Source organism: Gadus macrocephalus, chromosome 18, assembly GCF_031168955.1.
Source record: "Gadus macrocephalus chromosome 18, ASM3116895v1".
Classification (NCBI taxonomy): domain Eukaryota; kingdom Metazoa; phylum Chordata; class Actinopteri; order Gadiformes; family Gadidae; genus Gadus; species Gadus macrocephalus.
The window spans coordinates 9,954,314-10,011,813 of record NC_082399.1 but is presented as its reverse complement, the minus strand read 5'-3'; the positions used below and the strand labels follow the sequence as shown (position 1 = coordinate 10,011,813).

Genomic DNA, 57,500 nt, shown 5'->3' with positions numbered 1-57,500 from the left:
GGATGGAAAAGGGGGCGTCGGCATCGAGGGGAATATCTTGCCCTCGCTCCTGATGAGAGAAGAGAGGGATGAGGAAGGGGAGGAGGGAGATTGGAGGAGGGAGGTAGGGAGACGTCAAGGCGACTCACTCAAAGTTTATTTTTATAACGCTTTAATCACCACTGCGCTCTCAAAGTGGGGATCACAGGCGCACATGCTCAGTACGGAGTGAGACACAGGAACCTTCCCCCGTAGAGAGAATAAGCCTGGTGGGAAAAGTGAGAAATATACCTGGTTTATTCTAATGGTTTGGGGTTGCTGCAGAATGTAATATTAATGTGTTCAAGACATAACGAACCTGTGAAAAACACGGGCTCCAAGTTGTTCACATTAATTGATCAGTTGTCCAACTCATCATTAAATGTCGGAAATTCATTATCAGAGTTACGGTTTGTACGACTTGACTTTAGCATCAAGATCAATCATGAAATCATGACAGATTTCCCCGCTATGACATAATAAAAAATAGTTTGTTTACGTTGTAACTCATTGTTAGATGTGCAATCATGGAATATGTGTTTGCATCATTGATATTTGTAAATGTTACAAAAAAGGATAAAAAAAAATCTAAATCTTCTATATTTCCATATTAACTCAAAAGTGTACTTACCAGCGGCATCTCCTTTCATCTTCATATTTTTTAATTTTTTTAATTTTTAAATAAGCATAAATTAATTTATTCTTCACCTTCAGCAATAACAGTTCCCCCCTCACCCTTCCAGGGTTACCTACTGGTAAGGCGGAACACTCACACTTGAAGCTTCCAAGTTCTGAGTTGTTATTTGAGCGTGGTATGTATGTCAAGTTACGCCACCGCCTGGCATGACAAGCTACCCCAAAGCCCTGGTGCCTGATTCCCATCCAAACACAGGAGAGTCATCCTGTTCATTTGTCAGTTATCCACATGCAAACACATGTCGACATTTCAGCCAATCACTGTAATATCCCCACTCGTATCCGCGATTACTCAGTAAGAAGAGTCCTGAACACACACACGTGCAAACACACATGCACATGCACACACACACACACACACACACACACACACACAGACACACACACACACACACACACACACACACATGCAAACACACACGTGCAAACAGACACAAACGTGCAAACACACACTTGTGCATACACACATGCACACACACACACAAACATGCACGCATGCACAGACAGACGCCTCTGCTATTAAAAGCCTGATAGCTGTCAAGCATCTGATGTGGAAAGGCAAACGCAAAGGCAAAGCAGGATTTGAAACATTAGCATTCGCCCATAATTCCCTTCTTAATCCCACCACTAACACCGCAGCAGGGACCTGTTCTAATTGGGGAACAGATAGGATGAAAGCTCCTGGATACTCTGTGAGGGAGAAAAAAAAAAGAGATGTGGATTAATTAGCATTGTTCCCGACCCCAGAAAGTACACACACACTACGGTGCATGGTGTGTACAAATACGTATTTTCTGTCTCAATGTATTTTTCTAGGTTGCCTGCTTGCTTGCACCCCTAATGGGCATGTGCATGTGTGGTTGTGTGTCTGCATGTGTCCCTACGTGCACATGCACGAGGATGATTGTTAGTGTGGTGTGTGAAGCCAGCCACCTTGTCGGTGAACTCTGTGCCTTCATAAAGGAGCGTGTTTGATTGGATTATCCTGCTTTTAATCACCTCTATTTTTACCAGCCACGGTGGGACCCAGCTAATTACAAACAGGGATTAAGGGGGAACGTCAACATGTTAAAAACATGCAATCAGGGCTCGTCTAAACACACGGAGGTTGACACAGGCCCTCTTTATGTAGCTTGTTGGCTGTGTGTTTGTATGTAAGCATCTGTGGTTGTGTGGTGTGTGTGTGTGTGTGTGTGTGTGTGTGTGTGTGTGTGTGTGTGTGTGTGTGTGTGTGTGTGTGTGTGTGTGTGTGTGTGTGTGTGTGTGTGTGTGTGTGTGTGTGTGTGCATGCATCTTATTATAGATTTACTGGTCACACTTCACATGACAGTGTCCTTATAAAAGTTTCATTATGTAATAAGAAATGTGCATTGTGTGCAGCAGTCCAACCCTATACCATAGTTTGGAACCCCCTTTTCCCCCTATTCGTAACCTCAACCCCTTAGCCTAACCACCCTTCAGGAACATTAAGACCCGGTTTATTATATCCGGGTGTTTTGAAGGATTTTGGTAAAGAACCATTGTTACAGGAAATGTGCAAACAGTTTCCTTATCATGAAGACCTTAGATAGATAGATAGATAGATAGATAGATAGATCCTTTAATAATCCTTTACAGGAAATTACAGTGTCACAACAGCGTGGACAGACATAACAAACATAACAAACACACATTCCCTCATATGCTAAAATACTTAAATACTACAATAAATACAATAATAAATACTAAATACTATAAGCATTAGTATTTATAGTATTAATTAATTAATAATTAATTAAATCTTATTAAGGATAAGAACTTGTATCCTTAATGTATTGTTGTGGTCCTATTCCTTCAGAAGTAAGGAAGTAAAGGTGAGGAGGAAGCAAAACAAATGCCCACATTCCCTCTAACTCTTAATTTGTCTTTAATCCTGGTATACTGGCAACACTCTGAAAATAAGAACTTCATTATATTTGATGATTGTGTTGGAGCATCATTTTTTTACAAATGTGTTTGTTTACGTAAAGAAAACAAAGCCCTCGCTAATGAGCAACAAACCCAACAAAAACTTTCACATCTTAATCTCAGAAATCTTAAAATCCACACCAGAAAAAAAACGAAACAAAATAAAAATTGCATTCAACCTCACTATTGACAATCCACCCCTACCCACCACGAAGAAGTCTGTCCCCACCCAGACCCCTTTGGGGGCTGGGGGTGAGGGCCTGGCAGGCATAATCCTGTCGCCCACCCTCACCTTAGGCATCATACTAGGGCTTCTGGGAAACGTAGTTGCCATGTGGATCTTCTGCTGGAATCCGAAAGCGCTGTTCCTCCTCAACCTTGTCATTGCCAACCTCTTCATGCGTTCACGTCAGTTTGCCGCTGAGGATGTAGTTAGATGCTGTTCAATAATGTTGTTACACATTAGTTCCATGCTGTTACATTGCTTACTGCACAGTAGTTGAGTAAACAGGACGCTAATGTAAAGCTAAGCCTGAATGGTTATATTGTTTCTTTGCTTATTCAAGAAACGTGCTGACGGACACACTCTGAATGCAGGATTTCCGTGTAGGGTCACGCGCACAAGAACACACACGCACTTGCACACACGCACACACGCACAAAGAAACACACACACACATAGACATAGACATAGACATAGACACACACACACACACACACACACACACACACACACACACACACACACACACACACACACAGACACACACATAGACAGACACACAGACACACACACGAAGAAACACACACACACACACACACACACACATCATATGAAACCCCAGCCGTTGGAGCCCAGTCGTCCCAATGAACACTACCACAAAAGGAGACGAGTTGTTCCGCTCATGGATGCATTTGTATAATAGTTATTCCTTCTATAGGGTTTTGTCAGCCCACAGGGGATCAATCGACTTGGAGGACGAGATGTCGGTATACCAAAACACAGGCACGCCTTTGCCCCCTCCCCTGTCCGCTGGTCCCTGTGCGACGGAGCAGAGGTACGGGGGGATATTAATATTTAGAATCATTGTTGGCGCGCGGCGGCCCGAAAGGCTTTTAAGCGATGCTCGGATAGTTTTCCGCGTTCATCAATGCGGCGCGTTTCCCCACATCTCGCCGGCGGCTAATGTTCCCCTCACCGCTTATTGCCGGGTAAAATGGCTCCATTAGCATTGAGGCCCCGCACCGTAATGACATGCAGATGGGCCGCCGTCCGCCACACAGGCTCCGCTCACTTAGCGGCGCGAAGGAAGGTTCACTGACACACGAGGTGAGCAACACGAGGTGCCGTCTCTGCGGTTGTGTTGCCACCATTTGTGTTTTTCTTTGCCTTGTCTGGATATAGAACAGCATATAATGAAATACAACTCTAATAGCCCTTAATAGATTATAGGCTAGAACAGATAACAAAGTTGGCTTGCTTTCAAGAGTATGGTGGCGTGTGTGTGTGTGTGTGTGTGTGTGTGTGTGTGTGTGTGTGTGTGTGTGTGTGTGTGTGTGTGTGTGTGTGTGTGTGTGTGTGTATGAGGGACAGAGCGAGAGAGAGAGAGAGAGAGAGATAGAATATGTGTGTGTGTGTGTGTGTGTGTGTGTGTGTGTGTGTGTATGAGGGACGGAGCGAGAGAGAGATAGAATATGTCTGTGTGTGTGTGTGTGTGTGTGTGTGTGTGTGTGTGTGTGTGTGTGTGTGTGTGTGTGTGTGTGTGTGTGTGTGTGTGTGTGTGTGTGTGTGTGTGTGTGTGTGTGTGTGTGTGTGTGTGTGTGTGTGTGCGTGTGTGTGTGTGCGTGCGTGTGTGTGTGTGTGTGTGCGTGCGCGAGGGACAGAGCGAGAGATAGAATATTTGCATGTTTTGTTTTTTATATATTAACAATAGGTTAAATGTTGAGTGTTTTACATAGAGAGCCAAGGGACCAAAGACAAATTCCTCGTTTGTTCGCAAACCTGGCCAATAAAGCTGAATCTGAATGTGCGTGCGTGTGTGCGCGCGCGCGTGCGTAATCAAATATATGTCTAGTTTTGCAGGTATACCTAGGCCTACTTTGCGCACGTGCAGGAACCCAACGCGCTATATATTTTTGGTAAATATTTGTGTGAGCGGACACTGAGATCCCTCCTGCCTCCCACCGCGGGGATAAACGTCCAGCGCTCACTTAGCTGTGAAGGAAAAGCTCCGTAGCGCGGGGCCAGTAGAACCCCAGAGAAGACGGCGGAGCACGGCGATACGTAATCCCGGCCCTGAGAGCCCACGCACGTCAGGCTGCGAGCGCGCGTGTCGGTCGCTACGCCGTAACAAACAACCAAATAAAGAACCAAAGTTTGCTACAACGCCGTGGAAGAGAGTTTACAGAATTATTAAAAAAACAATGCAAAAAGGAAATGTTATGTGAACTAGAAAATGCCTTCTATTTATTTACCTGGACTCACCCGCCTCCTCCAACTAATTAGGTAACTTCCTGCTCTCGTGCTCTACGCGACGTCGGGAGTGACGGTTGTTTAACGGCAATGAAACGGTCACTTTGTCGGAGTAAACGGCGCATGAAAGGAAGCATTGGTGAGCGCCTGAAAGGAAGTATCGGTGAGCGCCTGAGAGAATCGGAGTGCAGTCGGTGGAGGTGTGAAGAACAGCTCTGTGGGTGAAATGTCACCCAAAGAGTTTTCTCTCTCCCGAATCTGACTGAAAGGCCACCACAACAACAACAACCAAAATCATTGTTGAAATCCAGGCACAATGACGACTTGACGAGTATATAGGCCTAAGTCAGACTGTTTCACGTGCTCACTTCAACTGTCACTTGTGTTCGAAATTGCTTGAAATTACGAGTGACCATCCATCCACCCACGGCTCAATTAAATGGGGCTTTTTCTAGCTCTTTAAATCAATTGGATCCAGAGAGAAAAATTGCGAGAAAATCCCCTTTCAATGGAAATCCATGACTGCAAAGAAAAAGGAAAACTGTTTGAAGGCTATTAAGAAAGCGGGCATTTCTTAATAGCCTTCAAACAGTTTTCTTGAATAATACCGGTACATAGAATGTTTCCTTATGAGTAAGAAAGTATTGTAAAAATTGTAATCTAAATCTTAAATTTCCTCAGTCAGTGCTATTCTTGTGTTTGTGTGCGTGCACATTGTGTGTGTGTGTGTGTGTGTGTGTGTGTGTGTGTGTGTGTGTGTGTGTGTGTGTGTGTGTGTGTGTGTGTGTGTGTGTGTGTGTGTGTGTGTGTGTGTGTGTGTGTGTGTGTGTGCGTGTGCCGGTCGTGTGTGTATGTGTGTGGTATCCACCTGTGTTCATTGCGACCCGTCAGAGGGCCCGGTCATTTGCCGGGGCCCGAGACGGTCACGGCTGCCCATCCTCGTGACCCGAGCCAGCGTGACCGAGAACAGAGAGGTGGCGGATGGAAGGGCGGGAGTCGCCATGGAGATGATAATTCATTAGAGGGTGGGGGTTAGGGATTGATGGTTCCCCCACTCCATCCAGAGAACCGCCGGCCGAGGCTGCAGGGAAACCGTCTGAACACGAACCTGTGGTCCCCTGCAAGTACACGTCAACAAAGAGTCCGATTCATAGGGAACACTAACACGATAAGGATACATTGAGTAGCCATTAATTAACATTAGCTCATGCAGTACAATGCATTATTACACAGCATTGGCATAGTGGTTAGGTTTAGTGGGTTAGGGTTGGGGTTAATCTCTACTGACAGATATTTGCATTAGATTGCAGAAAACATAGGGAACAGAACAAGACTTTGGGATCGGAAGCATTCTGGTCTCAGTTTGTAGTCTGTTTGTACTCCGAGCACTGTTGACCAATCACGTTAGAGCATGCTTTGGGGGCCTACAGGTAAGCACCCCTTGTGGAGAGTAACAATCTCGAATCCATCGGCAACCGACGAGATTTTGGGTTTTTGTAAGCTTTGATCCGTTTATGGAGATTAGGCGAACTGTTGTCCTCACCTGAACCACACACAACGTTCTAGACAGGCAGAGGGAAGGGGAAGTCTCTTATCCATCATCCTGCTACACCGTCTGTGAGATATATTCCCATGGTGTACTCAGCGTTCATTTGTCATCAGATGACCTGCGATGGCCTCCAAGATCAGGATCCTATTAAATAATGTATAAATGTTAACATGAACACCATTACCCTTGTTAACATGAAAACCATTAGTAAACATGAACACCATTAGCAAATAGTTAATGCTCATTACTTTAATACATGTACCCTTATTCTAAAGTGTTACAAATGTGTGAAACAATAAGGATGTTGATATGATGTTAATGGGAATATTACTGCTTATGATGATGATCTGCACCATACTAGTTTGAAGAAAAATAACATCATCTATACAAGCAATAATAAGAAGCTAAATCAGGAACTCAGTGACATTCAGGTTTTAAAAACATGACAACTTGTGTGTGAACTTGTGCGGTGCCAAGCCCCTCCCCTCCCCCTGTCGCCGCGGCCCGGCACGGGGCCCCCGGTGGATGAATGGGGCCGCCTCAGGGTCTTGGCTACCCAGATGTCTCCCTCTCTCTCCTCGCCGGCCCCCAGCCAGGCGGGGTGGCTCTCGCCCGACGCCAGGGCCTGATTGGATATGCCAACTTTAATTTACCGCCCCGAAAACACCTGTGGACCCAGCGGGGGGGGGGGGGGGGGGGGGGGGGGGGGGGGGGGAGCAGCGAGCGAGGAGATTTAACTCCGGAGACAAGCCGGGGCGTGGGTGAACGGCAGCTACGTGCTGGTGCGTCGGCTGTTAGGTTCAGAGCGTGTGAATATCTCACGCGCTAATAGGGCTGGAAAGGAAAGGTGAGGCGCCCGGGGTTGTAGCACAAGATGGGGCCGAGGGCTCTGGGAGAGTGGACGAATGCAGTTTGAATGCTACCGTTTTGTAGCTAATTTACAAACCATTAATGGAAATATAAATATGCAATTGTAGACGAAAACTGAAAAGCTAAATGGTGTTTTAAGGAAATGAAGCCAATTGAGGTGGGAGAATTGGACTTCATAACACACCCGGAGATTAATGTTTTGCCTGAAAAGAAGGCATTAAAGTAGTCCTTTAATATGGGGTTCAGTATGTCTGGATTTCTCTCTGCTGTTGGTAATGAGAATGTCCCTGTGTATCCCACACTTCACTGGACAACAAATCTTACACAAATGAGTCCTTTAATTTGATTAATTGTGGCTTACTAAAGAGAAACCAAAATACTGCAAGTTCATGTCGACCTTTTCTGCTTAAGCCACTGAACAAATCATTTGAATAAGCTGCAATTACGCTAAAACTACAGACATTCATAGAAGCTAATTCTTTATTTGGGTAAAACATTGTGATTAAGCTTTTTACTCAAGTCATTGTTTACCTTACAAATCCCCAGATTACTTAAGTTTCCCTCAAGACTTTGGGCTATTAATGAAACAAGGAATCAAAACAAAACCTGTTAAAAGTCCCCAAGCGATTTGACTAAACCCTGACATAAAAGTCATGTTCTATTTTAAGACCCTATTAGGAATCGTATTGTGTCATTTAGCTGTCAATGCTAAACAATCTTAACTCCCTAACTTTTGTAAGAGCCCTGTTAGAGTTTGTTTGCATGTTGTGGTATGATAGGCACATATTCCATGCAAACAAACAAAAACCTCTTCATCGTTTACTGAGAAAACAAAAATACACCCAAAAATATTGTCAAATATAAATCTCCCCATAGAAAACCCACTGCAAGCCCTGTTCTTAAAGCACTTAACAGGGTGGCCGTGAGTTGCTAGAAGTCTGTCAGGAGTGTTTAGAAGCAGTGAACCGACATCCACCACCAGACAGGGGTTTGGTGCGGTCGATTAGTTCAACTGACATAGTGAGCAACATCCCTCCACAAATCCCCTCCTGCCAGCCACCCTCTTACATGAAGACCTTTTTGTGGGGGGGAGGGATTTGAAAAACAGATAAAATGTTTTACCTCAGCGACCTTTCATGTCCGGATCCTCATATAACATGTACCCCCCCGCCCCAACACACACACACACACACACACCTTCTTCTTCTTCTGATGGCTCTAACCACCAAACTCTCCCCACAGATATAGAGTGAGAGAGTTAAAGAGAGAGGGAGAGAAAGGAGATAGATGGAAAGAGGGAGAGAGAGACAGTGAGAGAGATAAAGAGAGGGTGAGAGGGATAGAGAGATGGAGAAATGAAGAGCGAGAAATAGAGAGTGACAGAGAGAGGGAGAGAAAGAGAGGGAGAGGGAAAGAGAGATTGAAAGAGGGGGAGAGAGAGATAGATATCCAGATAAATATTGTAAATAAGAAACTGTTCTTAATGTTTTATCTGGAAAAATAAAGGTTAAATAGCAAATAAGATGGAGAGAGGAAGAGAGGAAGCGAGAGAGAGTGAGAGCGAGATGGAGAGAGGTAGAGAAAGAAAGCGAGAGAGTGAGAGAGAGAGAGAGAGGGAGAGAGAGAGTGCGAGCTTGGGTGCTTCATGGCTCGTGAACGATGAGTTAATGGGATTATGATGCCATCGGGGGCCGGGACACGAAGGTCATCACGCAGCTACCTCCAGCTGTACGTCCGTGTTGATGTTCTCTGGCTTTTCCTTAAGACACCAGATGTCGTCCCCCCGCACCGCCACCATACCCATCCCATCCTACCCTCACCCAGCCCTGACGCACTCACGGAGCTTCACGGGCCACTGGCGACAGTGGCTCCCAGCATCAACACTGCACTCAAACGCATGGGGAGAGGGGGACAGGGGCGCGCTGTCGTGGGCAGACGCTGGTCGCGGGAAGAGGGAGAGGAGGCGTTTGGATCATGGGCTACGTCACCGCGCCACTCTTGGGCTTACGATTGGTATGTGCAAGTGTTTTCGTTCCATTCATAAATGTGTGGGTGTGTGTGCGTTGATGTGGATGGAAAGGGCTCCTTCAATGCAAGCCTGCGGAAATCTGTCCTTGTCCCTGTTCATGAAGGAGTATGTATGTATGTGTGTGTCTTTATGTGTGTATATGTACGTGTCGCCTCATCTGTGTGAGTGTGTGTGTGTGTGTGTGTGTGTGTGTGTGTGTGTGTGTGTGTGTGTGTGTGTGTCTGATTGTTGATGTGGATGGAGAGGGTATTTCAGTGCAAGCGGCTGCTATTTGTTCATGTCTTTGTGTTTGTCTGTGTGTTGCCTTTGTATATAATTTTCGGTGTGTGTGTGTGTGTGTGTGTGTGTGTGTGTGTGTGTGTGAGATTATTGATGGGAATGGAGAGAGTTTTCATTGCAAGTCTGCTGGAATCTGTCCATCACTTGCCTATGTATGTATTTGTCGTGTGTGTGTGCATGTGTGTGTTGTGTGTGTGTTTGGGAGTATGTGTCTTAGTATGTGTGTGTGTATCTGTGTGTGTGTGTGTCTGTGTGTATGTGTGATGTTCATGTGGATGGAGAGGAATTATTTGTGCAAGTCTTCTGCAATTTATCCAACTGTTGCCTATGTATGTGTGTGTGTGTGTGTGTGTGTGTGTGTGTGTGTGTGTGTGTGTGTGTGTGTGTGTGTGTGTGTGTGTGTGTGTGTGTGTGTGTGTGTGTGTGTGTGTGTGTGTGTGTGTATGTGTATGTGAACCTAAATTAGGGGGTGGGGACACACTGACAAGGACTGGGATCAATAAATAGGAGCGGGCTTTCAGCTGTCACAGCTGAATGAATCCCCTAAAACGACCCGGGGAGCAAAACCAAGACTGACAGCTTCCATCTCTCCCAAAGCCGCCATTTTGCAACTGTCCCCATTTTTGTTTCTATGTGTGGGGTCGTGTCTCTCGGTGGAGAGTTTTTATGTGTGTGTGTGTGTGTGTGTGTGTGTGTGTGTGTGTGTGTGTGTGTGTGTGTGTGTGTGTGTGTGTGTGTGTGTGTGTGTGTGTTATTCATAAATCAAACGCCTTGTCAAATAAATTGAGAGGAATCGTATATCAGCCTGGCTCTGGCCCCTTTGAACACACACATAAAAGAGCCGTCGCGTCAGAGAAACATGACAGGGACGGCGATTCGTCATAAATTATCCCAATTGCACAGCAGGGGAGGGAAGCGAAGAGCCGACAACCGCCCTGCGTACCTTTCCAGACTACCTCTGGGAGGACACGAACATGTGTGGATGTGTGCGACTACCAAATGATGAAGACGAAGAACGAGAGAGAGAACACACATGCAATTTAGTCAAATTCAACTTTGTGGACAGCTGATTAAAGGTCCTAAAAAAGTCCTATTGTACAAATCCACCTATTCCTTGCCTTTGCGAGCATAAATAGTTAATTTGGTATAGTATATCTGTTAGAAATTCAAGCTCTTAAAACTGCCGCTTTCCTCGTCAGTCTCACCGTAAAGTCGCGACCGTGAGAATTCAGATATTTTCAATCGTTAACGAGGTAGCCAATGGGGCTCCTCAGACGGGCACTTCCTGGTCTATAAAGTGATCCAGACCACCAGCGGTACTTTGTGCAGTGGGTCAATGCGGTTCATTATGGTGGGGATAGAGCAGAAGCAGAAGAACATTCCTTATGCAATAAAAAATAAAAAATAAATAAACGAAAGCAGAAATCGCTGGATGATCTCCCAAAAGACAGAGTGGTTGAAAGGAAACGCCCACTGAAAACTGCCTATTTTCCGGCAAGTTCAGGGCTGGATCCCACGCTGCAAGATGATGGATTGACCCACATTGTGTTCAGAATAATTGTTTTGCAGATGTTTGAATCCTAAAAAACTCTGCAGTAGCCCCTTTAAGAAAAGAAAATCTTCCATGATACGTGTGTCATGAGAAGCTTGCAAAAAATCATGTGATTCCCATTTTTCACCCAAAAGTCTCAAGGCTCTCCAAAATAAATAAAGTTTTCCCCTAATACGATGCTGGAGACAAATGTGACTTTTGCTCTGCAAAGCTCCAGGATATAAAAATAGAGAACAAGACCTGTCTGGTCCTTAATCAGACAGGAAACCAAAGAGATGGACTGAGTCTTTGCCTTTCGTTTCACACGTTGGAAACGATTATCCACTCTTATCTGCTCTCTCTCTCTCTGCCACGTCTCACTCCTCACTCCATCACACCACGCAGACACTTTCTTTTCAGTTGTTTGAGAGAAGAGTCCTTTGGCGTGAACAGAGGAGGGTTACGGAGAATCGGCTTCCGTTGTCGCAAGATTAGATTCGCTCAGCGGAGGGGCACGCCACACCTGTCTGCACGTACGCACGCTAACACTCTCACAAATGCACGTTAACGATGCACGGACAAACACCTGCACGGTCACACATGCACATGCAAACGCGTGCACGCTCACAGACACACTATGGTACACAGATGTGTTACTAAACGGTTGCTATGACAACTGTTTCACGATCGGTGAGTGTGTGGGGGGGGGGGGGGTATGGAGAGAGAGAAACAGAGATATTGGCATTGAGGTTGGAAGCAAGTAGTGGACTCACATGGAAAGTTATATCATATTGTGAACAATTCTGCTATTACGATTAGCCTGTGCCCTGTGCCCTGTTGCTTAGCTTTAAACGTTAGCCTGTAGTCTAGTCTTCCTTCTAATGAGAGGCAGAACTCAAAGAGCAGTGAAGGAAACACAACAGCGTCCCTAACCTCCTGTTTCAGCGTCTACTTCCCTCACAACAATGTTACCCCCCCTGGTTCTCTCTATAATTACAACACTTGGGCGGGGGAAGTGGTTCCCATATCGCTAGGTCTTAGCATGTTCCCCTCACACAGTCGCTGGGCTGAAAACACATCATTAACGTATTAGCCCAATCCAAAAGCTCTCTCAGAGAAATAAGCAGAAGTGCTTGAGGGGATGGCTGCGCCGGAAGCCCTCTTACGCAACGCTGCGACGCAGCGTAGACAGGAGCGTGTTTCTGAATCCCAGCAGAGCCGCCAGGCGGATGAGCCAGGTGGGGTTTTTGTGGGATTATGGGGGTGTGATGTAACAAACACAGACCCACCATCGGAAGAGCGGGGTGGGGGAGCCAAAAGAGGGAAGTGGCCTTTTATCCAAAATCTGAATCTCATGTTTCAGAATTATTTGAAATGGTGATTGAGGACAATACTAATACATAGCTGGACTTAGGGCTGCTCGATTATGGGAAAAATATGTTCCAATCTAAAGAAAATCATGAGAAAATGTTCCAATCTAAAATGATATACAGATATGTGTCCAGCTGTTCTGACCTTTCTATAAATCATTAAAAAAAAATAAAAAAATAAAAAATAATAATTAACAAAAAATCGGATAACTCGATTATGTTAATTTCCTGATCGTTTGACGCTAAAATCGTAATCGCGATCAAAATTCGATTAATCGCCCAGCCCTAGCTGGACTGATGGAGAACTTTTCATTTGGTATCTCAAGGACGCTTTGCAACAGAAAACGACGATGCTGAAATTAAATACATGGGAAAATGATACACATGATGGTTTAAATAGTGCACATCCAGTACTCAGAAATTCATGAATATTATTTTCGAGTAGAGGCTCTTTCTCTCTTCCTCTCCACCCCGCTTGCATCACGATGTTCCTGATTGATTGATTGAGATAGAAAATCTCTCGGTTGAAGCAGCTACAAAACATGTTTTTTTACTGCACTTGAACACACTCATTTTAAATAAATTTAAACCAAAGTGAAATAACGTGCGTCATTCTTTGATATACTTTACAGACACACTTGATGTGACCACTAGACTTAAAAAAGAAATCAGCATACAAAGTTGCATCGTTTTGGAGTTTTTAATTAAATTTTGTACAGACTCATTTTAGTATTATTATTATTGATTATTATATGCAATGAATTCTCCAGGAATGTCAGAGGTTTTCTACATAGTTCTCAGGCATGTCACCAGACGTACCAAAGGCCTATGCTTAGGAGCTCTATCTAGATTTATAGCCAATGAGATCATCTGATTTGATATCACCGGTACTACCAGTCTACCACTATTCAGCGATGGATCACTTAAATACAGACACACAATTTTGGGATATGAACTTAACTATTAGACGTTGAACTAGTTTTGAACAGTGTTGTTTTATGACATGCGATCCGGGTACATTAATCAATCAACCCCAACCGGCCTTCGTTAGAGTCATATTCTGTGTCCTGGCATATGAGCCCCCTCCGGCTAACACAACAAAGGACCAAACAGAAACGATCAGGTGAGGTGAACCAACGTAGCTTGTAGTGGAGCAGCAAAGACCTCGACAGAAAAATAAGCTGCATAGTTGTGAGACGATAAAAGCTTAAAACGATAACATTTTTGTGCTGACCTTCTTCTTATTATCATTTTCTAACAGAAAGGGAATAAAAACCTATTATGTAACACACACCAAAACCACCAGTGTGATAACGGATTGCAATACTGTTAAACTTTAATGGAAGAACCATTATTCACTGTCCTAGAGACACGAGTCCTGTCCCTTCATCTAGTATAAAGTTCCTGAGGTATAATAAGGAAGTATTACGATCCCCTCTCCCCCTCCACATCACCATTCAATCGTCATTTCACAACGGATTACAAAATCAAAAATCAAAACCAAAATCAAATACTATCATGGCAGTCGAACCGGTCCTAAATCGGAAAACCTGTCTGATTCGTTGTCACGATCGCAGCCATCATCCTGATTGGTTTGTCACGACCGCAGCCATCATCCTGATTGGTTCGTCACGGCCTCGCCCCGCCCCCCTTTCCAATTGGCCGGTCACGGCTGCTGCAGGAGCCTCCTGAGGTCGAGGTCCATGCCCTGGGCGGCCAGCTGCTCCAGGCTGTAGTAGCGGTGGAGGACGGCGTCGGCGGTGACCACCACCACCCGCACGCCGTGGGCGTCCCCGCCCAGCTGGCAGCCGATGGCCGAGCTCACCACCATGTCCAGGCCGTCGTGGGCGCCGCCCGCGTTGCGGTGGTAGTGGCCCGAGAACACCGCCTTCACGCCTGGAGATAGCGGAGAGAAGAGAGAAGAAAGAGGTCCCAGGTCAAACTCAATATTCAGCTTCAGAATTACTTGTATATTTTAATTCAACTTTCTTGTCTTTTTTTTTCTTAATGCTTATCCTCTATTCCCACGCTCCTTTTCCCATAAAAAACTGAAGAGAGAGCGAGAGCGAGAGAGAGGGAGAGGGAGAGGGAGAGGGAGAGAGAGAGAGAGAGAGAGAGAGATGGGGTTTGTTACGGAGCGTCAGTGCTCACCTCGCCTGACACTCCCATGACAGGATGTTACATGTTTTAGTCCTAAGTGACGCACGGCAGAGGCAGCTCAGAACAAAGGCCCTAAAAGCATATAATCAACATCAGAGAGACCAGAGAAACAAAACAAAGTGCTGCCGGTATAGTATGGCCATACTCTGGTAGTGCAGAGTCGCTTTTCAGTGTGCTCTTCTTTTTGCGTTAAAGGGGTCATATTATACCACTAGGTGTGAGTGCGATTAGTCCTTACAAGCCTTTTGGAAAATCTGCCCCTTCCGACATCATTAGTGGGCGTGTCCACCTAGATCTGAGCAGGATATATCAGTCTACCAGCCTGCCCATTGGACTGAAGTAAACGTTGCTCATCTATCCAGCATAGATCTAGGTGGACACGCCCACTAATGATGTCAGAAGGGGCAGATTTTCGAAAAGGCTTGTGGCACCTGGTGGTATAATATGACCCCTTTAAATAACCGAAAGAAGATCAGAATTGTTTATTGTGTTGGTTATCATATAAGGGGAACGCTGGGAGAGAAAGTAGTCAGGGAAATTAGACATGAGATCTGTTCCTCAGTCGTAAACTAGGCGGTTCCTTTGTGGCTGCGTTCCTTCCTGTGGAGATCAACCCTCAAAGCTCAGTTTTCTTTAATCATTCAGTCACGCTGCTGTTCCTTGTGACTTCCAATTGGTATAAATAGAGGAAAACTCACAGAGAGAGATACAGAAAAACACATAGCAGGAGAGAGCGAGAGAGAGAGAGTGAGAAGGAGAGAGTGAGAAGGAGAGAGTGAGAGAGAGAGAGAGAGAGAGAGAGAGAGAGAGAGAGAGAGAGAGAGAGAGAGAGAGAGAGAGAGAGAGAGAGAGAGAGAGAGAGAGAGAGAGAATCACGATGTGTGATGCGTTATATTACAGAAAGCAGCCATTTTAAGAAATGCTGACTGTTAAAAATGATAATTTGTTTCGATGGAAGTTGCAGAAAAAGTTTGCATCTCCGTCCCTCAAAGAACCATTCAACTTTATTTTTCCCATTAACCAGGGTTACAGGGACCCATCACTTGTAAATGAGCCTCAAAACAGTTTGGCGGGGTGACCAATTTAGTGCTCTGAAAACACTGGGCACCGTGCTAAATGACCTTTAAAAGAAAAGACCCGCACTTCCTCAGACGCTTTTGTTTATCAAATGCCTCAAACTCACCAGTGACCGTTTTCACTTCTCACTCAGTGAATTTGCATATTTCCTGAGCAGGCCTGACCTCTGAAAGCCGCTGACGGCGTGCCTTGCAGAGTGGGCCGATGCTTCCCCGGTGGTCGGGGAGGGAGGTTATTTTTTGGCCGTGACTTTGCTTCAGCTGATTGGGCTGCTTCGGCGGCAATCCCCAGAGCATTTCTCAAAGCCTAATGGGCGTGTTGCAAGGGAGTAATTACCGTACGTCGAGAGAAAAAAAAATGAAAGTCAGGCCTAGCCTAGCATTTTGTGCATGCATTAGGAGAGCACCTACAGCGCAGCTTCCTGGAGGTTCAGGGAAACTTCTAGAAGGAGAGAAAGAAAGAGAAGAAGGACGGAGAGGACCGGGCAAAACTTAAATAAAAGGAACATGAATGAAAAATAAGTAAAATATACACATATACATATATATATATATATATATATATACACATATATATATATATATATATATATATATACATATATATACATATATATATATATATATATATATATATATATATCTGAGTGGTGGCTGGTAAAAAAGTGAGGGAGGAAGGACTGCGCGCTTGGTTGCCTTTGGCCTGCTTGCACTGTTAGGGGCGTATGGTGGCTTAAGTATGTGAGACTCAAGTTGTTTCAGGGTGTTTTGGTAAACTGCAAAATAGTAGGGGGGGATAATTATGTGAATTGATACAAATCCACCAGTGGCAGCATTGTACTTTGAAAGCTGGTGGGTTGCATGCCTTGGACTACAAGTGCAGAAGGAAAGGATGCAAAGCCAATTAGTCAAATCAGGCCAACTCTTAGTTTGTATAACTAAATAAAAAAATCATTCGGCCCATCTTTGCCCTCAAGGACTGAGGCTATTGATTGTAATTTGGCTATGTTTATTTTCATCTATAATTGTTGAAAAATTAAGAAACAAGACCAAAAGTGATGCCATTTAAAATGCATCATGCTCTGAATCATTCACTAACACTAACTAACAATCACTAACAAACATCTTTTCCACAATATCAAACAGAACGGTCAGAGTAACAAACAATTAAAAGAACAACAAGAACATTATTTCACAACTATTTAGATGGGCTGTAAGCCTAGCATTGTTTGAGGCAAATGTGGATGTTAATGGATGTTTCAGAATGTTGGTCATGGTGTTAAGCCAGTTAAGATTGAAGGACTTCATTTATAGATCAAGTCAATCCTCCTCGCGGGCTCCGCAGCTCGGCCTCGGGCAGCCCTGCCCGGCCAAGGGCACTGCAGCCCGGCCGCGGGCTACGGAGCCCGGCCGCGGGCTACGGAGCCCGGCCGCGGGCTACGGAAACGTCAATATAAGCGAACAGAGCCGCACTGTACCGCAGCGAACAGTAGCGCACCGCTCGGTTGAAACGAGGCCTACGACTGAGCGGGTTCGTTGGTTCTCGTAGTGCATAGACTTGAGGGGTTAACCCCTCCCTCCGGGCAGCTCCACAGCCAGGACTCCTGCTTATTGGTTCATAGCGCAGCCAGGGCTCCAGCCTATTCGTGAATAGACGTAGGCGGGATCCAGATCACTTAGCTAGCCACACCCACTCAGAGGAGGACGTTCCTCCTCTCCCGTTGAGCCCCATGTTATTCACCGGCCGCTAACACTTTCAGGGAAATGAATGGGAGTCAATGGAGGCTGAGGGAAGAACGTCCTCCCTGAAGTAATTGTCAATAGGGGATATGGGGTGCTAATGTCGCTTTACCCAGGGAAACAAACAATAAATATACAAAGGCATTTAACTAGTCATAATTAAGGGCATTCATTCATTACAGTAGTCTGGTCAATCTAAATGTTTTTATTCTCAACAATGTTAAGGAGGATCTTCCTCCCTCTCCTCACTTGAAAAGCCTCCACTGATATATATATATATATATATATATATATATATATATATATATATATATATATATGAGAATCGGGATTCTTGCTTGCACAATACCATAATAAATGTTATCAATGTTATCGAAGCTAAATGAGCAGATGCAAACATCGTTTGCATCAACGCCAAGGCTAAACCATGCAGAGCTCCGGCATTTCGTACTGCAATATTTACTGAATCGCAATACATATTCAATATGTATTGTCTCGCTGTTGAGAGAGAGAGAGAGAGAGAGAGAGAGAGAGAGAGAGAGAGAGAGAGAGAGAGAGAGAGAGAGAAAGAAAACCTGAACAAACTTTGACCCCATTTTATTTTAGATTACAGTCCACATTATCAGCGACACGGTTTGGTCCCAGCCTCACCCTACAGCCGTGATTCAGAACTGCTCCATCCCAGTGATTACACACTCAGACTGATTGGCTAGCGAGCATCACAATGAATGAGTGGAGGCTGGAGGGAGAACTAACTGTTTTGTAGTCGTGCACACTTTCTGCTGGAGGGTAGTCAGGCGCTGTCGGAGCTCTGAAGCATGTGCACTGCACACACATGCACACACGCACACACATACAGACGCAAACGTGCACTCTCCCGCAAACACACACACAAAGGCGCACACTCTCACACACGCACATACATATATAAACGTGCACATGCATAATCGTTTGAATGTGAATCCATGCGCTTTCCAGAATCCCTAAGGTCTGACGATGCAGTTGGCAACACACATGTGTGCATTCCTGCTCGTCACAAAGGGAAAGAGGTGAAAAAAAGGCGTTGTTCTACTGCAGGCTTTGGCAGAGGAATTCAGGTGTTCTTTGTAATTATTTGTGAGGCGGGGAAAGTCTGCCTGCGTTCCGATTCCCTCTCCAGAGAAAACGACGAGCCAAAACCAGCAAGAAAAACACAAAGTTTGCGATGAGAAGAAAAGGAAAGCCTGCATCACAGCATTGCACCCAGCTGGAGAATCCCACTGGAGGCCCCTGCTATAGAGGACCCCCGCTAGAGCCCCCCGCCTTCCCCGGAAACTTGCGAGAACAAGGGCCTTCCCTCCGGGACGATCTCTTGTGGACGCTAGCTCCCCCCCCCCCCCCGTGCTTTAGCGTCGCTACTCTATTAGCATAGCAGATTTTCCCATGAATCATCAATTCCACATCGCTGCCGCCATTTTAATTACACAGCCCCCAGATGACGTGTTTTCACTCCAATTGATATTAATGGTGTACATTGCAGAGGAACAACGGGGGCACCTGCTGTGAGCTAAGAGCATAATGAATCTAAAGTGAGGAGCAGGGACTTAACGCTGGGGTCAGTTCAGGGCGGAATTAATTTGCAATCTAAACTCTGGACTGGGGGGAGGTCCTGGGGAAATATAATTGTCCATCCAATTTAAAGTTAACGTTGTTGGCAATGCTCACCATGTCCTTGGTTCTTACCCGGGCGGTTGTGGACCTCCAGTGCTGGTTCATAATGGAATACCACAATCTGGATTCCCGCACCATACCAATAATTCTTCAAAAAGCTGTTTTTGTCCCCCTCATGAATCTAGCTATGCCGATTGGTTGCCCGGAATGCCGTTCATCTTTTAACTCGAGCCCTGCTCAATTGTCGTTGGTCTGAATGACAAATTGCATTGTCTACATTAATTAATAACATACCAACCATCTCCAGACTGACTCTAGTATGAATGAGTGGATTTATTCAGATATGCATATTTCTAAACATATTTTTTAGGAAATGCGGGAAGAGCCTTGTACGATTTATATTAATTAGTTAATTCCCACCATTCCCATCTTCTGTTGCTGCTTAGCTCTCCTGTTGAGCCACCTTAGCATGGTAGCCAAGGGAAAATCTTACCGCAGCCAATTACATATCACATGAAAGTCAAAAACTCAATAGCCACGCATCAACATTCACTTTTATGGCTAACCGTTGGTTTGGAAGTCTGCAACCTTTCACTTCAAAAATCATGAAATCAATTACATTTACATGAATGTCTCGTCAACACTTTGATCAACTTACAATTAATTGAGATACATTTCATTAAGCACTAGGCGGTGTTGTGAGGGTGTTTGGATCAAAGACGCCTACAGGTTAGGCTGCAGACATGGGGGGGAGGAGCCGAGTATCTTCTCTCCGAGAGATAACCACGACAGCGCCAGGCCCCTCCGAAGCCCCTCGCAGGGAACGCATGCAAATCTGGTGTGGATCCACCATCCACCCTGCTAATGTGAGCTGGCAGAGTGGCGTGGCCCATACCTGGCTAGCCTCCGGTTAGCATCTATAGGCCCAGGGATTCATCATTAGGCCACAGCTGTCATGGCTGTGACTCGTGCAAAGAAGTTGGGGTAGGTGTGTGTGTGTGTGTGTGTGTGTGTGTGTGTGTGTGTGTGTGTGTGTGTGTGTGTGTGTGTGTGTGTGTGTGTGTGTGTGTGTGTAAGTGTTATTTCTGTGTGTGCATTAATTTGCGTGTGTGTGTTTGCGCGTGTGTGTGTGTGTGTGTGTGTGTGTGTGTGTGTGTGTGTGTGTGTGTGTGTCCTTTACTACCTAACCTTGGTTATGCTCTGAAGCAAAATACCATAGAAAAAGTAATAAATATTCATCGTGTGTGTGTGTGTGTGTGTGTGTGTGTGTGTGTGTGTGTGTGTGTGTGTGTGTGTGTGTGTGTGTGTGTGTGTGTGTGTGTGTGTGTGTGTGTGTGTGTGTGTGTGTGTGTGTGTGTGTGTGTGTGTGTGTGTGTGGTGGACAGTTGCATGTGTATGTACACTGTGCGTGTGTATGTACACTTGTGTGAATCATACAAATGAGCCTCTGTGGTTACCAATTTTTTTGTATTTATATTTTGCTATATTATACAGGACAGTGTAGATTGACAGGAACAGCAGGACAGAGAGAGAGCGGGGGGGGGATCAGATGACATGCGGCCAAGGGCCCAGGCTGGGTCCCGTAAAGACTAAGCCCCGATAGTATGCGGGCTCCCAGGTAAGCCACAGGGCGCCCCATTAGGTGCTGAGGTTGTTGTTGTTGCTGCTGTTAGTTTGTTTGAGTTGAAGGGGAGGTTGGCGAGGCCAAGCGGTCTCCTATGTATGAGACATGGCCCTGTGTTTGATTCTGCTCACGGATCGGGTGTTCCGGACACAACAGCCTTGATGGACGAGGAGATACATGGACATCTTAAATTGGTGACTGTATGAGCACACCCTTGTTCAATGTGCGTGCGTGCGTGTAACTAATCCACAAGTGGTTCTCTGCGACTTTGATTACAAACAACCAATATATAATCAGGTATAGAAGGTTTCATCAAATACCAAATGGTGTTGGTGTTTGATGTAAGCTTTAGCTCCATCGCGGAAAAATCCCCAAAAGCCAAGCGAAGGATAGGAGAAGATAAACCACACAAAGTCCCTTTCGCCTTAGCTGGACAGAAGAAAATGGTCGTCCCACGGGCTCTCCGCTGATTAGAACCCCCCTGTCAGACCCCGCTCTGCCAATAACAGCCCCCCATGGGGGACAGAAGGGGGCTGGGGAAGTTCCTACGGTTTGTGGAGGTTTTGCGGGGATGGTCGAGTGTCTGACTCACGAGCGTGTTTGCACGCCGTGACAGTCCCCCATCGCCACTGCCCTGCCGCCGGGCAGAGAGGGAACCACCGTGAGGGACCTCGAGCATGCCCAGAGTCAGCTCTCAGCTCACATGAGGTGCGGACCTCTGTCATTTCATCGAGAGATAAAAATAGAATTAGAAGAAACGAAGAACAACTGTATACAAATTAAGCGGTTGATAGCCTCTAGGATATGAGTTACCGCTTAATTCAGTCGTGTGAGGCATCTGTTGTTGCGTGAGCAGAGCACAACCCCCCCTTCGCCTCACTATTGTTCCAACCTTGGCTACTGCCCTGTTCTCACGTCTTCTGAAAGAGAGGAAATCACACGCGGGAATATCCACAGGAACAGATGTAGGATGTAAAGGGCACCTTATTTTATCTACCAGGTGGGAGAAGTTGGTGGGAGGGATGGGAGGGATCCATACGCAAGACGGATAGATACAACTCCAGCCTCCCAGTTGGCACAGTCCAGCAGAAGGTGACGAGGAGTTGGACTATACCTGGAGGTTAAATAGGCGCCCTTTAAAATAGATGTAAAGGAATGTGGGAGATGATTACTGGGCATCAAACAGAAGCAAAGATTCAGTGATTCATTTTAATTGGACATTGAGACTATGTTTGGATATAGGAAGTGTGAGGAAAAATTCACAAGTGTGGTGGTGTATGTATTAGTCTCTTCACGTTCATGCACACAGACCCCCCCACACACACACACACACACACACACACACACACACACACACACACACACACACACACACACACACACACACACACAGACGGACAAATTGTTCCAATTTAAATGCAGAAAATGACTCTGGTTCCCAGTTCGATTTACCAAGGGCAGAGAAAGCTCAGCGGGGGGGGGGGGGGGGGGGGGGGTGTTAACCAGGCTGACCTCTAGCAGCTGCATAGGGGGAATATCGTCAGCCAATGGGAGGTCACCAACCAGAACCAACCACCTTCCTCCGTGCGCCAGAGTGGAAGGCGGACCTTTGAGCGATGGAGATGGTGTGAGAAGGCGAGACGCTTCGCCGCTCATCACGGCAGGTTCTCATAGAGGGCAAGTGGTACCAATGGCGTTTTAGTGGCGGCTTCATGAAAGCGAAGACCCCCGACCCCCCCCCCCCCCCCCCCCCCCCCCCAGCCACCAACACACACCGCAGCTCCCCCCGAAGCAGCATCGTTAACCCTGCTTATACACCTCTCTCTCTCTGATGTGAAACGGAGTGTGAGTCTGTGAGGCTCCGGTCTGTGAGAATAGAGGAAAAGCAACGGGAAGAATGAAGAAAAAACGATGACTAGAAAGTTGAATAAAACTATAAAATGAATTCTGTAGCTGAATATTGAGTCTGACCTGTGAGGACGAAGCGAGAGCAAAGGAGTCCAGCTCCCTCAAGCAGTCTTAACGGCGGAGTGAGAGGAAGCCTGCATACTAAACAGGAATAGCAGCACAAAGAATCCACTGAACAGCAGAAAAATATACAAAATAAATATGAAAAATAATTGCTAAAAAATCGAGGTAGGCACTTCTTCCTGCAAGAGGCTTTAGATGCACGCATCCAACCAAATAGATGTATATTATATTTCATAACCTCAAAGAAATATAGAATTTAATTACGTGACACACTCTCTCATATTCCTATTCAAACCAATCTGCATTCATATTCCTAACCTTCGGAAGACTGAAACGAACCGCGTGAGTCCTGGAACCTAAGAGGTCTGTCGGCTGTCTTTCCACCGGGGGGGACAGGCCCCCTGGTGTCAGGGGCCCCATTACGGTACCCAGGCTGTCCACCGCTGAGTGCTCTAATGGTGGCAGCCAAGTATCAAGACCCCCCAGGGAGGCCCGTGTCAAGGTGGTGGCGGGCGGAGGTGGTGGTGGTGGTGGTGGTGGTGGTGGAGATTCTGCTGAGTTGAGTGGCAATGTCAAGGACCCTTAGAGGAACAAGGAAGCTATCTTGTGTATCAGGATGGATGTTTTTGGTTGAAGTTGCATCAAATGTGTTTCTCTTTCGGATTCTTATTATTGTCCTGTACTTTGGCAGCCACACTCATATTTCCTGCCTGGGGTTAATAAAGCAAGTAATATATTTTCTTTATTTTAGACGACAGGTCGGTTCAGATTTTAGTTGTTTTTCGTTTCCCTCCACCAAAATCTTATTAAGACATCGTCTAACACAGAATTTCAGATACAATTCGAAACCATGGCTGCAGACCTTGAATAGATTTGTGTTTCGGCCTTGCCTCAATTCAGCCCAATGGAGTGTGACCCATCTGAGAGAAAGAAAGTGAAATTAATACGCTTTTAGCAATCTTAGACAGATTCTCGTTAACTGAACCCGCATAAGTCGTGTTCTCTGCAATAAACCATTGTCAAATCGGACTGTGATTGAAGCTCTTGAAAAAAAGGTATATGTAAAATGCCTAAAGTGCCCTTGAGGGCAAACATTACACGTGTGACTTTTCGTGCATGAGGCTGCACAAGACTGAACACGTTGCAAGCCACGTTCCATATTCAACGTATGAATATGCAAACGATCCAAAAGGTAGGCTGTAAGCGATCTGTGTGCTTTATTCAAATCATTTCCGCTGATTTGCTTTCCTATAATCCTGCAAGTAAGTAATTGTTTGGAAATGAATTCCAAAACAATACTGGCTTGTTTTAATTACGTGACTAAGAAACTAAACTTGCAACATCAAGAGCTATAGACAAAGCAAGACACCCACTCGAGAACATGACATTATCCTGACTCATCAGAAGGGACTCGTGTTTGGGGGACACAAAGAAAAAGGCCTCAGAGCCTTAACAAACTTACTAAACGTAGAGAGGCTTCCTTGATATGTTTGGTGGGACTTTGCCAAACTCACTAAAGCTATAGATAGGGTTCCTACGGACATTTAGTGAGTCCTTGCCAATCTCACTAAACGCATAGAGGCTTCCTAGACACGTTGAGTGAGTCCTTTCTACAATCACCTAACGTATGCAGAAAGCGTCTCGTTAACAGCAGGGAGGACACTGGGCGTGGCATGACAGACACCATACAATGATATAAATCCCTCACAGCATCAGATACAGGACTAGAGATCCCCTTCCCCCCAACCGGGGGGCTGGGGGGGGGGGGGGGGGGTCAGTCTTCGGCTGACACACTCGCACACACAGCCACACACACAGACACAGAACCCCCCCACACAGATCCCCCCCACACACATAAACACACACAGACCCCCCCCCCCCCCAACACACACACACACACACACACACACACACACAATCAGCCACACACACCCACACAGACACAGACATCCCCACACACAAACACACAAAAACGCTAATAACTAGTGGTGCCTGTTGTTTTCCCCCGTGGAGATCCCATTTACCTGCCAGTCGGCTGCCTGTGCTTCTGCTTCATTGTTTCCCTCGTGTTTCCTTTCGCCCTGATAACGACTCCCGTTCAGCGACGCGCCCCGCCTTGACAGCTCGCGGTGGTTCTGGGAGCTGTGTGTGTGTGTGTGTGTGTGTGTGTGTGTTTGCATGTGTGTGTACGTTTGTGTGTGTGTGCTTATCCATGTGCATGTTTGTGTGTGTGTGTGTGTGTGTGTGTGTGTGTGTGTGTGTGTGTGTGTGTGTGTGTGTGTGTGTGTGTGTGTGTGTGTGTGTGTGTGTGTGTGTGTGTGTGTGTGTGTGTGTGTGTGTGTGTGTGTGTGTGTGTGTGTGTGTGTGTGTACGTATCTTTGTTTGGATATCCTTGTGCGAATGGAGTCGTGTGTGTGCCTTCCCACAAAATGCCCAGAGTAAGCAGTGGTTGGAATAAGGAGACTGCGAGCAGCGCCAGCAGTGTGAAAATCATCCCGAGTCAAAGTGAATTGGCGTCAGGGCTGCAGAAATAATGAAGCACGCACCAGGGCCGGGGAAATCCCTCCCCGGGGAGCCGCTTGGCGGTCTTTATACCCTCGTTTTGGGGAGGCGGGCGCTATCCCCCACTTTAATTACCACATGGCTCCGTCCTGAAATATTCACCACAATCCCCAAACAATCCACTATTTATTTCAATGCGAACTATGCTCGCAGTGTTGAATGGTTATGAGAATGGCCGTACCCCCCCCCTCTAGTATGAATCCCTTAATAGACTTCCTTGTTGGTTATTATTGTATTCTCATGCTTCTCTCTTTCTCTCTCCATCTCCCTTCTCATCCCTCCCCTCTCTCCGCTCCATGTCCTGGCCATGGATCAGGCGCCAACCGCCCCGGACAGAGCTAACAGTTACCTAGGGTTAGCTAACCAAGTTTCCACCTGGTCCCTAGGGCAACCTCCTTCCTGTGATTACCTCAAGGACGATCGTTCTGTCAAACCACTTTGTCTCTCTCTCCGTCTCTATCTCACCCTCTCTCACCCCTCCTCCCCCCGCATCTCGTTCCCTCTGTCAGAACCAACTAGAGGCCATTCTGGGCAAATCTGTCATCTGCACATCTGACGGAGATGGGGGATTTGTATGAAAATGAGTGTGTACAGTGCATGTGTGTGTGTGTGTGTGTGTGTGTGTGTGTGTGTGTGTGTGTGTGTGTGTGTGTGTGTGTGTGTGTTGCACGCGGGCTGTCATTAAAAGAGCAGGACCGGGGAAATAATTCATCATGAATGGTGGCGCTGGATAATTTGCATGACAGAGAGATCCAGGATGATGTAGCGGGGAGTGGCCTCTCCCGGCCCCGGCACCCCATTAATCAGCCTCACCACCAGTCAGTCAAGACACCACGGCTCCCCACCTCCTCCCCCTCCTCCTTCCCACCTCCTCCCCCTCCTCCTTCCTCACGTGGCCCTCGAGACACACACACACACACACACACACACACACACACACACACACACACACACACACACACACACACACACACACACACACACACACACACACACACACACACACACACACACACACACACACAGGTTACATACCCACACATACATGCCTAGAGACAAACATGTTTACCCACACATATGTACAAACAAACACGCACACATACTAAAGTAGATCTCTCTTCTCTCAAGTGACTGGACAACCACATATATCATAGAACATAGACGCACTTTGCGCACCGTGTGTAACGGTCCACAGACACACACACACACACACACAAACACAGACACACACACCCATATACTCCCTGACATGTTAGCAGTCGATGGATGCACACAAATGCCTGATGACAGAAAGAAGACGCACCCGCCAAGATAAGCAAGTACGCAAATAGGGCACGTTCTGACACCCATATGTGTATAAAAAAAGACTAATTAAATGTCACACGCCACTAGTGGATGGAGGGACGGATTAGGATTGTATTTGCCATCTTGCCATCATCCCTCGGATGAAGGGATCCATCCACACCACACTGTATTTGTCAGTGTGGTTCCACTGAACTCGTGGTCTCAGCCAGCCTTGGAGTCAGCTGCTGAGACTATCAGTGAATAATAAATAAGCCTAACAGGCCAAAATGACAGCACTTCCCAATGACGCCCTTCCCAATGACGCCAATGAGATTCACTGAACGCTGTTCTACAACGTCCAGAGCTCAGAGGGTTCCTCTACATGTTACAGCAGGCGGTTACGTTTGTGGCAAGGGCCAAGACCCACAGTGACAGTGATGAAAGATAATGTTTTTTTCTGGATGTCCATTGGACGGTAATGATATGTCAACAGGCCATTGGCCTGACCCTTTACAGTTACTCACTCAATTACACTGATTTAATATGGACATCGGCCAACCCCCACACAAACACAGAGAGCGGAGAGCATTACCAAAACACACACATGCAAAACAAAACACCCAAACACGCGCACACACATACAAATACAAAACACCCAAACATACACTCTGGAGTGTAAAGCCTGACACCGTCTGTCCAAGGCGATGGTGTGTGTGAACAAGCATATCCATCACTCTCTCCCATTAGTTGATCGGGAGAGAGACACAGACAGCCAGAGAGAGAATGATTGGAGGAAGGAGACAGGTAGAGGTGAAGAGACATCAAAGATGAAAGATGGGTGCACGAACAAGGGAAACGAGACAACGGAACAAGAGGGAGATGGAGTGAGAAAAAGGAGTCTACATGGTGTGCACCTCTTAGAATGACCTACTGCACCGCTGCTTAGGTAATCTTCATATAGCATTCAAAGCGATGAAGTATAAATCTCTGTATTTAGCTGACTTTGAAAGAAGACAGAGACAGAGAGAGAGACGGAGAGAGACAGAGAGAGAGCGAGAGAGAGAAAAGGGGAAAAGGTAAAGAAAAACATGAGACAGAACAAAAGAGAGAGAGAGCACCAGGAGATGGCGATAGTTAGAGTGAGATAGGAAATGAGAGGAAAGGTGCGAGTGAGACGGAGGGTGAGCGAGACAGAAAGAACACAGATATACAGAGAGAGAGAGCGAGACGGAGAGATAAAGAGAAAATGGAGAGCATTATTCATCCTCCTCATCATTAAAACAATGGGGTTAAAGTCTTAGCCGTGCCCTCTTATCACATCCCCCCTGGGTGATGAATGTGTCTTCAGCTGGGAACACTGGAGCTCCCTGCGCTGCAGATGCAGAGGACCAGCGGCAACACACACAGAGAGAGAGGGAGAGAGAGAGAGAGTATATGGTGAATAAGGGAGAGAGTGCATGAAAGAAAAGCTGGAGAGAGAGATCGAGATCGAATGAGACAGAAACAATAAAAAAGAAAGTGACAAGGGAGAGAGAGAGAGAATAAGATAATGAGAGAGCAGTAGGAGGAACACAAAGCAGGCTGAGGATCAGTACTTACTTTGCCTCTAATTAGCAACGTACGACTCAGGGCCGCCGGGCCATGCTGTGGCTCCCGCTGAGTTCCCTCTCACCTAGCAGTCGGTGTTCATTTCTCTAACGTGGGTTTGGATGTTACCGAAGGTTAGCTGAGAGTGGCACAATTTGAATGTGTGACTCTGTCTGTGTGTGTCTCTGTGTGTGTCTCTCTGTGTGTGTGTGTGTGTGTGTGTGTGTGTGTGTGTGTGTGTGTGTGTGTGTGTGTGTGTGTGTGTGTGTGTGTGTGTGTGTGTGTGTGTGTGTGTGATGAGTCTGGTTGTGCGAGCATATGTCTATTTGAGTGAGACAAACTCACTCACACAGACACAAGCTCACGTTAAGGTATACACCTTCTGCGTAATATAGGTCACGCGTTGTTTGCGTTCATTGCAACAGAACATGGTGACCATATGGGACCGATCTCCTAACTGCAAGCAGTGTGTGTGTGTGTGTGTGTGTGTGTGTGTGTGTGTGTGTGTGTGTGTGTGTGTGTGTGTGTGTGTGTGTGTGTGTGTGGAGGCTGCACGGATCATGGCTGTTGCGGGGTGATGGCGGAGGGGGGTGGTGGTGGAGGGGGGTGGTGGTGGAGGGGGGTGGTGGTGGAGGGGGGTGGTGGTGGAGGGGGGTGGTGGTGGAGGGGGGTGGTGGTGGAGGGGGGTGGTGGTGACGGGGGGTGGTGGTGGTACGGGAGGAGGTGGTGACGGGGAGAAGCCGTTGGGTGGTGAGAGGGGTTAATTACAATCCTCCATCAGGGTGAAGACCAGAAGTGGTGGTTGAAGGATCATTCCTGGGGAGCCGCTTGCTTCCTCCCAACCCCCCTCGCTGAGATGATTCACATGGCCGCACGCCTGTCCTCCGCAGAGCGCGAAACCTAGAGGTAGCTCTCTGCCTCTGCTGGAGTGCCTCTCTACCAGAAGATCAAAAACACTGCTGACACTGCCACCAGAGTGGACGATGGTGAGCCTGTATGTGTCTCTTCGTGGAAGGCGAGAATCCATCACTGAGTAGTATAAATGTAAATGCAGCACCATCAGACATGCACTGCTTGAGCAGACAGTGATGAATGACATTTGTCAGAAGACGGCGGTAAGGGCACCCCCCTTGCTGCATGTCCTCCCCTCTCTCTCTCTCTCTCTCCCATACCTTCCTGTTAAACTCTGACTGTATCTGTCATGAATAAAGCATAGAAAACGCAAAAATATATTGTATAAAATAAACAAGACAACGGTCGGAAGACTAGGGTGTTCCGCAGTGGGGTGTACCCTCACCAAGTATTGAGCAAACACAAAACAAAAAATTACATAAATGAAAACTGTGAGAAGGCAAAAAATAAAAAAAGGGATAACTGGCTCTTGGGTTGAAGTGTGTGTTGGCATGGCAACTAGTGAAGCAGAGCGCTATCAGCATGGTTAGAGAGCATCAAATCAATGTGATTACGCTGAACGCATGTTGAGACATTGAGCAAGAAAGACATAAGAAAAACACAATTCTAATTCTTGAGCTCCGAATCGTTTCCTCATGTCCTTGATTGTGAAACTGCCGATGATAATGGGTGATTATTATAATAATGGATATTAATGATCCAAATAATAATAATAATCATAAAATAAAAATAGGTATCCACAGTAACACTGTGAATACCTTATAATAAGAATTATTTTTGGTAATCCAATAGGATATCATCGCTATCAACTGTGAATAAGTAAATTGGTACTCTGTGATTCAAGTGACAGGGGTGATAGGCGTCAGGGTGGGGGGGGATCACTGGGACACGAGCCCCATGTGCAGCTGCTGTGCGGTGATAACATGTCTATTCCCCAAGTAAGCCATGCATTAAGACACAGCTTCATATAATAATGTCAAAACAACACACTTGCGCACACACACACACACACACACACACACACACACACACACACACACACACACACACACACCCCCCCCCCCCCCCCCCACACCCCTATAGACAGAAATAAGTGGTTGGAAAATGTCTTCGGTGCGGAAAAATTCAATGCAAGGTAATTCAGTGCTCTCCGTTCTCACCTGACGCTGCCAGTCAGGGGGTGAATAGGGGGGGGGGGGGGGCAGGGGGCACGGTGTACCTCCCTGGTAGACGTGGAGTCGGGCCGGGCTCAGATACCTGCCTGACAGAACACTGTACCAAACCGCCCTCACACTGCAGAGTTCGGCGGCCCACCAGAAGTAGGACAACACGCAGGAATACATTTCACGAACAACAGCAACAACAACAAATCCATCATCTCAGCGGACACCGGAGTGCAAGACGGGGCCTGGCTTGCCCGCGGGTGCGGCGATGAGTGAGGGTTTGATGCCAGGAGGAGTCTCACAACCACCTGCCACCCTAACGAGAAGCTTAAAGGCAGAGCGGAGAGAGCTGCTCCCATCAGAGGAGCGGCTGTGCTCCGGGGGGGGAACCGCACCAGGGCGTAAGATGGACGACTGGAGCCCTCCTCTAAAACCAGGTTCCACCTTTACATCGATGGTTCACACTGAATTCGTGGTTGGGGTTTTACAGAAGCACTAAAAGTACTTTGAGTGTCTGACAAAATACGGTTCAATACGTGGAACCGATTCCAAGGCAAGAAACTAATGGCGCGTTTCCACTGCAGGGTGCGGAACGGATCGGATCGCAAAGGTGCGGGTCGGGTCGCGTTTCCACCGCCAAAAGTGGGCGTGACCCGGACTTTGCCGTACCCGTTCCGGCCCCATTCTCGGGACTCCTCCGTTGCAGTACCCAAAACGAGACCAGACGCCTGAAAGGGTCCCGTGAAATTCTAGCTACACCCCTCCTCCGTTGATTGGTCGACAGAATCGTCACTTCCGGGTGATGCGGGGATAAAAACAAACAAACAGTAGCCTCGAGGTATTATTCTTTACAATTAACATGTCGCGTAAAAAGCTTGCTTGGGCGAACAAGGAGGTGGAGACGTTCGTCTGCATTCTTGGGGAGGAAGACGTTGTTTACGATGTTTACGTAGCTGCCGCGGCGATCGACATCCGGCCTACCACAAAGGGTACTGTCGGCAGTGGAAACGCGACCTCGGAACTGAGCTGGGCTATACCGCCCCCTCCCTACCGCACCTTTGCGATCCGATCCGTTCCGCACCCTGCAGTGGAAACGCGGCATAAGGCATCGCCGCTGAAGTGCAAGAGTCACACTAGTAAAGATTAAATCGAGACCTACATGCCAAAATCTGCAAAAAACGAACAATTGAAGACGATGTTTGATTTAATTCTTGCGTATGTTGAGACATCATAGATATGCATATTTCCCACATAAACGTGACCACAATTGGCACACAGTTACCATCACCCATTGTGAGCTAAGTGGACTACAGATCATAATAGAACGTTCTGTACACTGTCTCTCTACATCTCTTTCCGTTTTGTGCGCTTCTGCCATGCGCTACACACACAACCTCTCTCATTTGTGTTTGTGTTCCTTAAAAAGAATATGACCGAGCCGCTTGTCAGCCCTGCGGTGACATGTTGCGTTACCATGAGGAGCACCATACATCTCAGGCCTTCTGTGTACCAAAACATGGACGACAGCAGGGAAAACCCATTTATATATTAAAGAGCTGCCTTCCACAGAGCAACCGCTATAAATATTGTCGTGTGGTGTAGGAGTATGTACGTGTGTATGTGTCTGTGGTACGTGTTTGTGTGTTTGCATGTCAAAATATAAATATAACTGCAGTTGAAAGTTTCAAGGCCCAAACAAAAGCGCTGACTTTAATTTGACTTCTGCTCGACACTGGGGGTAAGGGTGTAGCGACTTAGCACAATGTCTTTAAGCTCTGAATATGTGCTAACTCCCGGGCCTAAAATATTTGTGTTGTCAGTTTAGCTGTGAGTTCATAATGAGATGTTAGGACCTTCAGTAAATTAGTGAAAAGCATAAAAATAAATATACATTCAATTGGCGCCTGCGCCTTTTTATGTATTGCTTGGTTGGACTAAGATTACAGAGGATCAAGGGACTAGAGTAAATTGATTATTGTTTCTGAAATACAGCATCTGAGGGTCTATGGATCATTGATTATGTTAACATACAGTATCATTAGGAGAGAGGATACTAAACATCATCTAGGATTTGGGTTATGACTATGTCATGAATCAAGTGAAAGAGTCACTGGATAATGAATTAAAGAAATTAACTGTTCTTTAATTCATTAAGCTTTTCAGTATCTTTATTATGCTTTACAATGATTAGTTCTTTTTGGATAAAAATCCAAAAAATATATCTAACCTACTTAGTCTGAAATCCATAGTTGTTGAATAAAAAGTTTCTCGTTTTAGGTCAAACAAACTGATCGACCTAGTCCTTATCGAAACGGCCTCACTTTCCAGCCTCAGGGGCAGCATGCTAGCCAACTAACTATGCAGTAAAGAAAGAGTTATCCTTAAGAGTCTCGGCTGAACTAAAAGTCACCCTACAGCCTCCTGCTTCATCCATCTCGACAAATCTTTCCTCAATAGCTGACTGTTCCTCTCATCCTTCCAGGGGACGCTGGAAACAGCTCAGGGGCCTCTCGTTATGGCCCCTATACTGACACGTGTCAATGGCAGCGGGGGACTAGAGGCCATGGCTACAAGGGTGTTGAGCTCTGCTCTCCAGAGAGAGAGAGAGAGAGAGAGGATGAGAGGGGAAACATTAAACACACCTCCGCCCTTAATCAAAGCCCCCTCACTCCCTGCACACACCCGCATGGATACACGACGCACACTCCCTCGCTCTCTCTCTCAAGAACACACGTACATATACAATCTTCACACACACACACACTCTCTTCCACACACACACACACTCTCTCTCTCACGCACACAGACATATACACATACATGCTCTTCATACATGCACACTCAAATGCACGCACACACACACACACACACACAAACCCTACATCCGATTTTTTTTACCCTTACTGTACACTGCACTGCTTTAGAACATGTCCGTCGTCAATAATGAATGACCGTGTGCACGGCCCGTATGTACTCTGAATTCATAAGGGCCACGAGAAGTGTGAACAAAAGTGTAGAGGGGGAAAAGAAAGGGGCAACGGAAAATAACAGAGGCAAAGGAAGCCCCCATCTCCCTGTACATACATTAACATCAAGCACTGATGTGTCCGCACTCTCCCCCCACACACACACACACACACACACACTACCCCACCACATGTCAAAGGAACAGAGGCACGCCTCGCTTTCTTGTTCCCCCAAAGGGATAGATCACCCATTACGTGACATAGAGAGCAGAAGAAGAAGAAGAAGAAGAAGAAGAAGAAGAAGAAGAAGAAGAAGAAGAAGATTAAGTAAAAGAAGCAGAAGAAGAAATAAAAAATATACAGAGGGAGGTCAAAGGACGAGAAATATGATCAAATGTTTCCCATACGAAGATGACCCTTCCAGATTAACTGAGGGTTAAATGTATTATCTAGCCAACAATTTGATCCAAAGGGTGTGATTTTCCTTACATGACATGAATGAGCAGGCTAGAGGTTAGGGCATCTTGCTCAAGGACGCCTTACACGTAGACTGTGCTCATTTGGGGTTCAAAAACGGCACCTTTTGGACTGGGGGAGCCAAACACCCCTCACCGCTAGACTATTCTGTCCCCCTTAATTAACTCCACGGCATCCCCCTTAAGAGCTTCACCGTGGATCACCGTGAAGCTTGGACTGAGCTGAGAGAGAGAGAGAGAGAGAGAGAGAGAGAGAGAGAGAGAGAGAGAGAGAGACAGAGAGAGACAGAGAGAGACAGAGAGACAGAGAGAGAGAGAGAGAGAGAAAGAGAAAGAGAAAGAGAGAGAGAGAGAGAGAGAGAGAGAGACAGAGACAGAGAGAGAGAGAGAGAGACAGAGAGAGAGAGAGAGACAGAGAGAGAGAGACAGAGAGAGAGAGATCACAAAAGAAGAACGAGAGGGGTAGATAGTGAATAAGTGAAAGAATGCATGAAAGAAAAGCCAGAGAAAGAGAGAGAGCGAGAGAGAGAGAGAGAGAGAGAGAGAGTAAGGGTAGATAGACTAGAGAATGAGGAGCCTTCAACATATAGAAAGAGTCAGAGACAGAGACAGAGACAGAGAGAGAGAGAGAGAGAGTAGGAGTTACCCTTCCCTACACCTCTCTTCAGCCCGGCCCGTAAGCCCGTGACAATGGGCTGTGATTGTGGAGAGTCGTACCGGATAGAGTGCCCGGGCGGCGAGTCGATTAATTTAATTAGGACGCTCTTGCGAGCACGCTGGCCCCTGTTGCTAAGGCTAATGGCACGCTAATCCTGTCGGCCCCCGCCACAAGAGCAGGCTTTTTAAGCTGGAGTTTTAGCCGGGCCTGGGTTTGGGTTATCCTTGGATTTGACAAAGGATCCTCTGTTTGCAGCCCTGGGCGAGATTCAGGGGGAGAGGTGTAGGCCACGGGAGAGCAGACTAAATTAATTAGCATGGAGAGCAGCGGGGATGTCTTCCGGCAGTCTGAATCTATATTTATAATTTTTTTAAGTCAAGACTGCATTAGCTTAATATACACATGGGTCACCCTCATGTCACATCTCCCTCTACAAATCCCCAAAAATATATTGCATTTTTTTAATTTGCCAGGTGGCTTACAGTGAAGAAATGTTGCAAAGGAATGCAGAAAACCAGATAGAGCTTCACAAACTTGGGAGCCGTGTCCCATATCACCTGAACAGGTATAATCCTTAATCCGCCGTGTGAGTGGTTTAATTAAACGCTCTTTACCTGCTGCCTTGAACTTCTCCAGGAGGCGGGGCCTGACGTCCTTGTGCAGGTTGAAGTAGTCGTCGTCCTCGTCGGGGGTCTTCAGGTACAGAGGGATGTGCTGGAACACCAGGACGTGCTTAGGACGGGGCTCCTGAGAACACGCACGCAATCACACCCACACACACACACAAGCACGCAGCCACGCACACACACAGACCGCTGATTGATGGGTAGATCTCAGAACGGACAAACAGGAAATTGAATTGCTACGTCATGTGGCGCCAGGACACAAGTCGGCTATTATCTGAACACAAGACACAAGTGTCCTCCGGACCCCCTGAGTCACATTACATCTCACCTCCTGAGCACCTTCATAAATCAGCCTGCCCTGCCCTTATCCGTCTCTCCCTCTCATTGTGGACCTCCTTTCAGCCGGTGTCACCCAAATGTGTTGAAATGATCCTTTGTCGGTTTTTGCAAAATCTGAGAGCCTGCACTCAGTATTACCTTCCTGTGTTTTGCTTCAGCTTCATGTCTATATATATAAATCTTTCCTTTCAACGATCATAAAGTACTCAAACAACCGGTCTCTTCCAGAAAAACTTTAAGTGGCTTTGTAAGCGCTGACTCAAAAGTACTTGGCTTTTATTAAAATTAAAAATAAAACCCTGACACCTTGCTTGCTCTCGGCCTCACATGAAAGTCCCCTCAGATGAAGTCTCTTGAGAGTCTGAATCCAAAATATAAAATCTTTTTCAACAAAATGTTGAAAACAGCAACAAATCATATTGAGCATAAAATGTAGAATGTCGTTTAATTTTGTCCCGACAACCAACAATAGTGTAAAAAAAAAAAAAGATGTATTTAAACAGAAATACAAGGAAACTGAACAAAATGGGGTGAAAAACATTGCAGCAGCTCACCTCCAAGCAGTTGTGTAGCTGTTGGTTCAGCCACACGTCCTGGGCCTCCTTCAGCGCGGGGCAGAGCGAGGCGTCATAGAACAACTGGGAGTTGAGCACCAGGCACAGGACTCCACCCACCTGGGACGGCCCCGCACGCAAATCAAACCGGAGTTAGCGGAGGCAGCCACAGAAACGCTGAATCAAGTTTACAGCCTTTTACTCTGACGTTTAATTGTAGCGTGACAGTGGGGAGGATGGATTTCAAATGATAGTCTTTATGGGGGTTTACACATCCACCGCATCACACCTGCTGCCTTTGAACGCATCTCTTGGATAAAAGTAGGAGGGATTGAAAATATATCAGCTGCTAATCATGGCCTAATTACAAGGGAATCAAATTCTCCTAAGTATCGTCAATAACAATCCCAGTGATTGTATTAATAATGCCTGAGCAATAAAACATCTGTTTCCATGCCTTCTCCTTCTCTTTGTCTTTTTAGACTTGTACTACCTATTACTATCATTATAAGTACTTTACTTTGATACGTGAAACACCTACTAACCCACCTCCCCCCCCCCCCACCACCACTTCCACCCCCCACCCCAATTCTCTTTGGACGTGAACTCCCTGTTTCAGTTCAAATCAACCTCAAATTCAGGTTCTATGGAGAACGGACGAGGTGTTTTCCCCAGGGTTACGTCCCACGGCAACTTTGTGATGCTTTTTTTATGTTTGCGAGTATGCACTGTTGAGAATTGGCGTTATAATCAGCGATCTCCCGGATTAAATGCACCACCCACTGTCTCGTTCTACTACAAATGTCCTAGAAGCGTAACCCTCTCTCGGACATGGCCATCAACATAAAACGCTACCCAGACAGAGCTTCACTCATCAACACACATGGCTCATTTTAAGACAGACCAGAGGCTTGCATGATCTTTTTAAAAAGGCTCCTGCCTACACATCTGTACTTTAGGCAGCCACTTTTACAGAAATCCAACCAGAGCCAAGTCTGTTTCAACCAATCACAAGTCAGTTAATTTGTCCGCTCCTGGAACCATAACGAGGAGGTCTTTTGTCATGTATAGCTCAGTCTGACGACTCTGACCCATGCGTTGCTTTTAGCTTTTAGTAGCTCCCTCGGATTCGTGGTTCGAGCCACCCATTGGTCCATCGAGCTGCCCGTTTCATCGTTTCTCGCCCAATCATCTTGCCCAATCAAAGCTCAAGCAACACCCGATTGACAAGCCCTAATTGTGAGGGTCTTCCTCCAGTCCCTCTTAAACAACGAAAGTGTCACAAGAGAGACTGAAAAGCAAGGCTATGCATAGCTTAACACTGTGTCCTGATTGGTCAAGGTACCTTGGACTCGGTTCTGGATCTCTAGATCGGGCCCCTCAAAAGTAGCCTTGAGAGATGACCAGCCCCCCAGCGGTGGCACTCACCCAGAAGCTGAAGTAGTCGTCCCCCCAGTCCTGGCAGTACTGCTGCACGGTGGCCGGGGTGGGGGTGTTTCCCAGGTCGTGGTTGCCGCTCACAAACACCAGCGGGATGGAGGGGTCCGTGTCCTCCAGGGCCCGCTTCAGGTCCGCCTCCTGTCCAGACCTGTAGGGGGAGCCTGGGGAGAGGGAGGGAGGGAGAGAGGGGAGAGGGAGAGGGAGAGGGAGAGGGAGAGAGAGAGAGAGAAGGAACAGAGTGTGAGAGACAATCAGAGAGGAACAGAGATTTTCCAGTTCATTTCATACATTTCTCAGTACTTTCTCTGGTCTTGCCCCAATGTTCATATTCCTGCATCGTGCTTTCCGTGCGGTTGTATATCATGTGATTAATGACACAGCTTACCTAAAATACAATAATGTTCGCTTTAGGCAATATTAGCTGCGTCTTTTCAACTGAATTTAAGGGAGAGATAGAGAGAGAGGGGGTGGACGAGTGGGCGAGTGAAAGCAAAAAAATAAAAGATAAATTGGTGAGTGAGCGCAGTGCTGGGTGATGAAGAGGAGTAATGTAAAATAAAGGAAGAGAAAGAAATGGACAGAGAGAGACGGAGAGAGAAAGAGAGGGACAGAGCGCGATAGAGACAGACAGAGAGAGACAGATGTGGACAGAGAGGAACAGAGAGGGACAGAGAAGGACTGAGAGAGACTGAGAGAGGCAGAGAGAGGCAGAGAGAGGCATACAGAGACAGAGATATAGACAAGAGACTAAGGGAGAGACCTAAAGCTGGTATAATTGGAACGGGTGTAAGGATGGCTAAGGAGTCGGATGACAATGACACCAGTAACAGATTGTTGATCAATACCATGAGCTCACTGCAAAGCCTTCACCGACATAAAGGCATGTTATCAGTTTGTTCCATGCACACATGATATTGGTCATTCTGAATGCAAGTGATCAATCAAAACACAATGATCATTCTGAGCATATTTGTCATTCTGGGAAAAACATGGTCCTCAATTAGCATAGCAAAGCTGCCATTCCCTTGGTCCTACCAATTCTACTACTTCCTGTTGCACCGACCACAGCACTGTTGTTTCTCACAGTGCATCTGTTCCGAACAGAGAAACAAAACTGGTCACAACCGAGGCCAGAAGAAGGGGCCTGCAGTATCATAGCCCAGCCTCATCACGCATAAACCCCTTTTTACGGGACTTTGCGCGGTTGCGTAAAAAAACATTAGTTTTGCCGCCGCATCCCCCCCCCCTCTCCGGCACGTCCCGGTCAGACCCCGAGTTCACGCTGAGCAGATGCCTTGGCGAGCGGCTGCTCTTCAAATGTCAAACGCGTCCGGCCCTCGTGTGGACGAAGGCCATCGGACGGGTGAGAGAGAGATCTATTTATAAATGAGTATGTGTATTAACTGCCAAGCACATCCTCCGTGGGTATGTCTTTTTTTCCTCTTTCCTCCTAAACCCCCCCCCCTCCCTTTTCTTCCACTCCCGTTTCCTCGTCTATTTTATTCCAATTTATTCTTCTGAGTAATTATTTTACTGGCCTACTTTCAAAACAGACGTTCCCTTAGATGTTTGGACAGGACTGGTTACATAAGACCCCCATCATCTCCCTCCCCAGCACGTTGTGCTTGATTGAGGAGCGTGATGAAGCCGGCGTTAATGCCAGCGTGAAACGAGAAGGAGGGGGGAGATATAAAGAGTGTCCTTCTTCACCTGTCCGTCTCCACACACACACACCCCACAGGTCAGCCGACCTCAGACACCAGAGACCTGAGCAGCCATGCCTCCCACGTGCACAGAAAAACCCAGGAACGTGCACGCACGGGAGAGAGCAAGAGAGAGCGAGAGAGAGAGAGAGAGAGAGAGAGAGAGAGAGAGAGAGAGAGAGAGAGAGAGAGAGAGAGAGAGAGAGAGAGAGAGAGAGAGAGAGAGAGAGAGAGAGAGAGAGAGAGAGAGGGAGAAAGCGAGAGAGAGAGACAGAGAACGAAGGCGACATCTGAAATCAAAGACATCTGGAGTCATTAGTACACAATAACAATATTTTGCTATTTGTTGGCGGGAACAATCCAAAGGAAACCATGGAAACTAATGAAGCTCAAGTGAGCTGTTGGGTTGGGGGGGACTTGTGCTGTACCAGGGAGGGATGGGGGAAGGGGGAGGGGTGGTCAGTTAGAACTGGCAGATGCTCCCTAATACCCTCATGTTGTTCTGGATATCTTTTTCCACAGCTATTCAAAACCAATTTTCGGGTGTTTTTCCTTTTATTTATTTTTTAAGTTGTCCTGTAGTCATGTTGTCCTACAGTTTGTACCCGGTGTCGGTGCACGGGTAAATAGTATTTTAGTCAGCGCAGGTTCGTGGTGAGGGCATCTTGCGCAGGGATACCTACAGGTAGGCTGTAGTGTGGACAGAGCTACCTGCCTCACAGCCGTCAAAGGCGTGAGACACAGAGACCAATGGTGTGCCTGGCTATGGGCTGAAGGTGAGGGGCTAGTCCGCTACGTGTGTAGGTGGTGGTCACAGTGGACCTCGTACAGATGGAGCCTGTCGGCATCGCTGCAAGATGAGCTGGCCAGATCCAACCATACAACAGATATTATATCCCTCAGCCTGTGGAGCACGGTCATCCAAAGCAGATGGGTTCGCCCGTAGTCTGACTTCGCAGTTTGCCAGTGGTGCCTGGCACAGCCTTCAAAGAGCAACAGGTGAAATGAGTTCAGGTGTGGGATTTGTTTCGCTTGTTGTGCTGTCGATAACGTTGCTTTGGAAAGAGAGACTCTCCTTTTTTTTTTAAATTGTTCCAGCGAAGGCGCAGGATGAGAAGCTCCGGGCAGAGAGCACGGTCGCGTCCCAGGTGTGTCTAGTCATAACCGCATCAAAATGAAGCAGGAACAAAAAACAGCGTGTATGATTTATTCTACAAATACTCGGTATTCATACAGGAAATCACAGGATTCCTGGCACCATTTTATGGTGTTGGCCACAGTCGAACGGTAGTGAATAGCGCTAGTGAATAGTGCTTGTGATATTAATTGATTACCAAACATGGCCACAGCCCTTTCTTGTTAAAAAATCTCTGATGGTTGTGCTCTTTGTGATTTTCTTTTGAATCTGGTTACAGTAAAGACCTCCCATTCAGATTTCTATTCATATTTTAACATTATCATTTGATTGTTACACTTACGCGCTCATTGTTTTTCTAATTTGGCGCTCCTGTTCATGGTGAACTGAAAGTCCCTCGCCCGGAGAGCTGATTTGTCCTTGAATAATTGTTTTTCCTTCACTGCCAGAAGGAGGTAGCAGCACTGCTGCCCCACCCCAAGAAGGGTTCAAATCCCGGGATGCGGGACCGTTCTGTGTAGACTTTGTATGTTCTCCCTGTGCTCAATCCCTGTGCTGGGTTAAACTCCCACACCACATGACAAAACATGCAAGTGAACACGGCTGCAATGCTGCAATGCTCACAGTTAGCTCCCGGGCACTACACCTGGGGTGAGTACCCGGGCACTACACCTGGGGTGAGTACACCGGGCACTACACCTGGGGTGAGTACCCGGGCACTAGATCTGGGGTTAGTTCCCGGGCACTAGATCTGGGGTTAGTTCCCGGGCACTAGATCTGGGGTTAGTTCCCGGGCACTCCCCTTGTGGCCGACAAGCAGGACGCGTTTGTGCAGAGCATGTAATTTCCCCACGAGCATTAATAAAGTGTAACGTTAGACGTTAACTCACTTGAACGGGGCAGTCTCATGGTGATGTTTAAAATATGCATTTCAACAAAAAGCAGGCGCATACTACACACACACACACACCGACATACACTCACACCAGAGGCCCCTGCCTGTTCGCGCCTTCAACAACAATAAGAGGGTAAGCAGAGGCGACGGACAGACGGGGGCCCAAGGTGATCGTAACCTACCTTTCAGAGCCGCAAAGGCCTAGGGACAGCGGTGGCCCATTCGAATGCTCAACCAGAAACACACACACACACGTCACACATACACACACATACACACAGTACGGGCACACACGTGCACTAATCAACCGCCGCGGCGCACATTTCGTCAGTTACTCCGTGCTCATCCCTCCCGGGCGCGAGGCTGGGATCCTTTGTAGTGCTCATTAGCCGAGTGTTAAGCCCAGCCTGTTCTTCTAATCTAATCATCTCCCTCTTCCCTTCCCTCCCTCACCTCCCTCCATCCCCTCCCTTTCATATGTCGGCACTGAAAGGAGACTCACAACACATGCCCCAACACACACACACACACACACACAGACACACAGAGCGAGAGAAAGACACAAGGTTGGGGGGAGTTGAGGGGTATATTGTGATTGAAGGAAGTCCTTGAGAAGTGAAATCCATCCCCCCCCACCGTACGGAGTCGTGCAGAGCGAATCCCGATCAACAGGATCACAGACCTGAGCTGTCAGTTAACAAGGCAAGCGGAACATCAGCAGCGCAGTCCACAGAGAGGAGGCGGGACTTAACAGCACACCTTAGAAGGGGGCACGCTCGAAGGGCATGGGTTATTGTGTGTGTGTGTGCATGTGCGTGTGCATAAGCGTGTGGGTGCGAGCGTGTGCATGTGTGCTGCTACGACCTTGTGATCCCAGCAGGGAGTCGGCTATAGTTTATTTTTGCGTGGGCTACGGCGGCGTTTGACTGACCGGACATCTGTCCGGGGAATCCGCCCCGGACCCCCACCGCCGCCAGCTCCCATCAGTAAGGCTGCGCCCAGATGTCATTATGACTCAGTATTTATCATCACGGTTACGGCGGGGATTAATGACTCCACTGTCCGACGGGGCAAACATGTGCTGCCTTTTTAGATTTGATGCCCGTATAATCCGGCCCCCTTCTCCTCCCCCCGAAACCACCACCACCACCACCACCACCCGCCGCCGCCACCACCACCACCACCACCCGCCGCCGCCGCCACCACCACCCGCCGCCGCCGCCGCCGCCGCCGCCGCCACCACCGCCACCACCACGCTACCCCTGCTCCGTTTCAATGATCCAGCGAGGTCTGATGTGCACCAATCGGACACATTCACTGCGGGCAGGGAGGACGAAAGAAAGGCAAAAGGCAGTGGTGTATTTGCAGCGCAGCGTTTCAGAACGGTGAGCTCACGTCGTGGTACACACCGCTGAGCTGGCACACCGAGGGTCGGCTGTTTACCGCCCAGAGGAAGATGAAGAAGAAGAAGAGGGGGCAGAGGATGAAGAGATGATACCGGGAGGAGAATGAAGAAGAGAAAGACAGAGAGACACAAAGGGAAGACGAAGAGAGTGAAGCGGAGCGCGGCGGAAACAACATGGCTCAGAGAGAACACCTGAGGAAGCACAGATTGAAAAAGAGAGAGAGAGAGACGGAAACAGAGAGAGCAAGAGAGAGCGAGAAAAGGAGCGATGGAGAGATTGAGAGAGAAAGACAACAGGATAAGAAAAGAGGGGGTGAAAAAAGAAATAGAGTCGCCAATTTCCTGTCGCCGGTGGTGCTGGTGAACGCAGTATGGCGGTCCATTGCCTCGCCTCTCCCCCCCCCCACCGGCAACCTTTCCGTTCAGCACATTAAATAAATGCTTGGAAGAGGAAATGTCAACAGAGGAGCGAAGGAAGGATCGCTACCCCCCCCCCGCCCGCGAAACCATCTCCCCCCCTCCACCACCACCACCACGCCGGCCCACCCAGGCACCCCGGCCTACCCCGCGGCGGGCAACATGGTCGGACCACAGCGTCCCAACGGCACCGGAGCCGGCAGCGAGGCTGTTGATGACGGACGGGGGGGCGTAATGAGGAGGACGCATGCAACATGCTCCGCCAGGGTTGTGACGCTAACACGGGCTGACACTGTGGTGTCAACCCGGGCCCCCGGAGCAAGGCACTTCCTAAACCCTCCGCCACCACCACCACTCACACCCCGGCCCACCAAAGCAACACCATCCACCACCAAAAGCTTACAGTATCAGTGTCTGCGATGGGCTCCGAGGCCAGGACCCGGAGGTGACCTATAAATGCAGCTTAACGGGGGCGGCGGGCTGGCTGACGAGGCAAAGACTGAGGGACTGAGACAGCGAGGAAAGCTCAGCTTAGAGGCTGGGATGGGGAAGTCGTGGACAAGATACGAGCATAACATAGAGACAGACTGGGAGGCAGAAAGCCAGACCCTCTGTCTGCGATAATAGAGAGGGCTAGTGTGAGGGCTGTGCTTTATGACTGTCCGGGTAAGGATACAATTCAGCATGGGTTATGTTTAGAGGCTGGAGCCACAACAAAAGAGAGAAAGAGGAGGGTGGGGGTGTTCCTTTGGTGGGGGTCATGATGACTAAGCTGGAGACCAAATCGTAGATAGAGTACATTGTGGATCAGCCCTTTGGTGATAAAAAAAAAGGTGACACTGGAATGGCATGAAAGTCCATGTCTGAAACACAATGTTCTACGTCTGCACTGCCGGATAACTTAAGTAATCTTTAGATATCTTATCTTTTGTTATGTTTTAATCAGTGGGTTGAACACATCTCAAAAAGGAAAGGGTTAGGGTTAGGAAAGGGGCAAAGAGAAAGAGAGAGAGAGAGAGAGAGAGAGAGAGAGAGAGAGAGAGAGAGAGAGAGAGAGACAGAGAGACAGAGAGAGAGAGAGAGAGAGAGACAGAGACAGAGACAGAGACAGAGAGAGAGAGAGAGAGGGAGAGAGCGAGAGAGACATTAAAGAGACACATGAAGGCAATGAGAGAGTGAGTGAGGAGTGAGCGAGTGAGCGAGAGAGCGAGAGAGCGAGAGGGAGACAGAGACAGATAATTAGAGACAGTGGTAGAGAGAAAATTGGCCTGTCTACTTACCGTTCTTCCTCTCCTCTCTTTCCCTCTCAGTTTTTTCCTCAGCCCATTCCTTGAGGCTATACAGGAGAGCAGGCAGGCAGGCACCCCATGCTAGCCCACCTAATTGTCATGCAAAGGTAGTTTGCCTCGGTTGTTAGCTCGCGGCGCTCTTTTTTCCTACTAACTGTTATCTCTCCAGTGTGTCTACCCCGCACGCTCCTCTTACCCCGTTATCAAATTAGGCCAATATCTGGCCAAAACACACACATGCACACGCACACACACACACACACTCATTTCATAACTCTTAACGGAGGCATATGCTGGCAGTCACAGTGTTTCAAGCACACAACCGGCGACAACCTCTATCTTGAAGTACTGAGGTGTGCGTGTGCCTATGGCCATACAAGCCATTTCACAACCAGATCTATAAATATCAATTCCCACACACCGGATGGTCTAAACAAAGAAAAAGAAGGCGAATAAAACAGCGCCTATATTATCCAAAAAAAACAGCCGGGTCAGATACCACGTAAGTTGGGGAATTAACAACAGACACTAAGTTAATTGTGTACCACCTTCGTTTAGAAACTTTCCAGGGGGGGTTGTAATATAAACAAATGTAACAATAATTGTGTAGTTCAATATCTAACCTGTTTGGAAAAAGTGAAGTGTTTGCAGTGAGTCACTTTGTAACGTCCTGAAACCTCCACATATGTACAGCATCGAAACCAAAAATGGAGCGAGAGGCAATTCGTCAGTCTTGAAGTGAATACAATACAGGCACACTGGCCTTCAGAAAACAACACGACTTTTATTTAAAACGAGCATGAAATGTTAAAGAGGCCTCCCATTCTGCCTCCGCACAAGCCCCTGTGCCGTTACCCCCCCCCAATGCTAGGGCTGCCTTTATATTAAAATAGCTTGAAGACTCCCAGGTGCTTTTTCATAGATAAACAGCGCACACTGTCACAGCGCCTCCAGTGTTTACTAACCGGAGCCATCAGTCAGAGAAATGAATACTCTTGTTACTCTCCGACAAACCAACAACCAAAAAAATATTAATTATAATTTTACACTGTGCTAACTCATTTTTTGCAAAAAGAGCTAACGACATGAATCTTGGCTAGCTGTTTCACGGGATGATTATCAGCTCCTGTCGGAATTTGTTCTGGCAATCAATTAGATGAGCAGGCGGGGGAGGGGGGTGGGGGGCATATCGGAGCACATCAGAGTGCATACCCCCTGATGATGAAGCCAAATTGAGACCCATCTATCGCCAAAGCTGAAGTTCCTTCACCCAGCGTTTTAATTAAGCCTAGCACTATCTAAGGGGGGGAGCGGTAGGATACATTAATCATTTCCTTGGCGCCGACATATTCCATTCCCTTTAAAGACGGATGAGTGCTAAAGCTGGGAATCTGAGCACGGCCCGCGTTCTGACACATCTCAGAGGTAGATGTACGTGATCAGTGGGAGGGAATAAAATGGATACCGCTATGCTAAATTTTTTTTGCAGATGCGAGGTGGGTGTGTGTACACACTTCGCCAGAACCACTGAGCCAGCACCCACTCCTGGAGTTGAGGATGGTAAAAAGCAGGACCTGTTCAGTTGATTTTGTGCAGAGGGCAGCAGTTGAATCTCTCCGCGCCGGTGCATGTGTTCTGTCCCCGGCGTGTCTGTGGGATCCCTGTGCGAGGTGCTTGTTTGCCCTGGTCGCCCGTTGTGGATATGCACCCGGTATTGATTTATACTCAGGCCACTGAAAACCCCTCTGCTGTCTCAAGTGATTTACTGAGCATTCAGGTCAAAAACAATCCATTCTGCCTGGGGCGTACAAGTGATTGCCATATCTCCAGAACCACAGCTGTCTCAATTTGTCACGTCGTACCGTATTACAGGTTGCAATGGACCCGACTTGATCGAATTTTAAATTACATTTCACAGGATATAACCCTGATATACTTGGGTTAGAATAAGTGATATGTTAAGTATAGACATGTGGTTACACTCTGTGCCTGTGCCCATATCTTGACAGAATAAAATCTGTCTGGTACCATGGTGAATGGAATGTCTTGGTCGACTTACCAAGAACCTAGTTTGACATTTCCAGAGTTGCTGCCTAGATTTACTCCAGGAAACTGCTTCCAAATGAGGTTTTCTCATTGCCCAAAGGGGTCAATTAGGCTGATTGACTAACCAAAGCACAACTAAGCTTTTTTACTATTATCTGCTCATTGGCTAATGCCACCTTAATCACTCGCATACATGTCATTAATTCAGTCAAAGACAGCTTGGTTGTCTTTGACTGCAGAACTCAGCTTTTTCACTACTATTTGCTCATTGGCTAATGCCACCTTAATCACCTGCATACATGTGTTGGTTTAGTCAAAGACAGCTTTGATAGATGTCGTAGTGTTCCTTCGCCAAAGCCTTTTACCCTACAGAAATCCTATGCCTGTTCAAGGCTTTAGAAATTAAACTTAAAATGTTCAGCCATCCATCAAACGTTAAAAAAAGTATTTGAGATAATTATTAATTTTCCATTGTTTTACCGGCAATAATTGTAACATTGATGAGATGAAAAGGGTTTTCTGGAATCAAGAATTTCCATACAAAATGTGTGTGTGTGTGTGTGTGTGTGTGTGTGTGTGTGTGTGTGTGTGTGTGTGTGTGTGTGTGTGTGTGTGTGTGTGTGTGTGTGTGTGTGTGTGTGTGCATGTCTGCAACTATGCATGCATGTGTATGTGTGTGCACGTGTGTGATTGTGCGTATGTGCGTTGGTGTTTGTGCGTGCGCGTTACCTGGCATGGAGTGGACCAGGTCCCCACAAAGCACCATGAACCTGGGCCGGGGGCGGAGCTTGTTGACGGCCCCCACCGTCTGCTGAATGAGCTGCACCTCCTCCGACCACACGTCCCCAGGTCCACTGTCCCTCCAGTCGTTGATCAGCCCCAGCTGGGGGTCTGCGGCCTGGATGAAGCAGAAGGGTCCTCGCCACTCACGCTCCACATCTGACCGTGGACGCCAAGGAGAAGATGGGGAGAGGGGATTTGATGGTTAGGGTGTTTGATGTCATGTGAAAGTGGAACCCCAGTTTTGGTTGTTTAACCTTCGACAGAGCACACTGGAATTGCCTTATTATATGCAATAGCAATTTGTAGTAGACGCCCTCCATTAAATAACTCTAGGCGTTAGATTAGGTATGTGGTGCCTGGTCAAGGAAAGGTAACGGAATTCTAAGAATCAGTGGGAATACAAATATATAGCTCAATGTTGAAGTATTCAGCAGCAGCGTGACTCAAAAATCGTTGATGGAGCCTCACGCGTAAATAGTTACTACCACACCTCCTACCTTATTACTGATATATTTATAAGTGATCCGGTAAAAAATGATATTATTTAAAAAGAAAAAACACCAGCATTTGTACATGGAAACAGACCTAACTGATGCTGAGTGGAGTTGGGATATGCAATGGGACCTGAGAGACAGCCTGGAGCAGGCATGTAGACATGCAAGGCAGTCCCCTTGTTCATCTGATTTGGAGAAATACTCGTCTGCTCCCCCACTATCTCACCACCACTATCAGCACTTTCAGTATTTAACAAGCTCTCAATGCAATAGTCTCTTAAATTAGTTATGATAATTATGTTCTCCAGAGAACCAGGGAATGGAAAAGAAATAAGACAGAGAAAATGCAATCACACTCCTGGGAACAAAATGAGTCATTACCTTCAAGACGATCTTGTCTGGATAATTGACAATTTGTGAAGGCATAAATCAACCATGCTTTGAATGTATGTTTTCAAGATGTGAAATAGATTCATAGAAAAGTGAGCATTCTGTGCTACAACTAGTGATAGTTAGATTTTTAACAAGATCCCAACATTTCCACACATCCAAGTATTCCCAAGCAGCCCCGTATGAACACGCTACTTTCCGAAAGATACCTACTTTAAGTTTATGTGTGAACTTGTCTGAATAGAGGAGCGATAGCTTCGCATTCATAGTGCATTTCTTTAGGCAAAAGCTAAAATAGGGAAGTTACAGTCACAAGATCTTAAGAGAAACGGTAACAAAACATCACAGCCGTCAGATGGCTTGTATATTTATATTATATATACTGTATATACTGTATATATTAATAAATAAGAACTGGTAATAACTCTTGGTGCACTGTGAGATCCACGACTATTTACTTATTAGTTACGCTCTAACTATGGTTAGCGACTAGCTAGTCAGCAGGGGCTAATCCAATACCTTCTGTCAGTCCGCTGAACGTACGCCGTTTTGCTCGTAAAAAGATGTCTCCGTTCTCAGCCATAAACACGCTTTAAGAAAATATCCAAGCAATGCAATGAATCTCCAAGTATATGCCAACGGTGCGTGTAACTAGACAACTCCGGTGGTTTTCTCGCTGCTCTGCGAGGTTGCAAACTCTGTTTCGGCGATCGACTAGGCGTCCTGTCTACTGTCACGGAACTTCACCGAGACGCAACAGCCACCAAGCGGTGGCATGCTGCAGGGGAGGCGACTTGTTACGCGCTGGCGGGTTGTTCCGTTGCATAACTTTCACAAAGTACGAAATGCATTTGCACAAAGTTGTGCAACCCAGTTGACCTAACACATGTTTCAGTGGAGAGAATGCTTTGATTCCCCCCTTATAACCTAGATCCATTTAAGTATTACCTTAGGTATGTTAGGGGAATTATTCAGACTCCAGCGAGCAGCACCACGGATAGAGAAGAGACGAACCGTTCAGTACCATGGACAGGTACAAATGGAAGTCGTTAATCATCCAAACGCCAGCAATCCGATCTGTGAGATTTTTGGTGATTGCAAGTATATCGAAATGTAGGTCTAACGTTATGTATCCGAGCATTTAAGACAGTTGGTTGATGATTTACAAATACATTTTTAGTTCCCATATAACTTCTGACATACTACTACTAATTAAGAGTTTAAAACACGGATATAACTACAGACATGCCCGTCTGCATCTCTGTATAGCCATATCTCTGTCTGTATCTGTTTAACAGCAGGCTGTTGACCCCAGCCTGCTGTCAGCAGCAATCATGCTGGAGTGACTGGCTGTCTAGTACTTCATTATGTCTGAAATCTGACTGTCTCCTAACCTAATATTATTAATTAAATCTCCCTACATGTTAACGTTTTTTAAATCTCTGACCAGTGGGCCTGTAATCAAGATATTAGGCTTATTTGCTTGGCTATTTTCATAATCAATGATCAGGAGCAAAAGTACATCAATGACAAGTCCGAGGGGGTTGTAAAACCTTCACAGGTTACAGCCTATAATTGTTTTCACAAGATTATTGGAAAACGATTTAAATTAAACGAATTGTTCCTGGTGAGGCTGCAGTCGCCACGACATTGGGGAGTTCACAATCGTTTATATCAGCAAAACAAAAATAACTTGGGGAGTAGGACCTTAGCCTGAATGTTTCGGGTAGGCCACCCGGACTAGAGGCCTGCTTTTTCCCGGCAGACGGGGAAGTAGGCCTGGTCATCAGACCTTCATGTTGCAGATAAGACACATTATGATTCAATAAACATTATGATTAAATAAAGCTTTGTTAACATTCGAGTGAAACCTTTTGGCCATTTTTTGTTTCTGGGTTAATATGTCAATACATATTCTCTCTCTCCCTCTCCCACTCCGACTCTTGCACTATATCTCTCCTTCCCTCCCCTTCCCCGTCTGCGCTCATCTCCACCTCTCTCTGTGCGCGCGAGGCTTCACCAAACCTCGGCTCTCTAATTCGCTCAGTCGCGCCGCGCGCTCCGTTGGTGTGGCTCGCTCTTCTTCCTCCTCGTGCGTAAGAGCGCGCCGATGGCCATGTTCAAAGAGATGCAGTTGTGATAACGCAACGTTCTGAGAACCCGCGATGCGCTGCCGAACGGACCCATAGGCGCTCCATTGGATGTGTGTGCAACATCTCAGTTTGACATAACATTTAATCCGATATATTTCAGGTATAGAGTGAAGACTTGAAGATTATCGGCGCATGCGTTGGTTTTCTCGAGAAAATGCCAATCGCCGCGGATGGCGGTGAATTGTCGTTTGGATGTATGTTCCTGGACTCCTGATTACACCAGCGTTTGCCTGTCTTTCCTCCTGTTTCGGTTACGCATGCAATTGAGCGAAGGTGCAAAAGCACCATGAAGGGGAAATACTTTATCCTGGGCTACTTGTTGGTCAAAGTTATGGCCCTTGTATGCAAGGCGGACGGCGAGCCGGGCTTGCTGGGGGGGTTCGTCATGATCACCACCTCCAACGGATCCAGGGAGGAGGAAAGCGTGTCGGAGGAGACGCCGCACACGGAGGAGGAATGCCGGGGTTACTTCGACGTGATGGGCCAGTGGGACCCGCCGTTCATTTGCAAGACCGAGAATTACCTTTACTGCTGCGGCACCTGTGGCTTCCGATTCTGCTGCTCGTACAAACACTCGCGCTTGGACCAAAGCACCTGTAAGAACTACGACACCCCGGTGTGGATGAAGACCAGGGAGACCCCGTTCAAGAAGATCAACAAGCTGCACGACAGCACCAAAGACAAAACCAACTTAATCGTTTACATCATCTGTGGAGTAGTGGCTATCATGGCTCTTGTGGGTATTTTTACCAAACTGGGTCTGGAGAAGGCTCACCGACCGCAAAGAGAGAACATGTCCAGGTTAGTCTCACTGTGCTTCTGGTTTTCTTCCGCTCTCCCCCCTCTCCCTCTCTCTCTTCTATCCATGAGCTTCCACCTGTTTTTATCTCCTAACTCCCGCGCTGCGCTCCGCGCGCCTGTTCGGGACTTGCAGCATCACGCGGACAGTCTGGAGCGTGCGAAGTGCTGTTCTTTGTTCCTCTCCTCTCGGTTTGTGTACTTATGCTCACAAGTATACGGATCAGGCTTCCACCGTGAAACAATACACTCAGAAATACGCACCAATGAACTCCCCCTGCAGCTGCCGTCGAAATTTTCACATTTCTATTGCATAAATAATGCATTTGCACATAGCACATTTCAATATGTGAAATGCCCCCCCCCCCCCCCCATATTTGAATGAAAATATGGTGTGCATAATATGGTGTGCAGAAAATATGGTGTGCAGAGGCACAGGTTAACTGATAAAGCAAGCATATCATACACACAATTCCTAATATCTGTCTTTTTCTCCCACCAACCTCACCTCGGCCTCTCTCTCTGTCTCTCTGTCTCTCTGTTTCTCTCTCTCTCTCTCTCTGTTTCCCTCTGTCTCTCTGTTTCCCTCTGTCGCACTCTCTCCCTCTGTCTCTCTCTCTCCCTGTGTGTGGACAGGGCCGTCGCCAGCGTTCTCCAGGGCGGAGCTCCGGGTGAGCAGTTTCGGGGTAAGGACCCCCCGGGGATGCATTCTCAGCACTTTGTTGCCAAGGCCACTAACCTCCGTGAGTTGCTCTGCCACTGTTTTTGGACAGCTCATTACTGGTCTGGGGTGAATTGTTGGTTGACCTACATCAGTGTTCTGTTGGAAGTGATGATTGTCGCGGGGTGTTAATTGTGTCGGCATGAACAGGGGCAGTTGGTGTGAGTATAAAGACACGGATATGTTGAGAGTCGTTGATAGACGCAGTCGGGGATAGGCCGACTGAGTTTAAAGTAAATTAGCCTATTGTAGTCGAATTTAGAGTCAGAAGGGGGCAGCCGTGGTAACTAACCATGATGACATAATTTGTTGCTAATAAATATTTGCACAAAGAAAGTGGATTGAGATGATGCCTACATTGTTGCCACTAAACATTTCTCTTGATTATTTCTTGAGGCATGCTGGTATATAAGCACTGGTAGCTAGCCAACCCTTTCATATACACAAAGCACAGACGGCTGCTCCATGTGGTTTCTGATGTGCTTTTCGAATCCGTTGGTTATTCGCCGGTATATTTTTATCTTATGCCCACATGTGATAACAAGTGTAGAGAGAGAGAACTTGAAAGACAGTGTGCGTGTGAATGTGTGAGAGGAACAAGCCTGATATGGTGAAGCGGTGAAGAAACGAGAGAGCGATAGAGTGAGAGAGACAGACAGAGAGAGGGAGACAGATTGAAAGAATGCAACTGAAAGAGAGCGAAGACATGGGCATAGATGTGGACCTGTGTGTGTGTGTGTGTGTGTGTGTGTGTGTGTGTGTGTGTGTGTGTGTGTGTGTGTGTGTGTGTGTGTGTGTGTGTGTGTGTGTGTGTGTGTGTTGAATATGAATATGAATCTGAATGCCATCTATTTCTGTTACGTCCCGTGGGCTGCTACAGTACAGTTTTTTTGGTAAGCTTTGTGTCTTTACACCAGAACATCAAACAACTAAGAAGAACGCAGACACCAACATCAGGCAGTTAATCTCATATTTAGCCCTCAAAAGGTTTCTTACAAAAAATAACATCATTGAGCGAAAGCGAAATTATTGCAATTCGGTGGTCATTATTCACTGATCTCCAGAGAGCCTTTCCAGAAACCAGACTGGAAACGCTAAGTCCACAGCAGGAAGAGAAAGGACGGATGTATCTAAGCACCTCCCACTCAAAGTGTTCAATTTCCACCGAGATTACATCAGAGTGCAATTGTGTTGGACGGGTCACCACCCACCAGCGATCCACCCCCTCCCCCTCCCCCTCCCCCGCCCCCTCCCCCTCCCCCGCCCCCCTCCCCCGCCCCCTCCTCAGCCACCACTGGCCCTACCGAACCAAGGCTCAGTGGGGGAGCCGTTCAGTTGACATGAAGTCCAGCCCAGACACCCCTCTCCTCCCCCACCACAACCACCACCACCACCAACATTACACCACCCTACCCTAACCACAGCTGCACTAGAATGATGATCTGTTGTCGTGTACGGAGGCCTGGATCTGGGATGATTCCACCCGACGCCCGTTTCCAACTGTGATGATTGAGAGAGCGTTCGCGAGGCTTTGGTGCCTTTCTGATGAAAGGTTTGCCAAGAGAGCTTTAAAGTCTGCTTCGCTAACCACGCAGAAATATAAGGCATGTGCAGAAGTCCACTGTGTCTTTGGTACAGTATAGAGTTTCTGATGTAAATTATGCCAATGCATTGAGATACATTTCAATGTCTGTCAAAAACCACTAATCCCCCAGAGAGAGGGAGCGCGCCGATGCACTTTTCATTCCACGACACGTGGCGGTCCCCCCGAAAAAAAGAAGAAACATTTATTTCAAACGTTGGATTGTCCCACTTTTCTTCCTGTTGTGTTATTTTCATCATGTTAGGTAAGCATCGCTACAACTCAAAGATATAGGAATAAATAGACCTGGGAGACTAACTTCTGGTGCGCTTCCCACCGGTAGGCAAGGGCAACATGAGTAACCACTCCTCCGCCCCCGCGAAAATATGCGTTGTTTGTGTCTGTGCAAGTGTGTGTGTGTGTGTGTGCGTGTCAGCATGTGTGTGTCTGTGTGAGTGGATGTGCATGTGCATGTGTGTGTGTGTGCATGTCAGCATGTGTGTGTCTGTGTGAGTGGATGTGCATGTGCGTGTGTGTGTGTCTGCTTGTGTGTGTGTGTGTGTGTGTGTGTGTGTGTGTGTGTGTGTGTGTGTGTGTGTGTGTGTGTGTGTGTGTGTGTGTGTGTGTGTGTGTGTGTGTGTGTGTGTGTGTGTGTGTTTGTTTATGTGAGTGTGTGTGTCAGCTAAGGGTGCGTGGGGCTGCATAGTAGCCTGATGATAAAACAGCATGTACCATATAAACTGAGGACACGATGATCTAACCTTGTTCATGTTAAAGCAGCCCGCCCACCACGTCGTAAACATGGATCTCATTGAAAGAAAAATGAGGGTGGAGGTGGCTTTCACTAATGGCCCTGGTTAGTTCCATAGGCGTATTTCATCGGTCTGACCGCAGAGAGATACATGGTGAAGTACCTTTAAACTGGAGGATACATGAGCTTCAAGTAGGTGACGGGGACGGGGAATAAGCCGACCTGTAGAGAGGAGATAGGAGAGAGAGAGAGGGTGAGGTAGGGAGAGAGAGAGGAGTATTACAGGAAGCGGGCGATCACCTCTATTGGTCAAAAGGAGGCTGCTGTGAAATAGTGATTATTACCAGTGATGTGGAACCTGCTCTCCTGAACCTACTAATCCCAGGGCTTGTGGGTGGAACGCTATTAACCTTTGTGATCCGGCAGGATCTCTCGTACCTGATGGGTGTACACATCCCTTGTTCTCTCTCTCTCTCTCTCTCTCTCTCTCTCTCTCATAGAAAGAGGAAGAGGACATTTATTACAGATGGAGCAATGAATTGACGATGGGAGAGAAGAAGGAGGAGAGAAGAGGAGGCAATGGTTATGGATGGGTTATTTCAGAGTTAGAAGAAGAGGCTGATGAAAAGTAAATCAAATGAACAGTGCTGGATGATGATTCTTTGCCGAGATAGAGGAGCAGAACGCACGGTAAAGCAGATGATTGGAGGAAGAGGAGATAGGAGGTGAAGCGCTATGTAAAAATAAGTGCCCGGGTGGAATAGGCCGCTGCACACGTGCATCTTCTCCTCACACAGTGTGCACATGCGCTCGCACCCCCACATTGGCGCTGGAGACGGGTCAGGTGTTGTGGTGAGAGGGGCCGTGTGGGATTATGTATTTCAGCGCACACCATTTATTGATTATAGTTTACGGCCAGTATTGCGCTATTACCGGCGTCAATGAATCTGTGCTGGCAGCCTTCTCCCTGGCTTATTCCGCGGCGGAGAAAGTCCCTCCGGGGGGCTTGTGTGGCCTGTCACTCACAGAATAGTATTTGTCTGTAAAAGCAATCACTGGGAACAGCTACGCTGCTCTATATCATTTATATGCCTTGGACTGCAAAACTGTTTATTCAGTGCACATTTGTCAACAGCGAGCAAAGCCCTGCGCTCCCGCTGGTTGGTGCACGCTGTGTCGGGGTTGAAGACATATCCCCGGTCACCTGGGCTCTGGTGGTATTATCATGAATGGGTTTGTCTACGAGGTTGGTTGTGTGTTAGCGTGCTCCCTACGTCCCACTGCATATGAATCAAAAGGCAAGAACCTTTTAGCAGTGAACACTCCTTTGTGGCCGTAAACAAACCAGCCCATCGTAGAACCTCATCGGAGCGTCTCGCAGACCGCTTCCATGGCGTGTTTAAAGTTGTCAGATCTAGTTCGGGAAAAGGGGGGGAGGGAATCCACTTTCTGAGATTCGTTCTCAGCATCAAAGAGGGCAAGAGAAAAGGAGGATAAGGAGGGATAGAAATATAGAAGGAAAGAGAAAGAAAGGAAGAAAGAGAGCAAAGGGATGAAAGGCAGCGAAAGGAAAGTTAAAAGAAAGATATTTGAAGAGATTTGCGAGGGTGGGTGAAAATAGTATGAAGGACGCGAACACAGAATTGAGACAGCAGAGAGTTGAAAGCTATAACACATTTTGATGAGTGTGTGCCATTGTCCCGAAACAAAGTGGTCATATCTTCATTATCAAATGTCTGAAGTACAGAACTCAGACCTGAGTTCAGTTCCTGGAGAACCGCTCAAACCAGACACCACAACAATGCGGTGGCATGTGATAGTCCCAGCCTTGAGGAGCTCAATATACCACAGAGGCGGCTAACTGTAGACAACTCTAGCGTCGAGAAACAGGGCTTTAAGGTGACTCAATTACACAGCACCATTGTTCCCGACCGTCATTTAAGGGTTTCCGACCGCTCCGTAATGGTAACGATCAGAACAGATGCTATGTCAGTGTTTCAAAGGCGTACTAGCGTATTAACGCTCACGCCCGTAGATTACATTTTATTGCATTGAATTATTCCGAAGAACGCTTACTACGGGCCGTTTTCAGGATTTTATTTCCCATTGTCTTGGTTTTTTCATCGTGCCGCGTCTCCCTGTGGCTCGTGTTACTGAGATGCTGTGGGTTTATGAAGAAAGCGGCCTCCTTTAACAGGAGCCCGAGCACTCCTCAAAACAGTTCACTGATGAGATTAATGACACCCAAATAGGTTGCTGCCACAGATGCTAGGGTAAAACAAAGTCCTCTCCGCTGCCTGTGAATTTGTGTGTTTTGAGTGTGTTCCTTTGAATCGTTCACTCATCGCATCGCTTCTTCAATGCACACATTGTGTCTCCGTGCGAGTGTGCACAGTGGCGCAGGCACCTGCGTATGTGTAGCGTTGTGTGTGGTTGTCAATTGTACGGTGGGGAGCCCTTTGGTCCTTAAAGGCAGGTGCCACCGCCCCCCCCCCCCCCCCCCCCCCCGCCTCCACACACACACACACACACACACCTCCTCTAGGATCTCGCATCTGATTTGATAGGCAGGCTAGACAATTACACACACAACCACACACACACACACAAACAAACAAACAAACATAACACAGCACAGAAGATTCAATCAAACCTAGACAGGCAGACGGTACAGAGTCAGAGAGAGAATCAGAGAAAGATTGGCAGGTCCTTTTCTTTGGGGCCAATGAACACAACCCCACACCCCCTCCCAACACACAGTCACTCACACACACACACACGAACAGAAACACACACAGAAACACACACACACACACACACACACACACACACACACACACACACACACACACACACACACACACACACACACACACACCAACATTAAAGTGGGCAGCATCCATACCACCATCCACTCACACACCCACGGGCGCCTCGTGGCATCGCCAGCCGGCGGAATAGGCGGCTAACGCTCCCCGACGCCCGCGGCGGTGTGGTGATGTTTCAGGCGTCTCCACGGCGACTAGAGACACAAAGTCAAACGTAGACACAGAGTCAAATGAATGTCACACGCTCGGATCGGCAGACAGACCCGACTAGACGCCATCCGGTCGGATCCCCCTCCCCTCGGCCCCCAGGTCTCCGCCTAAGTCTATTCATCCGAAGGCCCCTAAGCTCCTCAGGGGACGCAGTCAGACTCCTGTTCATCAGAGCTACTGGAGGCCCGCGTGGAACCAACAGCAGACGTTGGCTAAATGTAGTCACAGAGATGGGGGAGGAGGGGGAGGAGGGGGAGGATAGGGGAGACCGTTTCTTTCTTTATTCCTGGCAGTTTTTTTTCTTTCTGTGCAAAGAGGCAGGGGGAGCCAGAGGAGAGGGAGGTAAGACC

At 47.2% G+C, this 57,500-nt stretch overlaps 2 protein-coding genes across 3 annotated transcripts; one reads left to right on the top strand and one right to left on the bottom strand.

Moving 5' to 3' along the window:
* Positions 1-13,448: 13,448 nt before the first annotated feature.
* On the bottom strand, positions 13,449-48,874 carry cpped1 (calcineurin-like phosphoesterase domain containing 1). Its single transcript, XM_060036201.1, has 6 exons — positions 48,627-48,874; positions 47,170-47,379; positions 37,539-37,711; positions 36,111-36,230; positions 35,206-35,338; positions 13,449-14,658 (listed from the first exon to the last, which is right to left on the bottom strand). The coding sequence occupies exons 1-6, from the start codon at positions 48,688-48,690 to the stop codon at positions 14,429-14,431; spliced, it is 930 nt and encodes a 309-aa protein (XP_059892184.1). The 5' UTR covers positions 48,691-48,874; the 3' UTR covers positions 13,449-14,428.
* Positions 48,875-50,093: 1,219 nt separating this feature from the next.
* On the top strand, positions 50,094-52,942 carry shisa9a (shisa family member 9a). 2 transcript variants are annotated; one of them, XM_060037116.1, is made up of 2 exons: positions 50,094-51,061; positions 51,707-52,942. In XM_060037116.1, exons 1-2 carry the CDS (start codon positions 50,547-50,549, stop codon positions 51,909-51,911), a joined length of 720 nt encoding a protein of 239 aa, XP_059893099.1. In that variant the 5' UTR covers positions 50,094-50,546; the 3' UTR covers positions 51,912-52,942. The 2 variants fall into 2 exon arrangements, with proteins under 2 accessions (XP_059893099.1, XP_059893098.1); XM_060037115.1 differs by having other exon boundaries at positions 50,095-51,061; positions 51,695-52,940.
* The last annotated feature ends 4,558 nt before the right edge of the window (positions 52,943-57,500 follow it).

Bases quoted from the DNA above. Each gene is read 5' to 3' on its own strand.
- cpped1 (XM_060036201.1), bottom strand. From the start codon at position 48,690: ATGGCTGAGAACGGAGACATCTTTTTACGAGCAAAACGGCGTACGTTC. The intron at 47,380-48,626 runs GTATTGGATTAG...GTCCACGGTCAG, and splicing joins GTTCAGCGGACTGACAGAAG to ATGTGGAGCGTGAGTGGCGA. The intron at 35,339-36,110 runs GTGAGCTGCTGC...GCGTGTTCTCAG, and splicing joins AGCTACACAACTGCTTGGAG to GAGCCCCGTCCTAAGCACGT.
- shisa9a (XM_060037115.1), top strand. From the start codon at position 50,547: ATGAAGGGGAAATACTTTATCCTGGGCTACTTGTTGGTCAAAGTTATG. The intron at 51,062-51,694 runs GTTAGTCTCACT...GTGTGTGGACAG, and splicing joins CAAAGAGAGAACATGTCCAG to GGCCGTCGCCAGCGTTCTCC.